The 72,089-nt window shown below is 38.8% G+C and overlaps 1 protein-coding gene across 1 annotated transcript; it reads left to right on the top strand.

Moving 5' to 3' along the window:
- Positions 1 to 20,845: 20,845 nt before the first annotated feature.
- LOC104588963 (MICOS complex subunit, putative (DUF543)) lies at positions 20,846 to 45,587 on the top strand. Its single transcript, XM_010247108.3, has 3 exons — positions 20,846 to 21,030; positions 42,640 to 42,782; positions 45,182 to 45,587. Exons 1-3 carry the CDS (start codon positions 20,901 to 20,903, stop codon positions 45,194 to 45,196), a joined length of 288 nt encoding a protein of 95 aa, XP_010245410.1. The 5' UTR covers positions 20,846 to 20,900; the 3' UTR covers positions 45,197 to 45,587.
- Positions 45,588 to 72,089: the final 26,502 nt, after the last annotated feature.

The raw sequence follows: 72,089 nt of genomic DNA, 5'->3' as shown, positions 1-72,089 counted from the left end.
TCCTTTGGATTTTCTAGCTGTAGAAGATCTTCCCACTTGTGAGCCTTGCCTACAAGGCAAGATGACGAAACGGCCATTTAACGGTAAGCCTGAAAGATGTACAGGCACACTTGACCAAATACATACTGATGTATGTGGTCCCCTGAGTGTTAGGACATGAAATCAACACGTGTATTTCATCACCTTCACAGATGATTTTTCACGATATGGTTACGTGTACCTAATGAGACACAAGTCAGAATCCTTTGAAAAGTTCAAAGAGTTTAGACAAGAGGTCGAGAAACAGTTAGGGAGAGAAATTAAAGCCATTCGATCAGATCGAGGTGGCGAGTATCTCTCTAACGAATTCAGGGACTACTTAAGGCAAAATGGGATAGTATCACAATTAGCTCCTCCTGCTACACCACAACTTAACGGTATTTCAGAGAGGAGGAATAGGACCTTATTAGATATGGTCCGGTCGCTTCTCATACACTCAGAGTTACCCACATCCTTTTGGGGTTACGCATTAGAGACTGTGATTTACGTGCTGAATCGGGTTTCAACCAAATCGGTTCCGAATACTCCATATGAACTTTGGACCGGAAAGAAACCAAGTGTCAGACACTTGAAGATTTGGGGTTGTCTTGCACACGTTAAAAGAACGAGTGCAGACAAGTTGGAATCTAAGACCAGCCGTTGCCTATTTGTTGGCTACCCAAAAGGCTCTGTAGGTTACCTTTTCTATGACCCAAGTGAGCAGAAAATGTTCTGCAGTCGAAATGCGCAATTCTTGAAAACTGACTATATCCTGGACACCCATCGTCAGGAAGTTGTTCTTGATGAGGAGAACTCAGGAGCAGTGGGAGATGTCTCACAAGTTCCAGGTAGTGACCAACTTAGAAGATCCACTCGGGCATCCAGGCCACCAGTCCGTTATGGTTATGATCAGGATAGTTACCTGGTGGAAACTTTGACTAGTGAGGAGGATCCCGTGACTTACGCGGAAGCTATGTTGGACATAGATTCCCAGAAGTGGGTGGAGGCCATGAGAGCAGAGATGGACTCAATGGAGGCCAATGGAGTCTGGACTCTAGTAGATCCACCCTCCGGGGTAAAAGCAATCGGTTGCAAATGGATTTACAAGAGGAAAAAGGGCCCCGATGGCAGGATTGAGACCTTCAAGGCTTGTCTAGTGGCGAAAGGGTACACTCAGAAAGAAGGCATCGATTATGAGGAAACCTTTTCGCCTGTGGCCATGCTTAAATCTATTAGGATCCTGCTAGCTATAGCAGCATACCATGATTATGAGATTTGACAGATGGATGTCAAAACTGCATTCCTGAATGGAGATCTTACTGAAGATATATATATATGCAGCAGCCGCAAGGCTTCATTGCTACAGGTCAGGAAAACATGGTATGTAAACATAATAGATCCATTTATGGACTTAAGCAAGCTTCTAGAAGTTGGAACATTCGTTTTGACTCTGCTGTCAAATCGTTTGACTTCGAGCAGAATCCGGATGAACCCTGTGTCTACAGGAAGTTCAGTGGAGATAAGGTTACCTTCTTGGTTCTATATGTAGATGACATTCTACTCATTGGGAATGATGTAGGAATGTTAACTACGGTGAAAGTATGGCTTTCACAGCAATTCTCCATGAAAGATCTTGGAGAAGCCTCCTATATACTGGGTCTTCGACTCTATAGAGATAGATCGAAGCGGATAATAGGATTATCCCAATCTGCTTACATTGATAAAATAGTCAAGAGATACAGCATGGAAAACTCCAAGAAAGGAAATGTTCCTTTCAGGCACGGAGTCACTCTCTCCAAGAAGATGTCTCCCAAGACTTCTGAGGAGATTGATGGCATGAAAGACGTTCCCTATGCCTCTGCCGTATGGAGCATCATGTATGCCATGCTGTGCACTCGTCCTAACATTGCTCAGGCAGTGAGTGTAGTAAGCAGATTTCAGGCCAACCCAGGGCAGGATCATTGGACTGCTGTGAAAAACATACTTAAGTACCTTCGAAGGACAAAAGAGTTTTGTTTGGTGTTCGACGGTAGCTCACTACAGATCCAGGGGTTTACAGATGTCGATTTCCAGTCAGACCCAGATGATAGAAAGTCTACATCTGGATATGTTTTCACAATAGGATCGTGTGCTGTTTGCTGGAAAAGCAGCAAACAGGCGTCCACTGCAGACTCCACGACTGAGGCCGAATACATTGCCGCAAGTGAGGTTGCCAAAGAAGCTGTGTGGATGAAGAAATTCGTTCACGAGTTGGGAGTTGTTCCGTCCAGCACATCACCCATCCCATTGTTGTGTGACAACAATGGAGCCAATGCTCAGGCTAAGGAGCCACGAGCCTACTCGAAGTCGAAGCACATCGAGAGGAAGTACCACGTACTACGGGAGATTGTTGGTAGAGGGGACGTCCTGATTCAAAAGGTAGCATCAGCGGAAAATGTAGCAGACCCATTGACAAAGCCACTATCACAGAAAGTGTTTGAGAAACACGTGGAAAGCATGGGACTCCGGCTACTACCTGATTGGACCTAAGTGCAAGTGGGAGCTGTTAGACAGTTTTGTATGCCCTTAGCTTCAATCAGAATGATGTACTTTATGAGTTTATTGTAAATGAATAAAGATACATATTTGATTCATGTTCCCTTGGTATGTTTCTGTGTAATACCCTTAAACTGGACAGTTAATGAGACTCGTGTTAGTTTAGAATGTTCACAGCCAGTGGGGTCTGGGGAGACCTATCCTGACAAGGCTGACACTGTGGTGCCACCAAGTCGGTTGGGGTGGCCTGTCTCAGCTGCCAGGGTGAGACCCTAGGCACATACAGTGTAGGATTAATTGAATCTTTGAACTGGACCAGATTTCCAGTATTGCCCTGGACCTTGGAGATTGGTGGGCAAAACTGGAAAGTTACACCTGACCCCTAGACTCGATTATGATACTGCACTAGGTGTCGGATTGGGCTATCTTTGATGTACCAATCAGTGAGATCCTTAGCGGGGGTCAAAATCTGGGTATGTTGGGACAGTCCGAGAATTCATCTGGGTGGGTGATCATAGTGACAGGATCAGCCCCTTTGTCGGACAAAGGTAATGATCAGGGATGCACTCTCACTGATGGAAGCCAAGACTGCCGGCAGCCGATTTCAATCGTTGAGATTTGTTTTGCAAAATATATTTTATATAAGATATAAAAGTATATATATTATGGTTTCTAAAATGTTTGCAAGAAGGTTTTAATTCCCGGGATCCATATAAGTGGAGAGTGCAACACTGTTCCTTGCAGCCGAGGGAGAGGTCCTCTCTTGTCGGGCAGTGTATGATCATTATGGGCCGAGAGGTTAAGTGTAAGACCATTGAGGATAACACCTGATGGGCAAATCTTGCATCTGCCCACAGTCCCTGGGTGTTACAAGGTGGCTTGGCCCAGGGGCCACTTAGTGTAAGTGTTGGGCCCATAGAGCCCATTTGATGGGTTTCAAGGGGTACACTGTCTTCAGCAGTGCATTCGGCCAGGCCTTGTAACAAAGGCTGGGCTGAACTCATGTGGCTGATGTGTAGATCAATGCTTGGGTCCCACGCCATACAAGGAAGCCCAACTGGGCAGCAGTTTTGACGGCTTTTTGAGTACATAACCTTAAATGGGCCTTAAGCCCATTTCGAACTGGGCTGATTTGATCAGTCATTTAATGGGGGCGAATTCTGAAGTGGGTCAGCTAAAAGGATTGGGCTTAGACCCTATCCACTCAGAGAGTCCAAGATCTAAATGAGATTTAGATCTGGAAACCTCCTAATTATATTATGAGATAGCTGATCTGATCTGTAGATAAGATAAGGATTATCCCTTATCACTAAGGGACTTTTAACGCAAATATGATTTGGATTAGCAACTCCTAATCTGATTAGGAGCTGATCCCTTTGAGATTATAAAAGGGGAAGGGGGCGGCAGCCTTTTATGATCATCAACAGCATTCTTCTCTTAAAGAAAGAGAGATTGAGAGATTTCCTGCATACTGCGAATTCTCTCCTGCCGCCACCTTCCTGCCATTGCCATTCCCTCAGTTCGATCTCCAGTTCTTGGGAGCAATCAAGATTTGATCTTGATCTCAATCTTTTGGGAAAAGATTGGTTGGAGCTGTACTCACAAGCCGTCCAGTTGATTCTTGCGAAGGGTCAAGTTCTTTTGATGAACGTTGTTGATTCTGCTCCATCCTTCACTGCGCCATCTTCAGTGGGAGCAGATTTTGGATCCTTCCTTGGGCGTGAACACCTCCATTGGGAGATAGTATTTCTCCGTATCAGGTATAATCCTCTCCCACTCCTTTTGGTTCAGATCTGGTTCAGTTTATGGTTCAAGATTGATCTTTGAAAATATGATTTTCTAAATAGGGAATACGATTCCCAGTTGAAGGGAGAGATAAATTTTTGAAATTCGCCCCTTATTCCGCAATCTTTGGGCGTCCATAGGATAGATCTCTCTTCCCTTCAGAAGTGGGTGGTGAACAAGTCCACTAACTATGCCCAACTCTTGATCGAGCTCGGATGTAAATTCATGTACCACAACCTGACTATACCTCTGAATGTCATTGAGAAGGCCATGCACAGACTCGCTTCTTTGCTCCTGTGAGTAGCATTAGCGGTTGGATGCTATAGACGTGGTCATTTGGGTCAGAGTTCCCTTCATACATCTCCAAAGCAGGTGTCCTGAAACCTTTTGGCCTTGTGGCCGAGAGGATCTCCTATGCTAGGGGGGATGGTTGGCTCAACACGACAGGGGCAGTTGTGCAGCTATCGAGCTCACTTTCTCCCTCCCTTTGTCTGCTGCTGGTGGGCTGCTTTTTGCTGAAGTACTGCATGCTCTACGATGGCATCGCTTCCTCACGGCCTCCTGATTGGTATTGTTCACCTCAATGTTGTCTGGTACTTCGTCCCTGGTGTGCTCCCGCTCCCGAACACTATCGCGAGGTGGAAGCTAGTCTCTGTTTCTAGCATTCCCACTAATGCGAACTAACTCCTGGTTGTTGCGAGGAACAAAGGGGTCTCGAGCTGAGCCTACGCCTCTTACCCCGGGCTGCTGGTTTCTTACTTGGTTTTCACGGTTCTCACGCTGCAACTGCTACTGCTAATTAGTCATGCTCTATCAATTGTTTTGGGGATGATTCCTCTGGTCTACCACCTTAGGATGTGGCAGTGTGTGCCGACCTGTTGTTGGGTCCCGAGGTGGAGTTTGGCCCTAAGGAGGGGTTGGGACCTAAGATGTTCCTGTACCTCGAGGAGGAGACCGACGCACATTCTGTTAGTTCTGGTTTGGCTGAAACGGTGGAAAATGCTACTGATAGAAGTAATACTGCTGATGCTATTGGAACTTATGGATCTGTTGCATTTGGAGTTGCATGACCTGAACGCTCTATACCAGCTCATGGAACTACTAGGCACCGACCCTGGGAGTAACCGCAAATGGCTCTATGACCGGGATGGTGGCGCTCACATGGGGCAAGGGAGCGTTGAGGGGCTGCGTGCTAAATGCTGGCTTTGTGTCATTGGCACTCCTGAAATAGTAAGGGGATGATGAACTGTCCGATCATCACTGAGGGGAATTCAGGGTTGAATGGAGTCTGCTCCTACCCTCCAGTAACAGTCATCTCGACGCTCTTTCTGGTGTTGCTTGGAGATGCCAGTGATAAGATGCTAAAAGTGTGGTTAAAGTAGAAACTTGACCTTTCGTCGCGTTTCCATAGACGACGCCAATTGATTGTAAACAATCTGGTTGCTCCTAGCTGGATGACATCTCGGACGTCAATTGTTCAGGTGGATAGTCGAACTACAGAACAAGTAGGACCAAAGAGCCTGGGGTGACTAACCCGGCGTGGTCACTCCGATGCTTAAGTTAGTAATGGTGATATTGTGTGTTGATAGTTTGACAATAGGAGAGCTAGAACACACTAAACCACGCGTACCTGGGTTGTAAGGGTTAGTTCCCTTATATAAATGAACTATCATGGGTCTCATGAAACACCTATGAGATCCTTGACCCGCGCTGTTAGGAGACCGTTCCGCCCTAGGAGGTGAATAACCTGCTAGCCGATAAGGCTTATCAGTTCCGTCTAATCCGGGTGGGATGAGGATAAGGCCTATGGTCATGTGGCGTGATCCCGAAGAGCTTGGGGACAGCTAGCATGCTTCTAGAAGTCTACTACATGTCACTTTGGTTGGTCGGGCTATCCCAAGCTACTTGGACCTCGATCCTTGCCAAGGTGCCCGAGACACCCAAGGTGGCCTGACTCACCGAAGTGATAGAGAATGTTAATGTGGTAGAAGATGTTGAGTTATAGTCCAATCAGCAGGTCACATCCATGTGTTCGTTGTTTAGCTGGTCGGGCCAAATCACCCCTCATAAAAAATGATGGTCCATTTCATTTAAAAAATGGGTGGTGACTCCTTCTTTGAGCCAACCATGAGATTCCTAGAGCTCACACTAGTAGAGGTGTAAATTAGGTCTAGTCGTGTCATTGCCTACCATGCCGGGCTTGGGGTTTTAGGTCCGCGGGCCAAGTCGGTACGACCCCGCGCTATCGTGCCATGCTGCTCATAACCCGCAGATTAGCATGGCCTTGCCCGCAAGCCCACAACGGGCCGCGCTTGGCCTGTCCGAAGAACTAGTCATTGGAGACCCCCCCCCCCCCCACGGCTAGTTTCAACTTTGGGGGGTTTACAGAAATACTCCCAATGGCTGTAAACAGCTAAATAGGGGTATTTATGTATTTTGACTTTGGTGGAGATACAATGACAATAATGCCCCCCAACAACTATATAATAGTTAGTTTAGGGGGTATTTAGGTAAAGTGATAAATGACTATAATAACCAAAATACCCCTCCCAACAACTAAAAAATAGTTGGTTTTTAGGGTATTTTAGGAAATTAAATTATTTTCGATTCCTATAAATAGCATTATCATCCACCATTCTCATCACACCAATTCTCATACTCTCTTAGTCTTTTATACTCTCTCAAATCTCAATCTCTTCTCATACATCATACTCTCACATATACTCTCATATTCTCTCTACTCTCCAATTCTCAACTTGATTCAAGTTTCAACAAGAAGAATGCTTGCTCGGGTATCTCAAGTTAGCAGTTTAGGAGACTTGGAGGCTTCAACAGTTGAAATCAAGTTGAAATTCCAAATTAGCAATCTGGGTAAGTGCAATTAAATTAATTTTTATTTTTTTTATAATTAAAAAATGGTCGGCTCCTCTTCCCATTCTCGACACCAATTCCCTAACATCGATAATGTTGACGATGTCGACGTTTGGTCGCAATATGATAGTGTTAGCGCCGATATGGATCCTACTGATATTGCCAGCGTTCCCACCCCTAGTATTGCTACTAAAGGCAGGGAAAAGAAAAAGGATAACACTAGGTTGATTATCCCAGTTTGGACAATATTTAAAAGAAAAGAGGTTGAGGAGAAGGAAAAAAGAGATGTTTTTCAAAAATGTAGGAGTGACTTTAACTATAGTAGCAGTGGTGGTACTGGCCACTTGGGCCGACGTTTGAAATGCTATTTGGTGAAAGAAGAAGAAGGGAAAGAAAACATCATAAGAACAAATAGAAAGTGAGATTTTTGGTACTTTTAAATATTCCCAAGAAAAAAATGAGGCAAGATTTAGCAAAATATATTGTGCATACTGAACATCCATTTTTATTAGCTGAAGATAATAAACTTGAAAATTTTTTATGTAGATCTATAAATCCACAATTTAAAAAGGTTTCTAGAAATACTATTAGAATAGATGCTTTAAAAAATTTTTATTCATATAAACAAATTTTAATTTCTCTTTGATCAAAGCTTAATTCTAAAATTGCAATTACTTCTAATATTTGGACATGTAGATTTAACATAAGTTATATTTGTGTTACCGATCATTTTATTGATGAAAAATGGACTTTACATAAAAGAATTTTAAGTTTTACTAGGCTTGAATGGCCACACTGGCCCAATTATTGTTGCAAGTATTTTAAATACTTAACAAATTTATGGAATTGAAAATAAACTTTTTCTATTAGTTTTGATAATGCTAGTAATAATGATTCAGCAATAAATATTTTAAAATCTCAATTAAAACCATTTTTAGATGGTAAATTATTTCATATTCGATGTGCATGTCAAATTTTAAATTTATGTATTCAAGATGCTTTAAATATTATTTCCCTTCATATTTCTAAAATTAGAAATTTCATAATAAATATTAAAAGTTCTGGACCAAGAAAACAAAAATTTTAATATTCATGTCAAAATTATGGCTTAAAATATAAATATTTTGTATCTGATGTTCAACATAGATGGAATTCTACCTATTCTATGTTAGAAAGTTGTATTTCTTGTAATCAAATTCTTAGTGATTTTTATAATACAAAAATGCCACATGATCCTATACTTGAGGAAGATTGGGAAATGGCAATTTGTATAAAAGATTTTTTTACAAATTTTTTATGATGCAACTAATGATTTTTTAGGTGTTTATTACTCAACTAGTTGTCTTTTAGTTAATCAATTATTTATAATTAGTGAATGTTTTACAAAATATGGGAAAATCCACAATTTCAAAGTATTATTGAAATAATGGAAAATAAATTTAAAGAATATTGGGTGAAAATTTCTCCCCATTATTGCTTAGCTATAATATTCGATCCCAGGATTAAGAAAGACAGTTTAGAAATTTTACTTGAATCATATTGTGAAAATATGAATATTGAAGTTGGAAATAAAATAGAAGAAGTTAATAATTTATTATTTGAAATGTATAGTGTATATGAATCTCAAGTGGGTGGGCATAAGAAATCTTGTACAAGTGCAAGTTCCACTTTTGAAACAGCTAGATACATTTCCAGTAGTGGAGACAAATTAAATTCGATCTCTACTACATAAGAGGCAAAAATCTACTATCAGTTCATTAGCATGTTCATTTATTGAACTTAATTTTTATTTACAAGCAAGTGTTTCTACTTTAATTGATTCCTACGACAACGAGGGATGGGATAATTTTGATATTTTAGCCTGTGGAAAGGACATGAAAAAAAACTATCCAGTCCTTGTTGCCATGCACGTGATATACTAACCCCTTTGGTGTCTACAGTTCCATCGGAGTCTTGTTTTAGTGCAGGTACTAGGGTGTTGGACAACAAGAGAAGCTGTATGAATGATGAAAGTCCGGAGATGTGCATCTACCTTAAAGATTGGATTGATGCTGAAGATAGATTACAAGACAAAGGAGGGCATGACATTACACTTGATGTTTCACCTGAAGTAGATGATGACAATCAAGGAGATGATTAGATGAAGATGTCAATGGAGGTGGAACTTGAAGAAAAATAATGAAGTCAATATTTTTTATTCTTTTGTATACTCGATATTTTATTATTTCAATTATTGTAATTTTTCAATTTTTAAAATTACTGTAATTTTTTCAATTTTATTTATATTAGTTCTTTTTTTTAATAATGTAATTTTTTATTTTCAATTTATAACTGTATTATATTTTTTTTATATTTTATTCCATTTTCTATATTTCATTCATCCATTGCCCATTGACCATTGTATAGTTCAAATTCAAGAAATAAAATTCCTATTTTTTCCAATTTGTTGTCCATTTTGTATTTTGTTAAGTTTTTAAGTTTTTTTTTTATTTCTTTGTTAGATTTTTTATTTTTCCAATTTATTCCCAAATCTCAAAGGAATTATTGAATTAAGAAAAGTAAAATATTTTAACAAAAAAATAAAAAAAAATCAAAATATAAAAAAAAAATAGTTTAGCCCGATTCGGCCCAGGCCAAAAGCCCGGCCCATAGCCCAGCCTGACACAGGCCAGGCCCACTACACGGCTCACAGCCAGCACGGTCCAGGTCTATGGGCCATGTCGGGCCAACCCCCAAAGTATCCTAGGTGAGGAAAGCATGGTCCGGTCTGACCTGCACTTTACACCTCTACACACTAGTTAAGAAATTAAGTATCCGAGGCATTGTCAAAAATAGGCTAGGTTTTGAAAGAATATACTAACAAATTAATCCTTTCTTAGTAAACTGTCTAAAGCAGTTGATTGCTAAGGGTTATTAATTGACTACCTTGAACAAAAATATATGACTTTATACATTTTCAATCGACTATCTAGGGGCATGTTCCAACCATCGTCAGAATCCTTTGCTCTACTCACACTTTCCATAGTCCTATGATTTCATCGCTTAAATTCATAAGTGTTTTAGATGGAGTCTTCATCAAGCAAGAGAAAGATAGATCAAACATTGGAAGAATGAGGAACATATAGCAATGGCTCGAAAAAGTTTAATATTGATTATGCCTCAGCCCTAAATGAAGTCTTTGAAGATTATGAAATTGACGACCAGTACAAACCCAAACAAAGAGCCCTAGTGTCCACATGAAAGTGACACGCATAATTGTGTCAAAATTTTATTACCAAAGAAAGGCTCGTTTGACAACATCTCTAAGATGGCATTACTAATATTGTACTGTATCAAGGCAGGAACCCATATAAGTCTGTCATATGTCATAACAAGACATATGGATGAGAGTCCATCTAGCAAAACAGCCTCATTGCCATATGGTATGATGTTGACAAAATTGTTTGTAGGGCTCAAATTAGAGTTGTGTAGTGAGCTGAAAACTGGTGATGAGGACTACAAAAGGGTAAATGTCAAAACCCTAAAGAATATGAATCTCAGGAAAAAGCATAGATGGGGTTTGGGAAGGAAGGAAAAAAAATAAAACAAAATGTCAAGTAGTCTCACACACGTGGAAGACTTAGAGAATTTCCCATAAATTAGTAAGGACCAGTTATCTTATCTTTCATATATAAATTCTACGGAAAAGTATGGACAGGCCCAATGCAGATTTCTGAATTCCATTACAGACCTATAAACATTCAAAATATCAAATACCCCCACTCTATACACCAATACCTACCCGTGAGTTGGCATCAATTCCGAGCTGGCACCTACCCCAACAGTACTTTGTTGGGCCTAAAAATTCTGACCCTGAGCTGAACCATCATTCTCCCTAAATTCTAATGATATCTTCCTCTTATATTTTCCCTCGCTAACATTGCAACTCAAAGTCCCAATGGATTCTAAACTCCAAGGCCTCAACAATATGGTTCAGATGCAACAAATGGTTGCTAGTCTAAATGAGAAGATAGATTGTGAAAATGAGGAAGTTTTTTCAGAATTGGGAGAACTAAAAGCTTATATGCAAAAGATGTGGGAGAGAGAGCTTACATTAATTCAAGTAATTGGATTGTTTAGTCAAAAATTGCAAATCTCTAAGAGGAGCATCATAGGTTGGTTCCTCTCTCTACCAGCCTGTAGGAAAGGAGTTGGAAGTTGAAAGAGATGAAATCAAATCATTTCAACAAAGAATGCATAGTGTTACCAAAGAACTAATCATGACCACCAAAAAAAATTTGAGTCTCAAAGATGTTCTATATAGTTTCTCTTATCAAATAAATGTATTTATAAAATTGGAAAACTATGGATTATTTACCTAATTTCTTTCTTACTATTTTAGAACTTTTGACCTAAAATAGTAGTCACGCTCCAGTTGTAGCTCCTAAGAACAAGCAAAAGAAAGCTAATCCACAACTGGTATGATTTGCTTCATATAGAAATCCATGATTATGGCTTGTAAGAAACAACAAGATAATTTAACCCAAAAGGGCCAAAGGGACAAGGGGAGTAAAAATCAATCATATCTCCATAAGAACAAGTGCAAAAGAAAGCTTGTTTGAGCCAAGCAATCAGATCTGGGATATTTAACATAGCTGCTTAATTAGGACTTTATGTTTCCAGTTAATGTAATACTGTGATCTCTCTCTCTCTATGCTTTAATATTTGTGATTTATCTATACTTGAAATTGCTTTAGATGATTATGGTTATCACTTGTGAGAAAAAAATGGAGAGTTCAACCATATAATTAAGGGCAATAGAAAGGGAATTGATCTAGCGTTATCTTATAAACAAGTCAATAAGGATGCTTGTTAAAAGCTGAGCTATGAAAACTCACCACATTTGCTATAATCAGTTGGGAAATATGAAGTGGGCACTTTCCAACTAATTTTATGTGTATCCTCTCATCGTACTATTATACATATGTGTTTTAATGAGAAGGAAAGAGAGAGGATTATGTCACTATGTGAAAAAGGCAACTATGAAAGGGGGAGCCTTAGGATTTAAAACCCCTAGAGCAAAGTAATGCTTTAACATTATCAATGCTCAAGGAAAAGAAAAGGAATGATGTCATGGTATGAGAAAGGCACCTAAGAAAGGGAGATTCAAATTCAAATCCCCAATAGCACATTATTGCATCAAAATGTTCAAGAAAGTCAAGGTACTCCCCCTTTACAAGATTAAGTGAAATGGACCTTGGATGAATGAATAATTGGTCCAATTTATATTTTATATATGATATACATGTACATTGCTTATCATCTGAGCCTAATTATGTTATATTTTTATTGTTATGAGAATGTCTTAGTTGGTATAGTTTGTGAAATGATTCACCAATGATGAATTGGCATTTATGCTTCTCTCTTGTACTATATTTTGTTTATGTTATTCATATGATAGAATATCTTCTCTCTTGTGCTATATTTTGTTTATGTGATTCATTTTGAGAGATTATCATTTGTTAACAATTGGTGTTGAGGTAATATTCCCAACCATGGAAAATTCCAACTAATAAGCCTCATACATATAGTTCTCCTTTCATCTTCTCTTTGAAATTTTATGAATAATGTGATATATGATTACCCCTAGCCACTTCATTTTTGTTGATGACAAAAGGGGGAGAAAGAATGTGATTGATAAAAAAGATTTTGAAAGATTGTTGCAAAAAATGAGGGAATATATGTAAATGAAAGGAATGCATCTTCCTAGCTAAAAAGGGAGTCTTTAAACTTGTAGGGAGATTTGAGTTTCAATTCCCAAGCCAAGTAAAAATGGAGAAATTTCAACTTACCTCCCAAATCTATACTACTTTAAAAAGCACGAATGACCTCAAGATTATTTCTGGAATTTTCTAAGGACAAAATTTACCCCTCTATATTTAAATTTATTGATAAAAAATGAGGGCAAATAGGGTAATCGGTTCTTGATATTAAATGAGTTGAAAAGAGGTAATTTAAAGATATTCAATTCTCTCTCATTAAATCCAACATTTAAGTTATTAACTTGCATTCATGTTCATAGAATTATATATTTAAGTCATTTTTGTTTCTTCCCATCATTAAGTTCTATTAATTAAATCTATACTTAATAAATTAATAATTCCAATAACATAAAAGCTTATACTTTTGAAATCTACCTAGCAAAAATAGTGTTTTAATCTAGGTGGTGGTAAGAAATTAAATCATTTTGGGTCAAATGGGTTAATCCATGTTGCCACAATTAAATAATAAAATTAAAAATAGATAAAATAAAAAAATAGAAATTAAAAAAATTGGGAACATTTTTAACATACATATTAAACAATAATAAGTATGATAAATAAGAAATGTTTTTATTACTGATGGAAATGGAATGTAAAATTTAAAACCAATTGGAAATAAAAATATTTTCCTATTCTCTCTCATTAAATCCTATATTTAAGATATATTTTCTTATCAATAAATTATTGTAATTAAATCCCCACAATATTAATTTTAATAGTATGAAATAAATATTTTTGAAAATTAATTTGAAAACAAAATCATTTTCTTCCCTCTCGGTGGTGAGCAAGTAATTAGACCATTTGGGGTCAAATGGATTAATAAATAATGCCATAATTAAATAATAAAAAGTAAAATAAATAACTATGAAATGTAAAAAGTATTTTTATTAATGATGAAAATGGAATGTGAAATTCAAAATCTACCTAGAAATGAAATGAAGTCATAATCAAATAATAAAATTTTAATAATAGAAAATACAAACAATCACAAAAATTAAAAAAAAGATGGAGAAAATTTTGGGCACATATCTAATGTTATATATTTATCAAAAATAAAATATTAGGTACATCTCTAATATTGTGCATATTATATTGAGCAAAAATTAGTTTTATACATAAGAAATAATTTTATCAATGATGGAAATGTAATACAAAATTTAATGTCAACTTAGAAATCAAACAATTTTTATTTTTAGATGGTGGGTTAGTGGTTTGAGTCAAATGATACCATAGACAAACAAAAATTAAGTGTGATAAGTAAAAAAAAATATTTTATATAATGTAAATGAAATATAGGGAAAATTATAGTCAAAGTTAGTTGTACATTTAAAATTAGGTTGCAAGTTGGTCTATAAACCAACAAAACTCTAACAACCAGCTCTACATTTCAAATTATAAAAACCCTCGGCATGTCATCGGAGGCTTATGTGGTTGTTGCCAATAGACACAACAAAAAACCTATACCAAAAATAGGCTTTCAGTTTCTCTCCCACTCCCTCTATCTTTCAATCTCCCTCCCTTCTCTCTCACTCTCACAGTCATCTTTCGATCTCCCGCTCCCTCTGTCTCTCCCACTCTCTCAGATTTGTGTCGTAGCCATATCAAAACCTCTCTCTCTCTCTATCTCTATTGTTCTCCCTCAATCTTTTTCATTCTTCTCCCTCACTCTCTCTCTCTATTGATATCTCCTTCTCCCTCAATCTCTATCATTCTCTAGTTGGTGTAAATTTCATAGCCAAGAGTTTCTTGTGAATTTTTATCAAATTGGTGTAATGATTTTTGAACCATACCAAGTTGGTCTCATGTTCTTTTATACGATTTGGTTAATACCATATAAGTGTGTAAGAAAAAAAAATGAGAGAGAGAGCAGGAGAGAAACTGAGGGAGAATGATAGAAATTAAGGGAGAAGGAGAGATTGACCGAGAAAGAGAATGAGAAAGATTGAGGGAGAATGATAGGTAGAGAGAATGAGAGAAATTGATATAGAGAACGTAAATACAAAAACCAAAAACCATTTTTTATTTATTTTCAAATCACATAGTTGTTGAGCAAATAAAGATGACTGTGAGTGAGAGAGAGTGTGAGGGAGATTGTGAGATAGAGAAAGAGAAACTGAAAACCCTTTTTTTATTTTCCAATCACCCAACATTAAAAGGCAATTTTAGTATAAGCTTTTTGTTGTGTCTAACATGGATTAGGAGTCCCATGTTGGCAACAACCACATAAGTCTCCGATGACATGGCAAGGGTTTTTATAATTTAAATATAGAGCCAGTTGTTAGAGTTTTGTTATTTTATGGACCAACTTGTAGGCTAACTTTAAATGTACAAGCGGCTCCAACTATAATTTTCCCTAATTTAAAACTATCCAAAAGCAAATCTATTTTCTTTATCTAGATGGTAGGTCAATGATCCAACTTTTCAAAGAAACCCATGATGTATAATTGAATAATAAATATTTAAGTTTATTTTGAATCATATTGTTATTTTTATTAATTTTCAATTTCTATCTTAACTATGATATATCTAAAATTCAAGTAATTAATATGAAGAAAAATTTCTCACATGCAATGCATGTGCTTAATTACTAGTATATTAAATTGGAGAAATTCCAGCTACTTCCTGTGCAAGCAACAATCTAGCAATAATCCAATATGGGAAGAGGTGTTAATAATAAAAATACATCTTTCCAAAGTGTAAGGGTGTCATATCATCTCCTAAATGAATGAAAATGGAGGGATTTCAGCTCTACATGTGTATGTGTGTGTGTATTTTGAGTTTAAGTTGTGCCATCAATAAAAAGTTGCATGTGTATACTTGGGTTGTGCTTGGATTAGTCTAAGGTCAAGGTGGGTTTAAGCTGGGGCTATAGCTACATAGAAGATAGCTTTGAGCCCAACACAAAAAAAATAGAAAAGCATGGGGCCTGAATCTAGATACAAGACTTAAGGCCTCAACCCAAATTGGGCATGTGGTCAAGCATGATCTTTCTAACCCAACCTTGGTTTGAACTAAAAATTGACACACTCAGGTTGGATCCAAGCTCGGGTCAAGCTTGGATTGGTCAATTGGGCTCAAGTGGGCTTATTAGGAATTTTGTGCATGTATCATGCATGCATGTTAGGTTTAAGTTGGGTAAGGTCACTAAAAAGTTGCTTGTGTATAGTTGGGCTAGGCTTGGATTAGTATAAGGTCAAGTTGGGTTTAAGATGAGCTTGAGCTACCTAAAGGATAGTGCCAAGTCCAACACCAAAAATAGAAAAGCCTAGGGTTTTCTTCCTAACCCTATCCTAAGGCTTGAAAATCAAAGCCCAACCCATGCAAAAATGTTGGCTGGGTTAGTTCAAGTTCAAGTTAGGCTTGCTCAAGTTGCATCCTTTGTCCCTTGCATTGTAACTACATAGTATTGTACATGTTACATATACATGCCTCATCTCATGCTATGGGGTATTTTGAAATTGGGCCACAACAAATGCAAGGAGCCTTGAGATATTCCCATTCGATATGAGTTGGTCCAAGTGCAAGCCAAGTTTTTTTAAATGGAATCTAAATGAATTTTAAATTTTCATTTATTTTTATTTTTATTTTGATATCATTTTAATGGGTGCTTTGTTTTATATAAGTCACTTATGTAGTACTAGCAGACCCTCGTTCATTGCACAGGAAAAAGATCTTAGGATTTATTGGACTTAAAACTTATTACGCTATGGGGCTACACAACCTCGGGGTAGGGATGACAATTTTCCCCATCCTTGCTGAGTACCCAGCTTCCCCGACCAGGCAAAGATGGGGATGGAGACTACCTTAGTGGGGACATGGTGAAGATGGGATTAATAGGAATACCCAATTGGGGATGGGGACATAGAAAAAAAGTGAAGTCCACACCCTGCCCCGACCTCAATTGTATTTATTAAATATACATGTATATATATTATATTAAATATATAATATTATTTATATTATATATATATATATCAAGACATATATAAATAAAAAGCTTTCTAAAAACAAACCTTTAATTAAAAAATTCGGGGATTCAGGTCCCCTATGGGGAACACGTCTCTATTGAGGACCAAGGATGTAGGATAATTTTTTTCCAAATGGGGATTAATTTAAAACTCGAGGTCAGGACGAGCAGTATGATCGCAGTTCCAAACCTGCCCATTGCCATTCCTACCCGGGGTGTCATTCCCCAAACCCATAAATATATTTCTAATAGTTATGGTCATTATAAATGTAATTTCCAATACTTATGGAAATTATTAAAAAATTGCTCAACTATTATTTAAATAACTAGAAGTTTTATAATTTAAATTTCACTAAATTAAATAACCAAAATTAGTAATTTTTAGTAATTAAATTACCAAAATCACTAATTATTACTTAAAAGTTACAATAAATATCAAAATTACTAAAAATATAAAAAGTAATGCATATTTATTAAAATTAAATTTTCACAAAAAAATTACTGAAAATTTTTAATTATTATTATGATAATATCATTAAATATTAATAAATTGACCAAAATTACTGAAAATATCAATAACTACTTATTACTAAAAATATACTGATAATATTAAAATTAATAAAAATGTAAAAAAATAAATTTATATTTACTGAAATAAATTTATATTTATTGAAATAAATTTATATTTATTGAAATAAATTTCCAATGAAAAATTATAATTTTTAATTATTAATAGCTTAATAAACTATTAATTTTCAGTAATTATTGATTTCAATAATTAATTTTCGAAAATTACTGAAATTAAATTACCAAAATCAATAATATTTAGCAAGTAATTTCTAGTAATTAACTTTTCCAATTTACTAAAATTAAGAAAAATACAATTTATGTGATTTATATTTATTGAAATAAAATTTCCAATGAAAAATTTCTGATAATTTTTAATTATCAATATCTTAATTAATTATTAATTTTTTAGTAATTATTGATTTCAATAATTAATTTTCAAAAGTTTATGAAATTAAATTACCAAAATCAATAATATTCAGCAAGTAATTTTTAGTAATTAAATTTTCCAATTTACCAAAATTATGAAAAGATATAGTTTAGGTATTGATATTTACTGAATAATATTAGTAATTATTAAAAGGGAAAAATTCCCGATCAGTACCCTGTACTTTGGCTCGAGTGACAATTTGGTCCCTGAACTTAAAAATGCGACAATCCAATACCCAAACTTTCAAAATGTGACAATCTAGTACCTGCCATTATCATTCCATTAATCGGCTGTTAAGTGACATTTGAAAAATAAAAAATGCTCTTCGAATGCCATCTAATTCTCTTTATCAACCATCCAAATGTTGACAAAGAACGGAATAGTCCTAAATCCCAGCCTCTTTTATTCAAAAAGTTGGTGACTGTTTAGAAGAATCTAGAATTTAGGACTATTCATTTTATTGTCAATGTTTGGATGGTTGATAAAGAGAATTAGATGGCATTCTTAGGGCATTTTTTACTTTTCAAATGTCACTTAACGACTGATTAACGGACTGGTTAACTACTGGATTGCCACATTTTGAAAGTTCGGGTACTGGATTGTCACATTTTGAAAATTTAGGTACTGAATTGTCACATTTTAAAATTTGGGGACCAAATTGTCACTCGAACCAAAGTATAAGGTATTGATCAGGAATTTTCCCTTATTAAAAATATCAAAAAAACTTCATGAATCAATTTAACTACCCAAATTAATTTAACCACATTTTTGGTTTTTAGATGATTTAGTGGGCATGTAATCTAAGACAAGGAGTTCTATGTTTTTCCTCCTTTTTTTTGAAAAAATTATTTTATTTTATCCAATGCCATTTTTACAATCAACCAATAGATAAAAAAACACACCCAATATTCTCTCATAAATTATCCCTAATTCCCATTTATCCTCTCCCCCACTTTCTCATCTATATCTATCTAAAGAAAGTTTGAATTAAAAAATTTAAAAAATATTTAAATATCATAACAAAATTATGCCATAACTTTAAAATATTTATTAAAAAAACAAAAATAATTATAATATATTTAACAATATTATGATTACTAATAAATTTATATATTTAGACAAATTTTAATGAAATTATGTAATAACAATATAAACTATAAATTTATGGGTTACTCAATTTGATATCTAATAAAATATTTTAAAATTTTAAATAAAAAATTAAATGCTATTTAAATAATAAATATTTAAAAATAATTAAAAAATTAACTAAATATTTTAAATAATAAAATATTAAAATCTAAATAATTATATGACAAAACATTTCATATTATGTAATAACTTTAAAATAAAGAAGAATTTAAATATTTGAAATATTAATAAAATATTTAAATAATTAACGATTTTAAATAACAAAAATATTTAGCATAACTAAATTTTTACTGTTTAAAATAATGAAATTATGTTATAAATTAAAAAAAAAACTAATTAAAAAGTAGAAAAATAATTATAATAGATTTCATAATATTCAAATTAGTAATAATTTTATATTTTACAAAATTAATAACAAAATTGTGTAATAAGAGTATAAATTATTATTTTATGGATTATTCAATCTAGTAAATTATTAATATTATAAAAATTAAATAATAAAATTATTTCGATAACTAAGTTTTTTAAATATAAAAAATTTAATAACTAAATAATATTTTAAATCTTATTTAAATAATAAAAAATAGATTAAATAACAAAGTCATGTAACAAATTTAAAATAATTATTAAGGCTGAAAATTAATTATTACATATTTAATAAAATTTGACATGGAAATATAAATAATTTAAATACTAATATATATTAAAAATAGAATAATAATTACAATTATTATTGTACTTATAATAAAAACACTGTTTCCCTTATATCAATTAATAATTCTAGAGAATATTTTTTACAAAAATTAATATTGATTAATAACAAAAAATGCTTATCTATATCTATTATATATTTATATATACTAAAATTAGTATTTATTGTACTTTTAGTAATTATTTATTGTATTTTTGTGATAAATATATTTTCAATAATTATGTATAAATATATTTTTAATTTGTTATTTAATACAAATTTTCAATAGTTATTAGAGATTAAGCTATTGTTATTTAAATTTTTTAAAATTTAATTTATTGTATTTGTTATAAATTTATTTTTAGTAGGTATGTAAATACCAAAACAAAGTTATCTTTGGAGAGGGGCTCATTATTGTGGTAAATATCTCTAAATACCAAAACAAAGTTACTTATTAGAGATTAGATTATTAATCTAACTGAAATTAATTATTGTTATTTTTGTATTGTAAAAAATGATTAAAAATATATAAATAATTATTAATTATTTAAAAATTAAGACATTAAAATATAAACACAAATCCTCGCTAGTATAGAACTATAGATAAGAGGTGTTTTAGGAGGAATTTTAGGTGAAAAAGATAGATTGGGAAAAATTTTAAGAGGGGGGTTAGCTAAGTGATTAGAAATATGAGAGAGATGGAATGGGACTACAGTGAAAGAATAAGAGAGGGATGCTGACGTGGCATATGGCCTATACCACTATATAATATAGTATAAAGATGTAATAAAGATCTTTTTCGAACTGTTAACATGGCTGGGGTTCGGGCTTTAGTTAGGGCCAACTTGATCTACCTGGGAGATGGGCGCAGGCCCAACCCAAAAAAATAAAAAGCCTGGCGTTTTTGGTTGAGGGCAACCTATAGTTTGTCTGTGTGTGTAAACGTTCGGACCGGACCGGTCCGGGACCGGGTTGGACCCTCTCGAGTTGCTGTCACTGGATTCATTTAACTATCACAAACTTGGCAGCCTCCGCCTTTAGACCTAGAAGTGCGAAATAAGCATAGAAGTGAGGTTCGGGCTTCCGATGGCGGAAAACAAGCAAATTCCTCCACAGTTCGACTTAAACGCGAAATGGGATGCTTGCCTCGATCTAACTCTCCGTCGGTTTTTCTATTCTTCCTTGGCTGGAGCTTTTGGTGGCCTTCTTTTCTTCAGTGAGTTCCCTATTCTTTCCTTTTATTCCCTCTTATCCTTTCTTTGAAATCTTACATTTCAAGAATTCAGTAACTGAAATATTTTTTTAGGATATAGATTCTGTAGTGTTTGATGTTTCTGCATATGGATTCATGTTGTTTATCCTCTAGGTTTCATATATACGATGATTATACTTGTTTGGCTATTTATTTACATTTTTTTCCCATTCGGTTTATGATGAAATTTGGTTTTATATAATAGCCCTTCCAATGGTTTATCATTGTAATCAGACTTTGAGAGTGAGAGTTTATCAACGTGTTGGTTCTAGTGAATATGGGGTTATTATCAGTTTCTTATAATACGAAACACATTTTATATTCCCTTATGAATTATTGAAGATTTCTCCTTATGATTAACATGCAAATTTTCCAACAAGCTGTTCTGGATCCATTATACTGTTTCTGAAGACAAATACATTAATTTTATTATCCATATACAATTTATGCAGTTATATGCAATCTGGGAGGCTGGAATTGAAAAGATAGTTTTTCCCCTGTTAACTTGGCCTTTTTTTTTTTTTCCCATTATGCAATTTAGTGCAAACGTGTGATGAGTGTTTAGGATATAGAAGGCCTTCTATTTGTTTCTTCTGAACTAAGAGGATGCTTGGCATGGCTTCTGTTTACGTTGACACCACTGTATCAATATGAAGTAGCCATGCCATTGCATTTGCTGATGCTTGATCCACAAAATCAGTATTGCAATGGTCAGATGAGATGATTTCATACAAGGGAACTGATTCTGAAATCATCATTTTGAAGAAGGCTTCAAGGGGGGGGGGGGTATTGCAACATCCATCCTATTTCGCTTGGTGACTGGAAGTTTCCTCAGGAAAAGTGGAAACGAAAACACATAAAACAGTTATTAATAAATGAGTTTATCCAGGAAGTAATTTTTCTTTTGGTAAATGAGTAAGATTTATTAAACCAGCAAATAAGAGTTACATGCAACCCATGGAAAGGCACGAGATGCGACATTTCCTTTAAATCTAGTTATAGAATTATAAGTACAAAAGAAATTACACAGAAGCACAAAATAAAGTATCTCGGAGAACCCCTTGTTTTGCAAGTGAATCAGCCATTGAGTTTGCTGATCTGCCTACCCACTGAAACTCTGATTGTCATATTCCTTGTTAACCATTTAACCTTTTTGAGAAGATCTCTAAAACCCCAAATCATAGTGTCCGGATCCTTCAGCCAACCCACTATCACCTGGGAATCCCCTTCAATGATCAGATGCTCTATGCCTAGCTGATTTGCAAGCTGGATTCCTTGTACAATAGCAAGTAATTTGGCCCTTAAAGAGTCTCCCACACCCGCAGGACCTGAGTACAAAGATATAATGCTACTACCTTTGTTTCTCAGCACTCCTCCTATGCCTGAAGGTCTTGGATTTCCTCGGCTACTTCCATCAAAGTTCACCTTGATAAACTCCTCCCTTGGTGGCATCCATTCAACCCCATGTCTGTCCTTCATGGTAGAAGCATTAGCTACTGCTAACCAGATTCTCCATAGGTCATCTAAAGAGTATGCATTAAAGAGCTTTAGAGTTTTCTACAACTGAACTGCCCTTGTCAGAATACATTCTTTAACTCCCGAGAAGCTCCTTTTTTTTTCACAAAAGATTTTGGTGTTCCTTTCTTCCCAAACTGTCCATAACAAAGCTGCTCTTATGCACTTCCACATAATTCTCCCTCTCTTTGTGTGCCATTCAAAGATAGACGGACTAAACAACAAGCTAGTATCAGATGGTAGGTTCCACCTACACTCAAACAACATAAGACTCCAATTCCATAAAGCTGTAGCAAAGGAGCAAGAGATCAGTAAGTGGTGACAGTCTTCATTCTGAGATTTACAAAGAACACACCAAATAGGGGATATGCACCAATTTGGTCTCCGCTTTTGTAGGTTTTCAAAGGTATTAATCTTACCATAATAAACATCCCAACAAAAAGCAACAATCTTTGGGGGAATGGGCCTAGTCCAGAATTCTTTAACTAGGAAGTTATGAGGTGCAGAAGTGGAGCAAAGGGACTTGAAGAAGGAGGAGCAAGTGAAAAAACCTTTTGGGTTAGGGGTCCAAATTCTTGTGTTAGGTTTGAGGGGATCTAAACAAATAGACTCAAGTGAAGACAATAGTTCTGAAACACAAGCACTTTCATCATCACGTAACCCTCTACGTAAACCAAAATCCCAGTTTAGGGCCACAGAAGAAGCTGAGGAGGAAATAAGACTGGAAACAGGCTCTTCCTTATAAAGGGAAAGAGAGTAAAGAGAGGGAAAAAAGGTCTTTAAGAGGTTGGTTGCCCACCAAAATGTCTTCCCAAAAAAGAACATTGTTTACAGAATTAACATCATACCTGACCAGATTGAGAAAATGGGGAAGAATTCCGTGAATGGCCTTCCAGGGTGTTGTAAGAGTCGCCTGTCGAGAAACCCTGGCATCCCAACCGTTCTGTGAACAACCATGAATACTATTCACCACCTTATGCCACAACCTCTCTCTCTCTCTAATGACCATCTCCAAAGCCACTTCCCTAGTAGAGCTTCATTCTTAAGAACTAGATTTTTCAATCCTAATCCCCTTTCTTCCTTACTCCTGCTAACTATCTCCCACCTAATCAAATGATCATTCTTCTCTTCCCCTGGCTCCCACAAGAAATCCCTCATCACCTTTTTCTAGCTTCTTGGCTTCCCTTGAGGGTATCTTGAAAACAGAAAGAAAATAAACCGGAAGATTAGCAAGTGTCACCCTAATCAGGGTCACTCTACCCCTATCGAAATGTAACTTTTTTCCAAGAAGCCAACCTCTTTTCAAACTTTTCCACAATTGAATACCAGAACTGACTTTCTTTTGGGTTAGCTCCTAACGGAAGACCCAAGTAAGTTAAAGGCCAATCAAACATGGAACACTCTAGACAACCTGCTATAGCCTCTACCTCCCAAACTTCCAAATTAATTCCCACCATACAACTTTTGTCAAAGTTAACCATTAGGTTTGAAGTAGACTCAAAGGATTTAATAAGATCTTTTAGGTTCCTCACTCTCTCTAAGTCTCCCCCTTTACAAAAGATGATGATATCATCAACGAATTGAAGATGAGTCACCGTGACATTATTCCTGCCTATCTTCCAACCACTTATTAGCCCTTCCCTATCTGCTTTAGAAATCATTCTACTGAGCACATCTGCCACAAGTGTGAACAAAAAGGGGGAAAGAGGATCTCCTTGCCTGAGCCCTCTACATGCTGGGAAGAAATCCTTGACCCCTCCATTAACTAGAATTGAAAACTGGCAAGATGTTATGCATCCGCTCACCCACCTACACCATCTATCCCCAAATCCACATTTTCTTAGCACTTCTAATAGAAAATCCCAATCCACTGAGTCATAGGCCTTCTCAATGTCCAACTTACAAATAAAACCTTGATTGCCTGATCTCCTCATTTCCTCCACACATTCATCTGCTATAAGGATCTGATCTATAATTTGCCTATCTTGGACAAAAGCTCCTTGGGTTTGAGTAATGAGAGACAAAAGGATCTTTTTAATCCTTAAAGAAAGCACTTTTGCCAAAATCTTATAGATGCTAGTCACCAAACTAATCGGCCTGAAATCTTTAGGGTGTTTGGCATCTGATCTCTTTGGGATGAGAGCTAAGAAAGTGGCATTAACTCCGTGACTAATCACATGGTTGTTTTCAAACTCCCTAAACACCTCAAACAAATCTTCCTTGATAATGTTCCAACACTCTTGATAGAAAGCTATGGTAAAATCATTTGGTCCAGGAGACTTTGACCTGTCCATAGAGAAAACAACTTGTCTTATCTCTTCCTCTTCAAAGTCTCTTTCCAACCAAGCCACCTCAACGGCTGATAGACCTGGCCAATCTAGATCTTCCACTCTCACCCTTCTCTCTAGCGGCCTACTCAAAATGGATTTGAAGCGAGTTACAAAGCAATTGGCTATCTCCTCTTGTGACTCAATTTCTCCTCCTTCAATCTCAATCTTTGCCACAAAATTTTTTCTCCTTGTCCCATTGGGCCATAGCATGAAAGAACTTGGTATTCCCATACCCTTCTTTGATCCATTTATGCCTCCAAGATATCTCTTCTCTCAATAGGATCTCTTCCAAATCATTCTTCAACTTCCATCTCAATTCTCTTTCTTGTGCACTCATGGTCCTTTGATGTTCCTTTAAATCTAAATCCTCAATTTGGGCTGTCAATATGGATTTTAACTCTTCCAATCTCTCAAATTCCTCTTTGTTTCAATCTCTTATTTTGGATCTCAGACTTTTTAATTTCTTGTGGAATCTAACCCCTTTCCACTTTACCCCCCTAATCTCTTCTCTCCACCACTCCTTCACCTTATGCATAAAGTCCGGGTGTGTCAACCACATGTTCTCGAACCTAAAGGGTTTAGGTTCAAGCCCAAAGGTCTCTTGGCCTAGCTCTATGAGACAATGATCCGAGGTAACTCTAGGCAGAGCTCTAGCCACCAAACCCCTCTAGTGTGCTTCCCAACTTTCATTGGAGAGGAGTCTATCCAGTTTTGAACAAGATGGATTCTCCTGGAAATTGGACCAAGTGAAGTGAGCTTGTAGCATAGGGAACTCCTTCAAATTACAACTGTTGATAAATTCATTGAACCTCCTCATGCTGGTTGTGATAGATTGTTGGGGATTATTTGACTCATTTATAAACTTTATTACATTGAAATCTCCCCCAACACCAAGGGCCTTCCCCTAGTCCTTGAATTCCATAGAGTTCTTCCTATAGTTCATTCCGCTCTCTATAATTATTTGGCCCATACACATTGGTTGACACCCATATGAAACCATCCTCCACCATCCTGAACTTTAGTGATACAAAAAAAGTACTTATCAGCTCCTCTAATGGTTCTACCACATCCTCTCTCCAAAGAGTAATTATCCCCCCAGAGGCTCCCCAAGAGGGTGTTGAGCACCAACTCACATCTCTTGCTTTCCACACTTCTAATCCATTTTTTGTCTAGATCAGCTAGTTTGGTTTCTTGTATCAATACAATGTCGGGCCTTTCCTTCTTTAACAGATCTTTTATCACCCTCTTTTTTCTCGCACTTCCTAGACCCCTCAAATTCCAGCTAATGATCTTCATCAACTCGATTGTAGAACGAGACCCTCCACACCTTCCTTTTTCCTTCACTTTAGAGCCTTCCTCCTCTCCCCTCTTCCACTGATTTACCCCTTTCTTTCTTTTCACAATAGTTGCTCCCTAGGGGTTATTCCAAAATACCATGCCATAACACCATGCTTTACCATGCTCTTTTATTGGAAATGGCAGTGGCTAAAATGGAAGCTATGCCAAATATCTCTATAGTTGGCTTAATGCCATTATATGTTTCACCTCAACATCTGGTCAGATTTACCCTCTGCTGAATAATTGACTCATTGAGAGATGTCAGAAATGGCTAACTATACTGGACTGCTGGCAACATGATACTAACAGGTCTAATTTCCTTAGTGTCCATGAGACACTGGCAGGCGAGCAATTGGACCCTTAATGCTTCTTCAAAGTGACTGGGTGTATCATTAGTTATGCAGTGGTCTTGGGAAATGGCTTTATTTATTTATTTTGGGGGGGGTAGGAAAGGGTAGTTTTCATTGAAAGAAGCAAAGAACAGAAAAAAAACCTAATAACAAGATAAAGACACCAATAGCAGCAATGACAACCTAAAAGAAAAACAAGAAAGAAAAGGGAGATAAGAAAACACAAAACAAAAGGTCGCAAGTCACACTAGTGGATGCAAGTCCTAGTATAAAAGGTTTGGGAGCTAGGCTGGCAAGAGTGAGAGAAGGGTCCTAGATGTACCGAGGCCGCTTCTAGCAACATGGTGGGTCATGAGTCATAACATTTCCCCCTTCCATTGGATGATATCATGAATCACAAGCTGCACTTTTTATTTTTTTGGAAGGAATTGAACAAAGAGTGCTTATGGAGAGGGGAAAATTGGCCGCATAAAAAGGGGGATTAAAAACAAAGAGAAGCAGAGAAATGATGAGATTAACTTGGGGTCTGAATGATAAGGCGGGGAGCAGTGAAGGGGCTGCAAGGGGGTCTACGAAGATGTGAAGTGTGGGTCCTTTTCTTTAGTTTTTCTTATGGAAGTGAAAATTCTTTCCTGGAATGTTAGAGGACTGGGGTCGGGAAGGAGGAGGAGGATGGTATGTGATTCTTTGAAGCAATCGAAATCTAAGATTGTCTTGCTCCAAGAAACTAAGCTGGAGTGGGTTGATGCTGCTACAATTCGAAGTGTTTGGGGGGGAGGGTCAGGTCAGATGGAAGGCCTTGTCTGCCTTGGGGAGTGCTGGTGGAATTGTGAGCCTTTGGGGCCCTACTTTCTGTTCTTTGGTTTCTTGCAGAATTGGTAATTTCTCAATCACTCTGAGACTGAAACTACAAGATGGAAAACTTATTCAAGTCACAAACGTTTATGGTCCTGTTGATGCTAACTTTCGGGTGGCTTTTTGGGCGGAATTATCAGATTTGAGAGACCCTCAGAACTGTCCTTGGGTAATTGGGGGTGATTTTAATGCAACTATTTCAGTGGATGAGAAGAATACAGAGGGTAGAAGAACTGGTTCGATGAACATGTTTGCTGACTTCATAAACAGTATGGAATTAATGGACGTCCCAATTCAGGGTAATAGATTCACTTGGACCAATAACCAATCTGTTCTGACCCTGGTTAGGCTGGACAGATTCTTGGTTTCTTCAAACTGGGATGAATTCTTTCCTGATTTCAGACAGCTTACCCTTCCTAGACCAATGTCCAACCATAGCCCTATTCAGCTTGTTTGTGGTCTCCGTGAGACAGTCAAATCCCTGTTTAAGTTTAAAAATGCTTGGTTTGAGGAGGAAAGTCTTATCCCCTTAATCAGCTGTATGGAATGAGTTGCAAGTGGAGGGCTCTAGTTCTTTTGTTATGGCATCAAAATTAAAGGCTGTCAAGGGTAAACTAAAAATTTGGAGTAAGGAGAAGAATATGAAGTGGGTTATTGATAAGAAGGCTTTGTTGAGCACCATTGTAGAGATTGATAGAGCTGAAGAGGTGGGTCCGTTGTCTGAAGATCTGAGACTTAAGAGGTCAATTGCAAAAATCAGATATGATAAGATGGCAGTTGAGGAAGAGAGGAAGTGGAGACAAAGAGCTAAATCCATTTGGCTTAAAGAGGGGGATAAAAATACAAAGTTCTTTCACAAAATGGCAAATGCTCGTGCTAGGTTCTCTTCAATCAGCAAGCTGGTGTGGGAGGACAGGTGTGGTGAGTCTAGTTCTGAAGTCAAATCTGTAGCTACTTCTTTCTATAAGAACCTTTATAAAGAGAAGTGGGTTCAGAGACCTTTTCCCTCCGAGCTCCAATTTAATAAGTTAAATGAAGAGCAGAAAATCTGGTTAGAGAGACCATTCTCAGAAGAGGAAATTAAGGGTGCAGTAAAGAAGCTAGAAAATGATAAATCACCGGGTCCTGATGGGTTCTCTAATCTATTCTATTTAAAATGTTGGGATATTGTGAGGAGTGATCTGATGCAGGTGTTTCAGGCATTTCACACTAATGCCTCCTTTCAGAGAAATCTAAATGCAACTTTCGTCACTCTTATTCCAAAAATTGAGGGGGTTGTCAATATAAAGGACTTCAGGCCCATTAGTCTCTTGCACAGTTTCTACAAAATCTTGGCTAAGGTTTTGGTTGAAAGATTGAAGTGTGTGTTAGACAGTGTTATCTCTTGTAACCAAAGTGCTTTTGTCCCGGGTGGACAGATGGTTGACTCTGTTCTCATTGCTAATGAACTGTTGGAGTCCAGAAGAAGAGAGGGGACCCCAGGTGTTCTGTGTAAACTGGATATTGAAAAAGCTTATGATCATGTTAACTGGCACTGCTTGGATCTGGTTTTGGAGAAAATGAATTTCGGGCAGCTTTGGAGAAACTGGATCAGAGTTTGTATTAAGACTCCTAAGTTCTCCATCTTAATTAACGAGCAAACGACGGGGTTTTTTGAAAGTTCAAGAGGTTTGAGGCAAGGTGACCATCTCTCTCTCCCCTACTCTTCATTCGTGTCATGGAAATTTTATCTCTCTTTAGCAAGAAGGCTGCTGAGAATGGGCTTTGGGAGGGCTTTGCAATTGCTCCGGGGAAAGAAAAAGTCAATATTCTTCAATTTGTTGATGACACCTTATGCTTTGTTGATACTTCTCCTAATCAACTGGAGGTGGTGCTTGGAATTTTGAGTTGGTTTGAGGTGGTGTCTGGCCTTAAGGTTAATTTGAGTAAATCTCAGATTATCCCTGTAGGTCTTGTTACAAATCTAGAAGTTTGTGCAGAAGTTATGGCTTGTCAGACTACCCATCTTTCGGTTAAGTACTTGGGGCTCCCTCTGGGAGCTAAATATACTTCCTCTCAGATTTGGAATCCAGTGGTTGAAAGAATGGAGAAGAAATTGGCTTCCTGGAAAGCTAAATACCTTTCTTTTGGGGGGAGAGTGATTTTGATTAAGAGTACTCTTTCTAATTTACCTACTTACTACCTCTCCCTATTTCCTATTTCTTCCAAAGTGGCTAATAGAGTGGAGCAACTACAGAAAAACTTTCTTTGGAGAGGTTGGGAGGAGGAGAAGAAGGTTCATGTTGTAAACTGGGATCAAGTGTGTCTTCCTAAGGAAGTTGGAGGGTTGGGAATAAGAAAATTGAAGAAATTCAATTTTGCCCTCCTGTGTAAATGGCTTTGGAGATTTGCAAATGAAAGAAATGCTTAGTGGAGAAAGCTGATTGTGGACAAATATGGAGTGGACTGGGCTGATTGGAGATCCAATTCTCCTATTTCAAGAGGGATAAGTTCCATTTGGACAGGTATAATGAAGAACACTAGTTTATTTGAGGAAGGAATCGGTTACAACTTGGGAAATGGGGAAAGAATCAAATTTTGGAAAGACTCTTGGTGTTCTGAAGTGTGTTTGAAAGATGCCTTTCCTCTCTTGTATAAAATTTCTGTAAATCAGGACTCCTCGGTGGCTGAGAATTTCAATGTGGATGGTAACTCTTTCAGTTGGAACCTAACTTGTAGGAGGCGCCCCTTTGACTGGGAAATTGAGGAGTATGCAATTCTGTTGGGCCTGCTCCAGAACCAGAGGATTGACCCAAACATGGAGGATGCTTGGAGATGGAAATGGGAAGCTGATGGCATGTTTTCTGTTAAGTCTATGTCCAGTAAGTTGATAAGTTCAGGTCAGGAAAACTTTTCGGCTAGGCAGATTTGGAGCTCATTCAGTCCTTCTAAAGTGAAGTTTTTGCTCTGGACAATAGCTTTAAATAAATGTCTATCCAAAGTTAATCTAGTGAAACGTGGCATTCAGATTTCGGATATGTCATGTGGCTTATGTGGTGGGGTAGTAGAAACTACTGAACATCTGGCATTACATTGCCTAGTCTCGAATTATATTTGGAGGCATTTTCTCCAAGCTTTGGAAATCAGCTGGGTAATGCCAATTTCTGTGAAGGATCTGCTGTTGGTGTTGGCAGATTGAGGGTCTCAGCAAGAAAGGTATCTTGGTTTGGAAGACTATCCCGGCTGCTGTGCTTTGGACTATCTGGATTGAAAGAAATAACAGAATTTTTCAGGGCAAAGCTAAATCTTCGGAGGAAATGGTACAGATAGCTGTGGGTAAACTTCTGTCCTGGGTGTCGGCATCGGAGTTGTTTAAAAATCAGAATTTGAGTCTGTTGTTTAGATCTCAGAACTGGTTGTATCTGTAATTTGTGGTGGCTCTAGGCAGCCTCTAATGGCTTAGGCTCCTTTGTACTGGTTCTTATTTTAATAAATTACCTGACCTTTTCAAAAAAAATTTTTTTTTTTTTTGAGTAATCCATAGTCGGTGATTTTTTTAGATAATAAAATAATGGAAAATTATAGATGGGAGTTTCCTGTACCTTGGGGGTAGTGACACTTATGGGCCTCAAATTTCGCTTGCTACATCAAGGTACCCTATACTTTCAGAATTCAACACTCAAGATGAAGTTGGTTAAACTGGTGTTACGGTGAGGATAAATTTACAAAAATGCCCATGTTTAGATTCCCTTTTTTCATTGTTCATCTTCCTCTACCTTTGGACTCTGGATGCAAACTAGCAGGTTAAACAAAGCTCACCCCTTTCTCTCTCTCTCTCTATATCTATCTCTGTTTGTCTGTCTGTCTCTTATCAAACTAGGTAGAACTTTCCTAACAACGTTCTCATTGTATTGCCTCCCCACAAAACGATTGCTACAAGCATCCTGTTTTTCTTTCTTTGCTGTAATGGACTCCAAATTGCTTTGATAATCTGCTCTATTCTCATTGGATTGGCTTCCCAAGGAATATTGTTACAATTGCTACTTTTGAAATTGTGCTGTCGACCGTTACTCGTATAGTGCATCAATTTCCTTCAAAACAAACTCGTCATCATCGCCAAGAGCATTAGTTGAGCAACAAAAAGCATTGCTTAAATTACCTTATTTGAGTTGTTTCTTTGGGGTGATAACAGATATTATTGCAAGCCCATCTTCTTTGGAAATCTCCTGGACCCATGGAACAAATTGTACATGCTCAATAGCGCTCTTGATGGATATTCTTTCAGGGAATGATCTAATGAACTTATTGTTTGTTAATTGGGATCCCTTGAATGGAATTGGGGAAGAGATGTTTATGGTTATCTTTGTAAGAGGAAGTTTTGGAGTTGCTAGACGTCAGAGCCATCAGATACAAAGTGTGTGCCTCCCTATTGATGAAAGCATAAATTGATTAAAATATCAAATGTAGATTAAACTAAAGATTGAGAAATGAAAGTAAAAGACTAAGGCTATGTTTGGATAGACTTTTACATACTTTTAAAAGTGTCAAAGTACAAAGTACATATAATACTTTTGTTTCGGTACTTTTACTTTAAAATCCGTTTAGATAAAAAATTTTGTAAGGTATGCTTTTCAAAATAAAAGCACCATTTATCGTTTGGCAAAGGCATAATAGTAAATACATGCAAGTGACATGTGACTACCACATGTATAATAGTGACATGTGGTAGTCACATAATGGTGACACATGTCAACTTGTGCTGTTATGTGACACGTGGTGGTAAAAAAATAATGACACAAGTATAATATTGACACGTGGTAGTCACGTAATGGCCACACATGCCAACTCATGTCATTATGAGATACATGGCAGCCATAAAATAATGGCATGTGTCATTGACACATGTACAATAGTGACACATGGTAGTCACATAATGGTGATATGTGTCAATTTGTGCCGTTATGTCACATGTGATAGTTAGAAAATAATGACATGCGCCAGTTATACATGTATGCAACACATGGCAATCAGAAAATAATGACATGTCAGTGACACATGCATGTGACACGGAGTAGTCAAAAAATAATGTGTCAATGACGGTAATAGTACCACGTGGTAGTCACATAACAGTGATGTGTTAACTTGTGATGTTATGTGACGTGTGGCAGCCAAAAAATGACACTTGTTATTGGCACATGTGTATGATGTGTGACACATGACAATTAGAAAATAATGTGTTAGTGACACATGTATAATAGTGAATTCATGAAAAAAAGACATGTATAATAGTGACATGTGGTAATCACATACAGTGTCATGTGTCAATGACACATGTATAATGGATGCCACATGGCAGTCATGTAATAGTGACACTTGTATGGCCTGGAATAGACTTGGTTGCCAGGTGATAATCATATGTACAATGGTGACATGTGGCAGTCACATAACAATTACATGTGACATTCATAGTTGTCAAGGTGATGCCTAGGCGACAAGGTGCCCTTGGAGGCTCGCCTTGCCTAGTCGTTAAGCAGTTTTGTGCACTGTGTTATAAAATACTTTTATATTTTTAATTTGTTGACATTATAATTATAAAATAGACGTTATTAAACTAGAATACTCATTTTATGTGTTTAGATACTAATTTATTTTTATTATTTTCTTATTTGCTAGGGTTTAATCAACACAAAAATTGCTAACTACTGTATTGAACCCATGGTTCAAAGTTTTGATACACCTCTATGTATCGGCATAGGTGTATTGGTATTTGTAACGATACCCCCCCTATTTTTTATTTCTTTGGTTTTCAATTTCATTTTTAAATATATATTAAAAAATGGGTTCTCGAAAACATCTGTAAACATGTGCATCGGGGCGCCAAAGGTACAATACAATACACCCGATACGGGGCATATTGTATCGAAATTTCGATCCTTAATTGAATCCTCAAAGATTTCAAAACCTGAACCAATAAACAAGGGAAGAACTTAAAATTTTGTCTAATCAACACATTTTCTTCTTCCACATCCTCTTCTTCTTCTACCTTTTCTTTTCTTCTTTTCCCATAACAAAAGTAGGGGTTCAACCCCTATATTTTTTTTTTAGAAGTTTCTTTCCTTTGTTCTTTTTCTTCTCATAAAATGTTGATTGTCTAGACTTAACCATGAAATTTGTACTTCTCTTATGAAAATTAGAGATAATTATTAAGGAAAGATGGTTATGGAACATAGGGAACTACACTAGGATATATGGTTTTACTTAAAAAAATCCATCTTCTAAGCAACAAGGCCCCCTGTCGCCTAGTCCCGCCTTGGTGCCTTGAAAACTATGGTGACATTGCTTCACATGAAGCCAAACGTACATTTGAGCCAAAATCACAAAGTATGAAAAGCCTATTTTGCGCTTTTGGTGTTTTTCTTTTTTCTTTTTTGATATCTTTTGAAGGGCTATACAATGGGAGGTAGCCCATCCCCCCTCCTTTATAAAAGTATGAACTCAAAAGTAGAAAGCACTTAAAACAAATGTGGTATAATGTCTTTTGTACTTTTGTACTTTTGTACTTTCAAAAGTATGAAAGTACCTAAAGTCTATCCAAACATAGCCTTAACTTTCCAGGTGTTCGAAAGGGCATAGTTGTACATTATGGGGCCTTTAGTGAGTGAGAAGTGTCTTTGTGGCTCTAAAATTGTACCATATTTGAGCTTTTTGTTTATCTGTAATTCCTTTGTTGGGTGGTAGCAGCATAGTTGTCAAAGCGACGCCTAGGCGGGTGCCCTTGGAGGATCGCCTTGCCCAGTCACCAAGCAGTTTTGTGCACTAGGTTTTAAAATACTTTTATATTTTTAATTTCTTGACATTATAATTATAAACTAGATATTATTAAACTAGAATATTCATTTTATGTGTTTATATACTAATTTATTTTTATTATTTTCTTATTTTGTTAGGGTTTAATCAACGCAAAAATTGCTAACTGTTGTATTGAACCCATGGTTCAAAGTATCGATACACCTCTGTGTATTGGCATAGGTGTATCTGTATTCTGTAAGACTGTACTTATAACGATACTCCCCTTATTTCTTTTATTTCTTTGGTTTTCAATTTCATTTTTAAATATATATTATTTAAAAAATGGGTCCTCGAAAACACCTGTAAACAGGTATCGGGACCCCAAAGATACAATACAATACACCCGATACGGGGCGTATCGTATCGAAATTTTGATCCTTGATTGAACCCTAAAAAATTTCAAAACCTGAACCAATAAGCAAGGGAAGAGCTTAAAATTTTGTCTAATCAACACATTTTTTTTTCTTCCACATCTTCTTCTTCCACCTTTTCTTTTCTTCTTTCCTATAACAAAAGTAGGGGTTCAGCCCCTATATTTTTTGAATTTTCTTTCCTTTGTTCTTATGAAAATTATGAATAATTATCAAGGAAAGATAGTTATGGAACCTAGGGAACTACCCTAGGATATATGATTTTACTTAAAAAAATCCATTGCCTAGGTGACAAGGCGCCCCCCTGTCGCCTAGCCTTGCCTTGGTGCCTTGAAAACTATGAATAGCAGTGTCTCAGAAGCATCTTTCTTGCTTATTCTTTGTTCCAACGTTATGGTGAAGTCCGCAAATCTACCACCCATATGAGATGAACAATCCCTTTAAAGGAACTAGTTACTAGATTTATCAAAAAAAGGAACTAGTTACTAATTTCTAACCCTAGGCATGTGGAAGAAGTTGCTTCTCATTGTTCTGAAAGGAAGAGTTACCATTTTCTCTCCATTGCTGTTTTTAGAACACTCTTTCGATTGCTGTTGTTTGACGTGATAGCCAAACAACAGATCAAGCAGCAAGTAGCATTCCATCTAACAATAAAGAGAACTCTCATAATGGTGAAGAAGCGTTTGCCTGTCTCTCCAACTCCATTGTTGGTTCTCCATAGGAAGACAGTGTTAGAGGCTCAATGAAGAAGAGGGTAAAATGGTCTCAAAAATAATATGAAGGGTAGTTGTGGGGTTTCCACAGAAACCAATCTTCTTCTATCTTCTCATCTCTCTCCACAAGGAAGCTTCAATGGCTGCCACCAGCCAAACAGAATAGAATACACCATCTGTGAGCACCTTAATCTTAAGGGCTTACATTACTTAAACAAATTGCAGCTGAAAGAGGATCTTCAAAAAAAAAAAAAAAAAAAAAAAAAAACTAATAGAGCCTAGCACAGAGATGCCATGGAACCAAACACTTCTAAAGTCCAAAGGTGAAAGCACACAGCATGGAGCTCAAAAAAAGCATCTAACTTCAAATCTTTGGAGTTAGACAAAGGTGTTCATTTTGAGACAGTCACAGTGCATAGAGCCATTTGAAAGCACGCAGCATGGAGCTCAATCTCCTCCCCTGCTAGCTCTAAAAGGGCCTTAACACTTCTTGAAGGGAGATAAAATGATAGTACAGTTCTAACTTTAAACTCCTTAACAGCTAATCAGCAACTCTCTTTCAATCAGTTGGTGGAACTATGGAAGTTACAATAAATTTTTTCTCCCAGTCAGTCTTGGTTTCATTGAAGACCATTCTACAGTCCTTCACCTCTTGTCCCATAACCAGCATCCCTGCTACTTCTTTTGGCTGCAACTTCTTCCTCTCTACAGGTTCTTTACCAGCCTCCTGTGTCTTCTCTTCAGATTGCATTCTAATACCTTGCAAACCTTCCCTCCAGACAATGAAATCATTCAAGGCACATGAGACCTCTTCGCAACCAGTCACAAATTTTCCTTCAGGAAAGCACACTATTTGCTTTTCTCCTTCTCCAAAGTATTCCGTAAGCCCTAAATACCTACCTTTAGCATTCTTTCTTCTTTCTGCCAAATACCTCATACCATTTTCCTCTGTTGATTCTTTACATTCCAGCTTCCAGCTCACTTGAAGAGCATTCCCAATGAAAGTCTTGAACCAAGCAATCACCTCTCCCTCTACCAGGAATACCATGGCCATTTTCATCTCTCTAATCGTTAAGCCATCTTCCCCATCACCCTGAAGCTTTTGAAGAGGAACTTCTTTGCTTCGATCTTTAGAGGTCTTCTCCATGTCGTCAACTGCACATCCCAATATGCCACCATTACTTCTTGTCTTCCTACACAATTTGATTTTTTTTAACTCAACTTTTTATTTTTATGTATTACTGTTTTTTGATTATATGATTTTTTTTTCAAAAATTTGCACCTTTCTTTGAAAAGGCATGTACTTTGTGCCTCAGGTGCTAAAAGGCCCATGTCTTTTTCTTGTGCCTTGCACTTCTCAAATACTGTTTATGAGACCAGCCCTTCTAGGGTTGATTCTTGATGTTTCTTTATCCATTAATGAGATTGCTTACATCAGTCTCTGTAGATGATAGAAACTTGCGTCTAGTTCCCACTACCTTCATCTTTAGAAGAATCATCTCAATGTGGAATAAAGGTGCTTCACATTGAAGATATTCCAAGTTTTGATGTGGGTGGGGAATTTTAGTTGATCTTTCAGCAATCTTGCAAGGTCCATCCTTGTGTGTACTATGCTTGCTGTACATCCCAATTAGGTAATGGTTTCTAGAAAGGACTGCCTGCACAGTCTTCAACCTCAAACATAACTTTAGCCCTTGCTTATTGCTTGGTTATACCTGGTCTTGCTTGCTTCAATCTGCTGCTAAACCTTTCAGTTGCTTATTTAGTAAGGACTGCCTGTACATGTTGCTTGCCTGAACCTTGTCTATGCTAGGCTGGTTCCTTGAGAGGGAAGAGAACCAAAGGTCATTACCCAATGTTGATCCCAGCTATCTGGGGTCTTGGGAGGGGTAGACTGGATATATGGTCCTAACCTTTTTTTTTTTGATCAGTAAATATGCATTTTATTAAAATTCAGATTGTAAGCATTTTATACAACTTGATGATGGGACTGTTGATCCCCTTTAATCAGTCTATTCACCCCTCATTACAGTGTAGCCCAAAATAATTGCTATCTCAATGCCCCCTGTTTTGCTAATCCATCAGCTAGCCCATTTGCACTTCTTCGGACCCATTTAAATTCAGCTTCAACCTCCTTTGCGATCTTCTCCACTTCCCCAATCACAAGTTTAAACGCCCATGGGGTGTGGCTGCTATTTGTTGCCCATGAAATTACTACTTTTGAGTCCCTTTCCACTTCAACATGTCTGCATCCTAGTTGTTTGGCTAGCTTTAACCCTTGTAGTAATACCAATAATTCAGTCTTAGCGAGTTTTCGTTGCCAATCGGTCCTGAGAACATACCCAATATCCTCCTGTCAGAGTTTCTTAATACTCCTCCTATTCCTGAGATGCCTGGATTTCCATATTAGCACCCATCAAAATTCAGCTTTACTCTATTGCCTTCAAGTGGTTTGATATGGACGTGTTCCTCGGGAAGAAATATCATCGCCGCCAGCAGCAGCAGGGACCCGACCGCCGCCAGCAGCAGCAGGGACCCGACCGCCGCCAGCAGCAGCAGTGATCCAATGTTCTCATCCTACCCAATTCGGTGGCAACAGTCTTATCCATTCGGCAGATTAGATTAGACCATCTTGCTTGTCCTTATCTTATCTTATTAAGATTAGTAGATTAGATTATCTTATCTTATCAGATTAGGATTAAGAGACTTATCTTATCCTATCAGTCTTGTCTTATCAAGATAGAGCAGGAGGTCTCTCTATTCAGCAAGGAGTCCCCATAGGAGTAGGACTCTTGTAATCTCCTATTTAAGGAGACATTATTATTGAATGAAGGCATCAAATATTCAGTCAAGAAGTGAGTTAGGAGAGTTGGTGATCTCTTGAACAAATCACCAAGGCGCCAAGATAGGTTCATCAAGAGCAAGGAGGAACAAGGGAAAACAGGAGGTTTTCCCCGTGGACCGACCCGTGACGAGATCCCATTCGCGGGCCCTCAACAACTTGGTATCAGAGCAAGGTGTCATGGGAGATCTGGAGCAGCTGCCATCCAGGGTCCATGATCTTGAGCACCAGCTCGTGGAGACCAGTTCAGAAGTACATGAGATCAAGGACGAAGTCAGGGAGCTACGGCGTCTGATGGAGTTATTCCTTTCTAGCAAAGAGAGGAACACAGAAGGGGTGACAGCCACTAGCGGCTGCCGACCAGATCTGCCGGAGTCTTCCGGTGAACAGCAGTTCGTCAACCAGGGGGCCGCAGTCATCCCCAAGTACAAACAGGTTAGAATTCCCGTCGTACAACGGAAACGGAGACCCCTTGGGCTGGCTGTACCGGTGCGAGCAGTTTTTTCGAAATCAACGGATAGACGACCGGTCCAACACAAACTACACAAACTCCTAAAACGGTCCAAGTGTTCCTTCGGGGAGCGGCAGGTTCTTTATCTAGGCCATGTCATCCACGGGCAAGGTGTGACGGTTGACAGTTCCAAAATTCAAGCTATCAAGGAATGGCCCAAGCCTCAATCCGCCAAGGCCTTACGCGGGTTCCTGGGGTTAACAGGTTACTATCGCAAATTTGTGCAGAATTATGGATTGTTGGCTGCCCCATTAACCAACCTGTTAAAGAAAAATTTCTTCCGGTGGGAGGACGCAACCGATGCAACTTTTTTGACATTAAGAGATGCCCTGGCCTCCACCCCAGTTCTGCAATTACCAAATTTCACTCTCGAATTTATAGTTGAGTGCGATGCCTCTAGAGTGGGTATCGGGGCCATATTACAGTAGCAAGGACACCCGATTGCCTTCTTCAGCCGCAAGTTGCCTGACTGACACTTGAAACTTCTAGCCTATGAGCGCGAACTAATCGGCCTAGCTAGAGCCGTCCAACACTGGAGGCCGTACTTGTGGGGGCGGTCATTCGTCATCAAAACCGATCACTACAGCCTCAAGTACCTGTTGGAGCAATGACTCACCACTTCCCCTCAGCAGCATTGGGTTAGCAAACTGCTCGGGTTCGATTTCCGGGTGGAATACAAGGCGGGAACCTCAAATCGCGCAGCTGATGCTTTGTCTAGACGCGATGTCTCTGTGTGGAATTTCCCAACCCCGGATCTCTCTGTTAGACGACATCAAGAAGGCAATGCCACAATCTCCGGAATGGTCGCTCCTTGTACAGAAGATTCAGTCCAGCGCCGCCGACTCCAATTGGTCCCTTCATGACGGGTTGGTACTATATAAAGGCCGGGTACATCTTCCGCCAGACTCCCCGTTGATTCCCGCCATCGTCTCTAGCATCCATAACTCCACCCATGAGGGCATTCAGAAAACGCTGCACCACGTCCGGGCTGATTTCCATTGGCAAGGTATGAAGACTTCTATTCGGGATTTTGTCCAAAATTGCTCCACGTGCCAACAACATAAATGGGAAAACCTGAACCCGACAGGCCTCCTTCAGCCCCTTTCGATCCCGACACAGATCTGGGCTGACATATCCATGGACTTCATCGAGGGGCTACCCAAGGTAGGCGGTAAATCAGTTCTGTTCGTGGTAGTGGATCGCTTCTCTAAATATGCCCACTTCATTCCTCTATCACACCCGTACAGTGCCACTTCAGTTGCCCTCGCCTTCTTTACGCATGTTTTCCGCTTACATGGGTTACCGGAATCCATTGTCAACGACAGGGACCCGGTTTTCACTAGTGCCTTCTGGAAGGAGTTATTTCGGCTACATGGCACCACCCTGGCCTTCTCCTCAGCATATCATCCACAGATCGACGGACAGACGGAGGTGGTAAACCGCACGATCGAGAACAGCCGGATTCATGATGTTTTTTACATCTCCTTGCTCAAACCATTTATGGGTGTTCCTCCGGACCAAGTCCCCTCCTTGCCACCCTTGAAAGAAGGCAAATTTGTTCCCCAGCCTAGGGCTTTCATCCGCTCTCGTATCAATCGAGGTATTCTTGAAGTTTTGGTGGACTAGGACAGCCTACCATCAGCCGAAGCCACATGGATTCCCTTGACCGAGTTCCAAGCCACGTATCCGGAGTTCGAGCTTGAGGACAAGCTCTTAGTCTAGGAGGGGAGTGATGATATGGACGCGTTCCTCGAGAAGAAATATCATCGCCGCCGCCAGCAGTAGTAGTGATCCAATGTTCTCATCCTACCCAATTCGGCGGCACTAGTCTTATCCATTCGGCAGATTAGATTAGACTATCTTGCTTGTTCTTATTTTATTAAGATTAGTAGATTAGATTATCTTATCTTATCAGATTAGGATTAAGAGAGACTTATCGTATCCTATCAGTCTTATCTTATCAAGATAGAGCAGGAGGTCTCCCTATTCAGCAAGGAGTCCCCCTAGGAGTAGGACTCTTGTAATCTCCTATTTAAGGAGACACTATTATTGAGTGAAGGCATCGAATATTCAGTCAAGAAGTGAGTTAAGAAAGTTGGTGATCTCTTGAACAAATCACCAAGGTGCCAAGATAGGTTCATCAAGAGCAGGGAGGAACAAGGGAAAACAGGAGGTTTTCCTCGTGGACCGACCCGTGACGAGATCCTATTTGCGGGCCCTCAACATGGTTTCCACTCCAACTTTACTTTATCTCTTACTCTTGAAGATTGTGCTACTTCTGACCAGTTCTTAGAATATCTACGACTGAAAAAACTTGAAAGCAGTCCAAGGGTTTTACCCAATGAGCTACTTTCACCTTGATACTATCAATTACTTTCTCTATTGTTCTACTTTTTTCCAAGAAATTTCTGTTGTTCCTCTCTTCCCATGTTACCCAGCAAATTGCTGCCTTTGTTGCTTTCCACATTACCATCCCTCTTTTCTTTCTGTCTCAAGAAATCATGGTTGAAAAGTCATGCCATATCTTGAGGGGGAACCCACCTGCAGCCAAATAGAGTACCAAAGAATTCCCAAATTCGATGCACAAAAGAACAAGATATCATTAAATGAGAAAGGGCCTCACCACTTTCCTTACACAGTGAACACACATGAGGAGAAAGGCAAATATATGGTCTTCTTTTCTGCAGCATATCACAAGTGTTTACCTTACCAAGGAATACTTCCTAGCAGAAAGCTTGGATCTTCGGGGGAATAGGGTTGCATCAAATTTCTTTCACAGGGAAAATCCCACCTAGGGGGTTGGGGGAAACAAGTACTTAGAAGAAAGAGGAGCAAGAAAAGAGGCCGTCTGGAGAACCCAGAGTCTTCCAACGAAGGGTCCAAGTGGATCTGCCCTAAGAGATCCAACAAACGGATTAAGGATTCACACTCATTCTCCCTTAGTCCCCTTCTAAAGCCCAAATTCCAATTCACACCAGTTGGACATGGTGATCCCAACATGGATATAGCTTCCCCCATAAGGTTAGATAGCGCAAAGAGATAAGGGAATTGGTCTTTTAGTGGGGTTTCCCCTACCCATAGATCTTCCCGAAACAGAATTCTATTACCTTGTCCCACATCAAACCGGATGGAATTGAGGAAAGTAGGGTAGATTTCACGAATTGCTTTCCAAGGAGAAGCTGAAGACCTATTAGGGGAAACTTTTGCATCCCAGCCATTTCCAGCCACCCCATGAATACTCTCAATCACTTTGTGCCACATTCTGTTGCCCTCAAAGGGAAACCTCCAAAGCCACTTACCTAGTAAAGCTGTGTTCCCAATTCCCAAACCCCCTTGTTCCTTGGATTTACTAACCTACTCCCACTTGATCAAGTGATTCTTCCCTTCCTCTCCTGGGTCCCATGGGAAATCTCTCATATACTTCTCTAAGCACCTTGCTACCTTAGAAGGGATTCTAAAGGTTGAAAGGAAATAGGTGGGGAGGTTTGCCAGCGTGTCTCTATTCAAGGTCACCACACTGGCATGCTCAATAATCATTTGGAGTCGCTGAGTTGTTCTGCAACATTGGTTGCAGGCAATGTTAACTCAGACAACTAATTTTATTTGTGTACTTTCTGGTTTAAGAAGCAAAATCAGTTATATTATTTGCTCTTTTGCATCAACATCAAATTTAATTCAGTATTGCTGCTTTATATTATCCTAAGAAAGAAATTTAGTGTTCTTAAATTTGAATCATAAATGCTGGATTTAGTAATAGCAGTTATACTTTGGCCGATTACAATTTAACATTCCAGAACATAAAACATTTTATTATGGCATCCTACTTATGTGTTTATTATTTGATTTTAAAATCACATGAGTCTGCTATTATAGGTATTTTCATGGTGAGCTAATCAATTTATCATTGCTTCTCAAACCAGGGAGTCCTGTCACACGCTGGGCATCTATAGCATTTGGTGCTGGTGTGGGTCTTGGATCAGCATATAATGAGTGTTCTCTTAAATATGAAAATTCTCCACCAAAGTTGGTAGCACCTAAAATTTCTGTGGCTACTGCTTCTCAGGTAAGGTTAATATGGATAATGGATGAATTAGTTGTACCATTTGTTATATGTTAAGAGACTTGAAACAAGAAGTTTGGAGTTAATGTTCTAGCTGCATGTTTTCTTTTCATGTAGACTTTGGTTTAAAATACATGCTAACGTTTAAAATGTGCAAGCTGATTAAATATGCATGTCTGTCTTGGTCAATTTATATGTAGCTCAATGGCCAATCTTACTGACTCCAAATAGGTTGAAGCTTGTCTGCAGTCTTATCTATCTCACCATGACCCGTTCAGACATATCCTACGAAGTTTTGATAGTCAGTTTCTTCTTGCACCTCAGCAGCCTCACTTTTTAGCAGTTCTTTGTATCATTAGATATGTCAGGGGAACCTTGTCTCGTGGGCTCTTCTCCTTTTCCTCCACTTAGTTGACTGCTTATGTTGATGCTGACTGGGCAGGGTGGTTTGATATTAGGCGTCACACTACTGGTTGGTGTATTTTCCTTGGTGATTCTTTTGTTTCTTGAAAATGCAAGAAGCAACAGACTGTATCAAAGTCTTCGACTGAAGCTGAATACCGTGTCATGTCCTTTGTCTGTAGTGAAATTATTTGACCTAAGACCTTACTTCATGATCTTGCCATTGATCACTCAGCTCCTATTTTTCTCTTTGCTAACTATAAAGTGCAATGAAGATTTCCTCTAACCTGTTCACTTGTCTCCCATTCTTCTCTTTGCTAACAATATAAGTGCAATGAAGTGGATTGCCACTTCATCAGAGATCTCCTCATTGTGGGCCACATCACTCTTCCCCATGTCTTTTTTTGTCCTTCAGTTATGGACAAACTGATGCTTCTGCTCCAGCATTGGTTTGAGGGGGAGTGTAGAAAGATGGGGGTTAATATTGTAATTTTATCTTTCTTTTGCATCATGTATATTACAGCCCTTGTATACTGTTGTATTTTACATATTCTTGTTAGAACAGGATTATCCACTCACACTGGGTGTGGCACTCACTGAACCACACCCCACCAATCTGTTTCCTCTCTTGTTTTTCCTCTTTCTTGCCTGGAACTAACACTACAAACAATCTTACAGATTTTGGCCATTCTACATAGTTCAATTCATACAATGGTGTAATAGATGCTGTATATTCAAGTTCTCTACACCTCCACTTGAATTAGAATCATCATCACCATCTTCGTCTTCTAATCCTTGTCACAACTATATGGAGTCATAGAGTGCCATATCCATGAATCCTATTTTGCCATTCTGTTATGTAGTGCCCTATCTATTTGTTAAATTATGAGTGCTTAAATCATTTCTTCTTGACTTGAATTAGAATAAATTCCTGAAGAATCCTGGTGTGGCTGTCATCACTACTCATTATTCACCAATATGTGACCACTAGTAAAAGTGAAACAAGGGAACACACCCACAAATAGCAACTGACCTTACTGCCCGCTGTTATCAGTAATTACAGATGGTAATACTGCTGTGAACAGATTAAGTCCATGCAAACCAGGGAATGAAGACAGGTTTGTTATATATTCCGGAAATGCTTCTAGATTCAATCAGGAAGATTGTCTCCTTGTTCTGATATCTCCAGATTCAAAAAAAGAAAAAAAAGAAAAGAAAAGAAAAGAAAGAAAAAATCCCACATAGGAATGAGCCAGTTATGTTTCCCTTGAATGATTTTTCCACACAAATATAACTCCGCAAAACAATCATCATGTGATCTGAACACCTTAGATCTACGCTGTGGAAACCCTTAAATAATCCTCATAGGAAACTGAGCCACCCACAAATAATAAATATTGGTCATACCACCAAGGAATAAAGAAGAAAAACAGGTTTTCTGGTGTAATTAATGAGCACAATATGGTTCTCAGATTAAGTAAACAAAGATGAAAATAAAAGAGAGAACAGAGAAAAGTAAATTATCAAACAGATTCTATGACAAATTGAATAATTCCATGATGAAGTGTTTTCTTCATAGATCAGTTCTAGAGAATGAGAAAAGAGAGCAAAGAGAGATCAAAGATTATTGATTAATATCAGTGACTGGTAGCTCCAACTCGGTAGTCTTTTCTTAAGAGTGTTAATAATGAGTACAAGGACAGAAAGATACCTCCATCTAATACTTACGATTTAAAACAATATATGTATTTGAGTATTCGTTCATGCATATGCACATATACAACATTTCCAATTGGATAATAACCACCAAGCTAGGTGCTTAGTGGACTATTTACTGGACATTTTTGAAGCAACCAGGGAGATACATTTGATATTGTGCTTCTAGATGATAGTGTGCTATATAAGGGTACTGAAAAAAGTCATCATACCCACAACTTTTTCCTGCTTTGGGATATTGACTGCATTAACAGAGGTTATTAATTATCTTTTCTTCTTTCCAGCATGAGCAGGACTGAGTAAAGTGGCTATTGGAGGAACTCTGAAGCTGTTTGGGTTTTTAATTCTTAATGGCATTTTTGTAAGTTAATAATATTGTTGCTTCTTTTCTCTTGTAATGCTTTCAGTTGATGTTGTGACGTGGGTACTCTCGATGGATTAACCTTTCACTGAATATGCCCGGACACGTTTTACACACCATAGCTTTTGGTTGTGGATCTGGATAATTAGTGTGGAAAACAGGTGGGAAGTAAAAGTTTGTTTTGCATTCTTTGCCTGTTAGACATACAACTCTCAAATTTAGAATGACTCTGGATATTATCTGGAAAAGGTAGAAAGGATGTAATTTGGGAGAATATGAGCAGCGGTCATGATTCTGAATTGTTTAAAATGAACAATTAGGAATGGCAATTTCTAGTTTCTACCCTACCCTACCCGGTGGGTACCTTGCCTTTACGCACTTTGACTGAGTGGGTTTTTCTGTTTGAAGGATGGGTTTTGGGGTTCTACAACCTGTATGAGTATGAGTAGGATATGGTATTGGGCTTAAATTGACCCTTCCCAATCTACATATTGTTGGAAAGCATATGGACTTCATGTTTTTGGTGGAGTTTAATAATATTTTGAATTTTATGTGAAGGATAATTGATAGTTTGTGTTATTTACATATCTTAATCAAGTAATTGGAAATTTTGCTGTTTGTTCATGTTATTTTAGTTATTTAATGCTTATATATAACAAGAAATAATAGGAAATTAGATGTGGACCCTTGAATGCGAGGAGGGTAGGGTTGGAGAGAGTTTTGCATTTCCATGTGAGGAGGGTTTGGATTTTCAAAATTCCAACCCATTATGAGTTTTGGTGCAGGTAAAAAAGTCAGGAGGTTTAGAAAGGTGGGTAGGGTTTAAAATTTATAAAACCCTCTTCAAACCTGTCTTGTTGCCACTCTTATGAACAATACATCTGACATAAATTCCTCTATTGAACTGTGGATCCACTGAAGTTGATTAGTTAAATTTAATCAAGAAAATCAAATAGAAAGATGGAATCTATATTCACAACTTGCCATTGACTCAGATGGTCAGATTCAATGACCCATTGTTGACATAGAGACAAAATGATGGGCATGTTATTGAGTAAAAAAGATAGTCAAACTAGTGAACCATTCATGGGTCATAGTTTGAACTTACCAATTCAAATTAAGGACTTCTTTGTCTGCTCTGAAGTATGACATCTGAAAGTGCAATAATTACATTAAGAGGTATATTGGTATTGGTGAATTTTTCTTTCTAATGCAAAGAATGTTCTGAATTTTGAATTCTGAAAATTATCAAATATTCATTTTAACCCTAGATATGAGAGTTTTTGCTTGTCCTTTTGGGGGTATCATTGAAAAACAAAAAATTGTATGATTGCACTTTAAGAAATAAGAGATAAGAGGAAACAAACAACCATTTTTCTTTTAATGTAAAAGATTCATCTTCAGGGATAAGAGTTAAAGAGGAAATGAAAATGCCCCAAATTTTAATTATATGATGTGTCATATATTGGCCTTAAATAGAATGGATTGGCTAAACATAATTCATGTATTTGACCATAAACTTTTAAAAACAGTTCACTTGGACAGATTTAGAATCGTCACCAATCATTTGACTAAATTGGGAAGATGGGCCTCCTGGGATCTATGTTTAAAACCATAGCATTAATCTATGGTTCCAAGTCTTGCGATTCCTAATGGAAAGTCTTTTTGGACGATCTCCAACTCTACTTATTCTGCCACTCGGTCAGATGCCGACAAGATATATCCAACATGTACACCTGCAACCAACATCAAATGTCAACCACAATCTTCGGGTTTCCCATTTATTGATTGATTCTCCACAATTGTATTTTTCAATGGAATAAGATTATGCTATCCACCATATTTATATCCCCTTAGACCCTACTGTGGAAGATGATAAATTGATCTGGACTTTATTCTCATAATGGACAACTAACCACTGCCGGAGCCTACAGGAGGTACCCATAGCACCGACTTTTGGTGGTGTTACATGGTCCAAGTTGTGGCAAGCAAAAAATGTTCTGCCTAGGATATTTTATTTTACTTGGAATTGTCTATATGACATCATATGGTACTTGCCTATATCCAAGATGCAACGCTGAAGAGGAAACTCTAGACCTTGTCTTATTTAATTGTCCCACATCAAGAGCCATACGTTTTGGTACCAATATGGGTTCATGTGTTGATAGCACTAAGATACGATACCCTTATTTGTTTTTTAGATTTTGTGAGGGGGTAAAGTTGGTCAGTGGGATTTTGGTTCCCATTGACCAAGATGTCCATATTTTTTTTAAGATTTATGTGGGGTCTATTAAAAATTTATTTTCCCTGGATATTATCACTTATATGGATTAGTGATACCCACCTCCTAGGTGGACAAATAACTTTCTCACATGGTAGAAAGCTGTCGACACTTGGATGGGAGAAAATTGTCCCATTTAATGATGAATTTTTATGACTAAAATAGTCAGTCTTATTTGTCTGAAAAATAAAAGAACATGGGTAAATATATTTATTTGAATAAGTGCATCTACCCGGGTAGGTAACTTCTCTAAAAACGAACGGGCCTAACTAGCTCTCTGGGCATAGGATGATAGACTTTGTGCAACCTGAGTGAGTATGTCCCTTTTTGTTAAATGCATAATTATAGCTTGGGTCATTTTGAAGTATCATTGTAAGGCTGCCATAGAAAATGCCACTATATCGGTTCAATCATCTATTCCTGCCGTTGAGGTGACGATGATTTCATCCCAAGAAACAATCATCTCTAAGAGGCACAATTCTGCTAATAGGCCGGTCATATCCACTTCTTCACCATGCATGTGGCATTGTTGTCCTGTCAATGTTTTCAAGATTAATTTTGATGGTGCAACGTTAGCCACTTGGAGTGCAGTTGGCCTCGTTATTTGAGATCATTTCAATCAGTTTGTGTATAAGAGAGCATGTCGTTTTGCAAATTGCTCATCACTAGAGTAGAGACTGAAACCTATGCTTGCATTTGAGCTTCAACTTTAATTTGTTATACTGGAGGGTGATGCTCTTTGTGCTATTCAGGCTCTTTCGAAAGAAACATCAAATCCTCCATGAAAAAATCGTTAGTTATTAGCCTACTGCAGAGTCCTTTTTATCTCTCACATCTCCTCTACCTCGATGAGATTCATTCCTAGATCTGTAAACAAAGCAACACATTGTATTGCACGGTTTGGTCCATCTCTCCATCGGACTCGTACTTGGACTGTGATTCCATCTTATCTCTCTTCTTGTATGCAGAACGAATCTTCCCTGAATAATTAATGAAATTGCCTAATCAGGTTTCAAAAGAAAAAAAAATAAAAGAGAGGGGTCCTGGAAAATAGGTATATCTTATGTGCACATTCTTTGGCCTCTAGGAAGTCAAAATAAAAGATTGAGGGGTTTGGATCTACGATGTGTGCTTAATATGTTGCAAGAAAAGATTGAGGAATTTGGTTCAACAATGTGAGTGTGAAATGTTGCAAGAAGGGATTTTGAGCCACCTATTGGATTGCACAGTCTTTCCTCCAATGCTGTAGCTACACATGGAACAGTAGAAACTCAACTCTCAATTGAAGTAGTGACATCAAGTCGTTAAATTATATTGTTCATTTGTTACAATTTGCCCTGAGATGGAAGACTCATTACATTACAAACTTATTGGGCAATGGGATAGGAGTAAAGGTTCCATGTATTTTTCCATGGTTTTCAACATCGGATTGGATCAGACAGTTAGATCGGAAAAATTGGGAACCGGTCCATTTTTCCCCAAAACCGGATTTCCCCCAAAACTGTTGATTTTGGTCCGCGAACTGCTGAACTAGGCGGTTAACTATTCGAATCGTTTTGACTATTTTTTATTTTTTTGATTTTTTTTTTATTTTTTGTCAGAATGGGCCAAGCATTTGGTTTGAACAGTTGGACCATTCGACTCGATAACCGGACCCTTGATCGGTTCGGTCACTGGGTTGGTTTTAAAAACCGTGTATGGTCCACGGTTCGGTCACTGGGTCGGTTCAGTCGAAGAGATGCATGGTCCACGGCAGAGATGCCTGGCATAGACCCTAGCATCATCACTCATAAACTGAACACTGATCCTGTAGTTAGGCCCGTTAGACAGAAGAAACGCAACCTAGCCCCAGAGCGTTGGAGAGCAGTTGACGAGGAGGTCAGGAAGCTCCTCGCAGCCGATTTTATTAGGGAAGTCCATTACCCGAGCTGGGTGGCCAACCCCGTTCTGGTAAAAAAGGCTAACGGTAAATGATGCATGTGCGTCGGTTACACCGACCTGAACCGGGCTTGCCCGAAAGATTGCTTCCCACTTCCCAGGATCGACCATTTGGTGGACGCGACCTCAGGGCATGAGTTGCTGATCTTCTTAGACGCCTATTCGGGCTACAACCAGATCAGATTGGACCCTACTGATGAAGAAAAAACAGCCTTCATAACCGAGCTCGGCCTGTACTGCTACAAGGTCATGCCCTTTGGACTGAAAAACGCTGGGGAAACATTCCAAAGGCTTGTAAACAAATTATTCGAGCCGTTGATCGACAAGAAAGTAGAATGCTATGTCGACGACATGGTAGTCAAAACTTAGTTTTCAAGTGATTTAATAAATGACTTACATTCTGTCTTTGAAATCTTGCATAAATTTAACATGAAATTAAACCCAAACAAGTGCGTTTTTGGTGTCACCTCGGGTAAATTCCTAGGTTACATCGTCAACCAACGTGGCATTGAGGCTAACCCTGAAAAAATTAAGGCAATCTTAGATATGAGACCACCCCAGAAATTGAAGGAGGTTCAGAGGTTGAATGGACGCATAGCCGCTTCATGTCCAGATCGACAGATCGCTGCCTGCCTTTCTTCAAGGCAATTAAAAGCAAAGCCTTTGAATGGACCGAAGACTGTCAGCTCGCTTTCGACGAGCTCAAAAAGTACCTCGCCCACATCCCAACCTTGACCCGACCCGAGATCGGAGATACTTTGGAGCTATACCTCTACGCGAGTGACGAGGTAGTAAGCTCGGTACTAATAAAAGAGGTAGATCGGGTCCAACGACCTATTTACTATGTTAGCAAAGTGTTGCAGGGGGTAGAGACGAGATATCCAGAGATCGAAAAGTTGGCGTATGCTCTAGTTGTTACAGCTCGGAAGCTTCATCCATACTTCCAAGCTCATACTATCATTGTTCTCACCAATAAGCCTCTGAGGCAAGTCTTGCTCAAGCCCGAGGTGTCTGGTAGGTTGACAAAGTGGGCCATCGAACTTAACGAGTACGACATCCAGTACAAGCCGCGAATTGCTATCAAGGCCTAAGCCTTGGCTGACTTTGTCGTAGAATGTCGTAGAATGTAGCTTCTCTCCTAGTTAGATTAAACCCGAACTGAGATGAGGAGCCCTGGATCCTTCACGTGGATGGCTCATCAAATCAGCAGGGCAGCGGTGCTGGAATCGTTCTGTACGGGCCAAGCGGTGCGAAACTGGAGTACGCGCTACGCTTTGAGTTCGCTATGTCCAACAATGAAGCAGAGTACGAGGCGTTAATAGCCGGGCTGGCTCAAGCAAATGAAGTGAAAGTCAAGCATATCATCATCTGCAGTGACTCCTAGCTCGTGGTCAACCAAGTCACAAGTGAATATGAAGCTCGCGAGCCAACCATGGTCACCTTCTTCGCCAAAGTAAGAGAGGCTCTGCTCAACTTCCAGTCCCACTTCATTAAGAAAATCTTGAGATCTGAGAACGCTGAGGCCGACGCCATGTCCCGACTATCCAGCACAAGTGATAATACCATGAGAACCGTGTACATAGAGAACTTGCCTCGGCCTAGCATTCTCGGTGGGGTAGAGGAGGTCGGTCCTGTCGTACAAGTAGAGCCGAGCTGGATCAATCCGCTCGCGAGCTTCCTGCTACACGAGACCCTCCTTGCAGACCGTAATGCTACTAGAAGGGTAGAGCATCAGACAACCAAATACGTCATGATAGATGAATGACTGTACCGAAGATCTTATACGCTCCCCTATCTGCGCTGCTTGCGACCTTCCGAGGCCGAGCTTGTGCTCCGCGACACTCATGAGGGCCTGTGCGGTGGACACTTGGGGGGCAGGGTCTCGCCCAGAAAGCGCTACGACAGGGATACTACTGGCCAACGATGAAGGCAGATGCGATCGAGTTCGTCAGAAAGTGCGGCAAATGTCAAAAGCACGCCAACATCCACCACCAGCCCGCTGCTGACCTAAAATACCTCACCAGCCCATGGCCTTTCGCACAAAGGGGGATCGATATACTCGAACCATTTCCACCAGCGACAGGATAGAGGAGGTTCTTAGTGGTAGCAGTTGATTATTTCACTAAGTGGGTGGAGGCCGAACCCCTCGCAATGATCACAACGCGGAATGTGCAAAACTTCTTCTGGAGGAATATAGTTTGCCCTTTCGGACTACCCCGAGTACTCATCTCTAACAACGGCAAACAGTTCGAGGACATTAAATTCCAGAACTGGTGCAAAGATATGGGAGTACAACAAAATTTTACCTCGGTGGCGCACCCTCAAGCGAACGGCCAAACGGAGGTAAAAAAACAGAGCCATTCTCCGCGGACTGAAGGCACGCCTAGCTCGAGCTAAGGGACTGTGGGTCGACGAGCTACCCAGCGTACTATGGGCTTATCGAACCACGGTGAAGACCACAACAGGCGAGACCCCCTTTAATCTCACATATGGCACCGAAGCAGTCATCCTAGCTGAGATCGAGGTTCCCACTCTTCGCCTGGAAGTGTACGACGACGAAACAAATGAAGACGAGCTACGCACCAACCTCGACCTACTTGACGAAGTACGAGACCTCACATACATTAGGACCGCGGCCTACCAGCAGAGAGTTGTTGGATAGTTTTTGTATGCCCTTAGCTTCAATCAGTTTTGATGTACTTTTGATATTTAATGTAAATAAATGAAGTACATGTTTGATTCATGTTGTGTGGTATTATTCTGTGTAAGACCATAAAACTGGACACTTAATGAGACTTGTGTTGGTTTTGAATGTTCACAGCCATTGGATAAGTCTGGGCAGATTTATCCTGCCAAGGCTTGAAAGAATGGTAGGATCCATCTGATGAACGCCATAAAGGTTGCGGAATGGGTGGGGCGAATTTCAAAAATTTCCTACCTTCTCCCAACTGGGAATCATATTCCCTGAATTTAGAATACAATATTCAAGGAGTGAACGGCCGTCTGACAGGCCATGGCGTGGAGGGCGGAGTTCATCTGCCAATAGAAAACCGGGGTAAGTAAAAAAAAAAAAAGAGAATGGGAAAAAGCAGGCGCTTACCATCATACAGTGGGACGAAGCCAGGCCCAAGAGCCGCCTAGGGTGAATCCCGGACCATGCCGCGATCTCCTCGTGGAAGATCGACTCCCGGCTCTTTCGCGTGGACAGTAGGAAGTTGGTGATGCTCTCCCGCCCCTCGGTATGGAACACTGGGAAGGCAGAGGGGTCAGACGACTCGGCCAGAGGGTACTGCCTCAGAGGTGGGACCTTTTCTTCTTCATCGCCTTCCACGGCTACCCCCTCGTATGACGTGGGTGGGACCTCCGGCGGCGGAACAAAAGATGGGTCCGCGGCCTCGAACTCGGCAACCCTAGAAGTAGACACCCGGTTCAGGCGATACCTCTTTGCCCTACGCTTCTGGGAGCTCGACAAGAGACGACGCGCATCCACGATCGACATTTTCGCTGCAAGAAACAAAAGGCGTTAGCCCAACGCAAAAAAAAAAAAAAAAAGAAAAAATAAAGGAGAAAGACCTAAAGGTGACCTAGTAGGGCTCAGACCGGCCTGCATGAGCTTGTCCTCAGCCAATTAATCCAAACAGAGGAAGCCGACCACCGCCCAGGACTGCAGTGTTTCCTGAACCTTCGGGTCCAAGCTAACGCCCGGATCCTGAATGGCGGTCCTCCAGTGGGTCGGAAAGGGCCACCTCTCGGGGTTGCAAACTATAAAATAACCATGCTTCCAGGCCGAAATCCTGTTAGGCAACTCGTGTAGAAGTTTGAAGCCAGGACGGGGGGAAAAGTAATAAGAGCGCCTATCTGGAGGGGCTCCGGGGGAGGCATTCTTGATTGACAGAATGGAAGCAAAATTGTCGAGGGATAGAGGAAGACAATACTCAAAAAACAAAGAAATAGTCCCCACCAAGTTCCGAACAGAGTTTAGGTGCAATTGGTCTATGGTCACGTTGAAGTGGGTGAGGACCTCCACTATTAAAGGATGCAGAGGGAGTCGAAGATCAGCCACGAGCTACTCCTCAATGATCACGATCTCGTCATGATCGTGCTCCCAGGGATAGTTGCCGGTTGGGAGGCTATAAGTGAGCTCCCTGGGGAGATCGTATTGGAAGACCAGGGCCCGAAGTCTCTCCATTGACATGGAGGAAGGGCCGAAGCTATCTGGCTCCCGACTCCAGGAAGTGGAAGCCAAGTTACCAGAGGCTTCTGGAGCCTCTGGAGCCTGCCCCCCGAGGAACCCCCAAGCTCGCTCGAGCTCGAGGAGGCCTTGCCCTGATTACCATCCCGAGAAAAGACACCGTCGTACGGATACCCATACATCGTTTGACAAGGCAGAGGACTCACCAGAAAGAGTAAACTGAAAAAAGTGATGCGAACGGGGAGAGGTCGAGCAATCAAGGCGAAGGCGCGACCTTAAAATCGAAAGCAAGGCAAGTTGGCATAAAAACAACTGAGGCCTAGGGCACTTCTATTTATAGCCATTGAGCCTGAAAACCAACAATCTCGATTAAGGAGAATCTAACGGCTCATAATAAAACCAGCTGTGCGTCCTCCGAGACCGAAGGCAGTTTAGCACATATACCTCACGCGGTCGGTCAAGGCAGTTTGATTTACGGGTCAATCCACCCATCACTTCGCGAACTCCCCGCGCTAGTGCAAGACCCTTAGCACGAGGAGAGGGAGGCAATTGATGGAGGGTGATTTGATCCGACCGCCTGACTAGGCAACACGTGGACATGACTCAACGTGAGTGACAACTCAGCATGACAGCCTGGCTACAACTCGGCGTAATGAGCTCACTAAAACCCAGCCTAACAGCTCGGTACCAGGCGGCTCGCTACAAGGTAGCTCGCTACAAGGCAGCTCGCTACCAGGCTGCTCGCTACCAAGTAGCTCGCTATTCAGCAATCCGAGGGTTTCGGGAAGCTTCTTATCTGACAAGACCGGGCTTGTCAGACTGCTCCCATGTCCCTTGTTTGATGGCGCAGCACCTGTGTGAAGGGATGAGAGATCCATCCTATGGACGCCCAAAGATTGCGGAATAAGGGGCGAATTTCAAAAATTTATCTCTCCCTTCAACTAGGAATCGTATTCCCTATTTAGAAAATCATATTTTCAAGGATCAATCTTGAACCATAAACTGAACCAGATCTGAACCAAAAGGAGTGGGAGAGGATTATACCTGATACGGAGAAATACTATCTCCCAATGGAGGTGTTCACGCCCAAGGAAGGTGAAGGGATGAGAGATCCATCCTATGGACGCCCAAAGATTGCGGAATAAGGGGCGAATTTCAAAAAAAAATTTTTCTCTCCCTTCAACTGGGAATCGTATTCCCTATTTAGAAAATCATATTTTCAAGGATCAATCTTGAACCATAAACTGAACCAGATCTGAACCAAAAGGAGTGGGAGAGGATTATACCTGATACGGAGAAATACTATCTCCTAAAGGAGGTGTTCACGCCCAAGGAAGGATCCAAAGACTGCTCCCACTGAAGATGGCGCAGTGAAGGATGGAGCAGAATCAACAACGTTCTTCAAAAGAACTTGACCCTTCACAAGAATCAACTGGACGGCTTGTGAGTACAGCTCCAACCAATCTTTTCACAAAAGATTGAAATCAAGATCCAATCTTGATTGCTCCCAAGAACTGGAGATCGAACTGAAGGAATGGCAATGGCAGGAAGGTGGCGGCAGAAGAGAATTCGCAGTATGCAGGAAATCTCTTAATCTCTCTTTCTTAAAGAGAAGAATGCTTTTGATGTTGTTGTGTTTTTCAAGGCTGCCGCCCCCTTCCCCTTTTCTAATCTTAAAGGGATCAGCTCCTAATCAGATTAGGAGTTGCTAATCCAAATCATATTTGGGTTAGAAGTCCCTTAGTGATAAGGGATAATCCTTATCTTATCTGCAGATCAGATCAGCTGTCTCCTAATCTAATTAGGAGGTTTCCAGATCTAACTCTTATTTAGATCTTGGACTCTCTGAATGGATAGGGTCTAAGCCCAATCCTTTTAGCTGACCCACTTAAGAATTCGCCCCCTTTAGATGACTGATCAAATCAGCCCAGTTCGAAATGGGCTTAAGGCCCATTAAAGTTATGTACTCAAAAAACCTTCCAAATTGCTGCCCAGTTGGGCTTCGTTGTATGGCGTGGGACCCAAGCATTGATCTACACCTCAGCCACATGGGTTCAGCCCAGCCTTTGTTACAAGGCCTGGCCGAATGCACTGCTGAAGACAGTGTACCCCCTGAAACCCATCAAATGAGCTCTATGGGCCCAACACTTACACTAAGTGGTCCCTGGGCCAAGCCACCTTGTAACACCCAGGGACTGTGGGCAGATGCAAGATTAGCACATCAGGCATTATCCTCAATGGTCTTACACTTAACCTCTCAGCCCATAATGATCATACACTACCCGACAAGAGAGGACCTCTCCCTCGGCTGCAAGGAACAGTGTTGCACTCTCCACTTATATGGATCCCGGGAATTAAAACCTTCTTGAAAACATTTTAGAAACCATATATATTCTTTTATATCTTATATAAAATATATTTTGCAAAACAAATCTCAACGGTTGAAATCGGCTGCCGGTAGTCTTGGTTTCCATCAGTGAGAGTGCATCCCCGATCATTACCTTTGTCCGACAAAGGGGCTGATCCTGTCACTATGATCACCCACTCAGATGAATTCTCGGACTGTCCCAACATACCCAGGTTTTGATCCCCGCTAAGGATCTCACTGATTGGTACATCAAAGATAGCCCAATCCGACACCTAGTGTAGTATCATAATCGAGTCTAGGTGTCGGGTGTAACTTTCCAGTTTTGCCCATCAATCTCCAAGGTCCAGGGCAATACTGGAAATCTGGTCCAGTTCAAAGATTATATTAATCATACACTGTATGTTCCTAGGGTCTCACCCTGGCAGCTGAGACAGGCCACCCCAACCGACTTGGTGGCACCACAGTGTCAGCCTTGTCAGGATAGGTCCCCGACCGACCCACCGGCTGTGAACATTCTAAACTAACACAAGTCTCATTAAGTGTCCAGTTTAAGGGTATTACACAGAAGCATACCAAGGGAACATGAAGCAAATATGTATCTTTATTCATTTACAATAAACTCATAAAGTACATCATTCTGATTGAAGATAAGGGCATACAAAACTGTCTAACAGAAGGATCCAAAATCTGCTCCCACTGAAGATGGCGCAGTGAAGGATGGAGCAGAATCAACAACGTTCTTCAAAAGAACTTGACCCTTCGCAAGAATCAACTGGACGGCTTGTTAGTACAGCTCCAACCAATCTTTTCCCAAAAGATTGAGATCAAGATCAAATCTTGATTGCTCCCAAGAACTGGAGATCGAACTGAGGGAATGGCAATGGCAGGAAGGTGGCGGTAGGAGAGAATTCGCAGTATGCAGGAAATCTCTCAATCTCTCTTTCTTTAAGAGAAGAATGCTGTTGATGATCTAAAAGGCTGCCGCCCCCTTCCCCTTTTATAATCTCAAAGGGATCAGCTTCTAATCAGATTAGGAGTTGCTAATCCAAATCATATTTGGGTTAGAAGTCCCTTAGTGATAAGGGATAATCCTTATCTTATCTGCAGATCAGATCAGCTATCTCCTAATCTAATTAGGAGGTTTCCAGATCTAAATCTCATTTAGATCTTGGACTCTCTGAGTGGATAGGGTCTAAGCCCAATCCTTTTAGCTGACCCACTTCAGAATTCGCCCCCTTTAAATGACTGATCAAATTAGCCCAGTTCGAAATGGGCTTAAGGCCCATTTAAGGTTATGTACTCAAAAAGCCTTCCAAACTGCTGCTCAGTTGGGCTTCCTTGTATGGCATGGGACCCAAGCATTGATCTACACATCAGCAACATGGGTTCAGCCCAGCCTTTGTTACAAGGCCTGGCCGAATGCACTGCTGAAGACAGTGTACCCCCTGAAACCCATCAAATGGGCTCTATGGGCCCAACACTTACACTAAGTGGTCCTTGGGCCAAGCCACCTTGTAACACCCAGGGACTGTGGGCAGATGCAAGATTAGCCCATCAGGTGTTATCCTCAATGGTCTTACACTTAACCTCTCAGCCCATAATGATCATACACTGCCCGACAAGAGAGGACCTCTCCCTCGGCTGCAAGGAACAGTGTTGCACTGTCCACTTATATGGATCCCGGGAATTAAAACCTTCTTGCAAACATTTTAGAAACCATAATATATATACTTTTATGTCCTATATAAAATATATTTGCAAAACAAATCTCAACGGTTGAAATCGGCTGCCGGCAGTCTTGGTTTCCATCAGTGAGAGTGCATCCCCGATCATTACCTTTGTCCGACAAAGGGGCTGATCCTGTCACTCTGATCACCCACTCAGATGAATTCTCGGACTGTCCCAACATACCCAGGTTTTGACCCCCGCTAAGGATCTCACTGATTGGTACATTAAAGATAGCCCAATCCGACACCTAGTGCAGTATCATAATCGAGTCTAGGGGTCGGGTGTAACTTTCCAGTTTTGCCTATCAATCTCCAAGGTCCAGGGCAATACTGGAAATCTGGTCCAGTTCAAAGATTCAATTAATCTTAGGGTCTCACCCTGGCAGCTGAGACAGGCCACCCCAACCGACTTGGTGGCACCACAGTGTCAGCCTTGTCCGGATAGGTCTCCCCAGACCGACCCACTGGCTGTGAACATTCTAAACTAACACGAGTCTCATTAAGTGTCCAATTTAAGGGTATTACACAGAAACATACCAAGGGAGCATGAATCAAATATGTATCTTTATTCATAAAGTACATCATTCTGATTGAAGCTAAGGGCATACAAAACTCTCTAACACTGTGCCCACATCTGTCATCAGGCGGCGTCATGCCTGCCAGCTCCGAAAAACGTCTCTTGACTGACAGGGCCATACCCTGTGACGGTTACCTGCACCCACCTGCTCAGCCCTGTTAAATAATGGCTGCGGCAAAGGATCAGAGGCGGTTACACCCAATTTGACAGGGCATTAGTATATAAAGGCTCCAACTCCTAAGGAAAAAGGTAATTTCACATCTTCACTCTTAGCCCTCATTTTTAATTGCAACTCGCTCAGTTCTTCACCGCGTTCTAACTTAAGCATCGGAGTGTCCGCGTCGGGCGAGCTCCCCGGGAATCCTTCACTTTCTTCTTCACAGGTACCTTGTCCGTCGCCAGACTAGAGCATAGCCCCTGCCAGCTAGGAGTGACCAGATCACACACCATCAATAATAGTAATACCAAAGTTATATTACGAAGTCTGTAATATAATTTAAGAATAAATAAGCTCTATCATCATGAAGCATGCACTAACTTAACATCATGTTTTTGGTTTAATGTTTTGTTTTCATATGTTTTATCGTTTCTTCTTATTCTAGGTATGTCCTATATTAATTAGGAAGTTCTGATGCGAATTGCTTCCATTTGGCCGGTGGTTGCCGGCTTTGTCATCCATCTGAGCTGGAAACCACCCATTGAAACCCCTTGCACCCGTCTGCATTACAACAAACCACGATTTGCGGTGGTGTAGGGGAAACTTATATACATTTTATCAGGGAGGCCGAGACAGAGTTGGCGGTTCCCAACCCATATGCGAGTTCGTCTGTGTTACGATCCCCATCATATTTTAGCACGAACTCTGAAACTTTTTAATAGAAAAAGCTGATTAAATCATTTTCTTTGATTTGAAGATACTGATTTGGAGACAATAGCATAGAAGTAGATCAAATCACCCAAGAAACCAGTGGCCGATACTGGGACTAGTTCCTTCGACTTTCTTCACCTCCTTATCACCAAATTTTTGCTGTTCGGAAGTTGCAATGGCCATGGTCGCCTACAACGATGATACCAAAATCACCGCCAATCACCGACACCTCTGCAATTTCCAACAGTGGCAGTGAACAATAACAGTATGTTAGGAATTTTAAAATGATTACCACTCACGTATTGTCACATGTAAATGGAGTGTGACGGAAAATTAACAACAAGGGAGGTTTTAGACAATTGTTAGAAAACTTAAGGGTACCGCAAGACAATATCTAAATAACAAGCGTAGTTTAAGAGATATACCCTTTTCTAAATTATATATATATATATATATATATATGTATGTATATGTATATAATATATATACTCCGCCGATACATAGAGGTGTATCGATACTTTAAACCATGGGTTCAATACATTAGTTAGCAATGTTTATGTTAATTAAATCTTAACAAATAAGAAAATAATAAAAAAAAAATTAATATATAAATGCATAAAATGAATATTCTAGTTTAATAATGTTTATTTTATAATTATAATTTCAAAAAATTAAAAATATAAAAGTATTTTATAACACAGTGCACAAAACTGTTTGGTGATTAGGTGAGACAAGCCTCCAAGGGCACCTTCTTGCCTAGGTAATCTTGCCTTGACAATTATGCTTTTTTAGTGGCACTATTCTATTCGGTGGCTCTGTCTCTCTCTCTGCAGTGGTTCTCTCATTCTCTCTCCAACAACACTGTACTCTCTTTGATAGAAATTTCTCAATCTCTCACTCTCTCCCCCTCTCTTTTTCTCTCTCTTGCATATCTCTCTCTAACAGAGCTCTCTCATTTTTTTGGTGGCTCTCTCTTTCTTTGTTTCATCCTCTCTTTAGGGTTTCTAATTTCTCAATCTCTCATTGGTTTTCTTTACCACTAGGGTGTCATCCACAATGAAACATAGCATCCCTGCCTTTCGCTTCATTTGGTTAATAAAGGTGAGCAAAGTATTGTTCTTAGCATATTCATTTGTTCAGATTTTGCCGTTCATTTGCTCTAGTTTTGTTCTAGTAGAAGTTGTTCTCTTCAACAAGAAAAGCCAAATTATAATAGAAAATTCCCATATTGTTTCTCTACAAAAAGTTCATACTCCTTTGATGATTCAATAATATGCCAAGTTTTGCAATATATCAAGGATCTTGAAAAGCTTGCATCAATTGCATCAAACATTAATCCAAAGTCCAAAAGTTAGGTGTTCAAAATTTATGAACTACTTGCGGAAGTTGGTATTTTATGTTTTGAAGTACGTGGACCAGGATATGATAAAACCATTTATATTTATTTTAGTTAATTAATCAATTTACTGTGGGGTTTGCTGTATTTTACCATTTAAATTCAAGTATGTCTTGATTTAAATGAATAGGGATTTGCTTTGATAGTTTTGCTATAGTATTTTTGGTTTTTTTTCAAGGTTTTTAAAACCGACCTAGAGAACGAATTGGTCAGGGGTCCGGTTCTTGGGTCAAACAAAAAAATAAAAATAAATTTAAAAAATAAAAAATGGTCAAAACCGTTTGACCGGTTCGAATGGTTAACTGCCCGGGTCAGCGGTTTGTTGACCAAAATCAATGGTTTTTGGGAAAAATCTGGTTTGGGGGAAAAAATGGAACTGGTCACCCCAGTTTTTCCAGTTCGACCGTCTAGTCCAATCCGATTTTTTAAACCATGGTTTTTTGTATAATGTTTTATGTTTGATTAAGTTTGGCTCGTATTGGACCCCATCCGATCCATTTCATTTCAATTGAACTAGAATGGACTTGGCTTGTATGGATTCAAATTGGATTGAATTTGGGCCACTTGTAAATGGACCCATGTTGGACGGGATTGAATTGGACCAAATCTTATCCAATTGACATCCCTACCTAGGGCCACCCTGTGCTCTCCTTAAATAGAGTTTTTCTCTAATTGAAATTAGGAAAGCTTATCTCTTAAGTCTTGGATAATTGCTATTAAATCCCTCCACTAGGATCCCTCTTAGTGATTACATCCTTCCCTCATACTTTGTTTTTATTTTTCTCCTTAATGTGTGTAACTTCTTAGGTTCAACACTATTAGGTAGTGGAAAATGATGCCGAAATCCTTCAGCATTCCAAATGGAACTCCTTTCATCTAAGTTGAATAAAAACTTTTTTAATTCTCCTTTGAATGTGAATAACCCACCATTATTTACAAGGGTTTCACTAGTTATGATCAAGGTTCAAAATATCAATACGTATTGGTCTGTGTCAGCCGATACGTATCGTATTGGGGGTGCCCTTATAGGGGTTTTTTTGGGGTCTCGATCGGTTCAGGGGTGGACGGACTTTAAACCAACCCCTTTGAATCAGATTTGAAAGAAAACTAAAAAAATAAAGATCAGCTATCGAAACACTTTGATACACCTCTACCGGCGTATTGGGTGTATCAATATTTTGAACCTTGGTTATGAGTAATACCTAGTGTGAACTCCGGGAAGATCATGGCTGGCTCAAAGGGATGGAGTTGCCACCCATTTTTTTAGAAGAAATGGGCCCTCATTTTCAGGTTTGAAAAACTTTATTTAAGTCTTTGATAGTGACCCTGTTTTCTGTGGGAAAGGCACACAACCAAGAGATTTCGGGTTCTAAGGATTGGGAGAGGGAAGGTATTAGGCACCCCTCTCTCCAAGCTGATGTAGTAGCCCAATACGAGAGCTGTTCAGGCTCAAATTTCGGCAAAACATGAACTAACAAGATTGCTTAGAGCCCCTGAAATCTGGTGAAAAATGTTCCCAACTTCGCCTAGAATTGATTTGAGGTGATGTTATTGGGTCTTAGGTACTAGTTTCCCTAAGACCCTCACCTCTCTACCTCTTTTTCTCAATACAGTGGAAGTTGGGAATGCAAGTTTCCCAAGATTTCAGGGCTTTAAGCAACCTAAAACTAAACTAAAAGCAAAGATATGGTGGAACGAGAGGCTTACCTCTCGTGTTCGACCTTGAGACAATATTTCTAGCAGCTGGAAGGACTTGAAATGAAAATTGAGCAAGGTAGAAGCTGGGTTGGGCGTTTCTAGTGTTGAAACAGGGGATGAGGCTTGAGCTTGGCTTCAAGGATTTCGGGTTTCAAGCAAACTGAGTGTGTTATAGGAGATGGGAAACTCTTATCCCTTCTCTCTCTTTCTTTCTCTAGGGACCTCTCTCAGGTTTCCTCCCTCTAGTCCCCCTCAAGTTCCCTCTCTCCCCCGGTCTTCTCCTCTCTTTTGAGCACGAATTAGATCAGTATTTATAGAGAATGGGAGGGGGATCAAGTCTGAAACTCGTCCAGCTATAGTGCTTGGGATTCAACAAAGGTTTTTTACAAGAAAAGACAAAGATTCTTCAAAGAAATAGGTGCCTAGTCAAGCTTACCTGTTTGGTGAAACATTTTCTTTGATTTGGGGATGGTTTTCACGGGTTTTATGCTTCCAATGGGAGCTTGGGGTGGGCCAACGTTGCAGCCCCGTATTTGGGGTTGACAATGGCAAAAAAAAGTAAATTTAATGAATTTTTTAAAGTGGTTTTGTCTTTTCTTGGCTTTAAGTCGGGGTCTGTTTGGTATTTTGAGCTTTTTAAGCCTATTAGTCTCTGTTTCATTGGTCCAGGTGTTCTAATGAGTCAAGAATGGGTCTGACATCAGCCATCACCCTTTTAAGGTTTCAGGTTGGGCTAGATGACGTGGTAATTTAATCTATTGCGTTGAAATGGCATCTTTCTAGTTTAACGATCAAACAGATGAATTTGCTCATGAAATTTGATGTGTTGGGGTTTTTTAGGTCTCCAAATTCAGAGGTAATGCTCAATTGGTCAAATGGGCTCGGGATGATTGAGATCTATGACTGACAAGTTCGAGATAGAATCTTTGTTAAATGAATGGTCAAATAAGGGAATTTTGGGATGAAATTTGGTGGCTTGGCATTTTTGAATGTCCTGAATCTAATGGAAGTGATGGATCTTTGATAAGAGGTGTGGATTGACTGATTTGGTTTGGGTCTAGGTTTTAGCTAATTGTTTATCAACTAACGAGAAGGCTTGAAATGGAATCTCACTTTTTTAACAGTCAAACGGAAGTGTTTGGTTATAAAATTTGATGTGCTAGGGATTTTTGGGTTTTTGAACGTAGTGGTAAGGTTTGATTGGCCATATGAGGTTGGGATGATAGGTGATAAGGTCCATTTGGATGGGATTTGTTGAAATAGGATCTTGGCTTGATTGTTAGTCAAATGGAGGAATTTTGAGCTACAATTTAGTAGGTAGGCACAGATTAAGGGGAGGATTCAAGTAGATGGTTCTAATTTGAGAAAGATATGGTCAATCTTGGTAATCATTTAGGACCATCCGTATGGGATCTTGATGTTTTTGTGGTTTGTTGTTAAAGATTCATGGTGAGATTTTCTAGTTGATTATTTCCTAGTGATCTTGGGGTGATGGGTATGTTGGATTGTGGTGAGATTTCCTTGTGAGATTTGCCCTGTGGATTGTGTCAAAGGAGGGTTTTTTCATGTTTGGAAAGTCTCAAGTTGATCTGGTTGTGTTTCAAGTTTTTGGAGTGCAAAAGGGGAGTACAAAGAGGTGGGGTGAAGGGATCGAGCAAAAATTAGGTGCTAACAGCTGCCCCTCTTTGTTGGAGGTAGCATGTTGCTGAACAACAAAGAAAAAGAAGCACACGATGATTTTTGTGAGGACCAAGAGTTTGGAGGAGATTTTGCTACTGGAGTTTCAGTCAAGGTTGAAGTTGATGTAGTGCAAAACCTTTACTTGGAAGGTGTTGTTTCGTCCCAAGCTTTGGAAGGTAATTGCAACTGTCAAACAAACACGAGAAAAACATAGTGGTGCCATCCCAAAAATAGCTAACATTAGTTGATGTATGATTTTTTGATGCTTGCTTGCATATGTTTTGAAGGATTTGATATTTTCTAATATGGGATGAAGCTTGTTAAGTTTTTTTTTTCTTTTTTTTAATGGATTTCTAATTTGTTATCAATTGGATGTCTATAGGTTAAGTTTGAGTGTGTTTGACCTTTTTCTGTTGTGGCATTTGAATTGACGATTTGATGAAAGCCTATAAATTTTGATTTGATTTGATTTTTTTACTAATTTAGGTTTTTGAAGATCGAATTTGTTATTTGATTCAAATGTTTGATGAAATTTTACTAAGTTGATATGGATTTTGGTTTTTTTATTTGAGTATTTTATAGGTCTTGATTTTGATTTAGATATTTGATGAATTTTGAATATTTGATTTTTCTGCAGGTTTCATTTGATTTAAATATTTGATGGACTTTGGCTCTCGATTTTGAATTTTGAAATTGACTATTTGATTTGAATATTTTATGGTTTTTGAATTTTTATGGGTTTTGATTTTTGAAAATATTTGATTTTTATGGGTTTTATTTGATTTACGTATTTGATGGGCTTTGGCTTTTGATTAGCTATTTGATTTGAATATTTGATGGTTTTTTACTTTTGATTTGAATTTTTAAGGGTTTTGATTTTTGAAAATATTTTATTTTTTACAAGTTTTATTTGATTTAAATATTTGATGAACTTTGGCTTTTGATTGACTATTTGATTTGAATATTTGATGGTTTTTGACCTTTAACTTGGATTTTTATGGGTTTTTATTTTTGAATTTGATTTGAATATTTGATGAATTTTGGCTTTTGATTTTGAATATCTGATGTTTTTTTATGGATTTTGGCTTTTGATTAGCTATTTGATTTGCATATTTGATGGTTTTTTGACCTTTGATTTGGATTTTTATGGGTTTTGACTCTTGATTTGAATTAGTTGTTTGATTTATGGATTTAACATATTTGATGGAACTTTACCAACTTAATATGGATTTTGATTTTTTTATTTGAGTTTTTACGGGTTTTGATTTTTGAATCCAGTTATTTGATGAAAGTTTATGGGTTTTGATTTTCCCTTTTTTTTGAGTTTGTTTTGATTTTTGAAAACATTTGATGGAAGTTTAATTTTGTTTTGGGTTTTTACGGGTTTTTGATTTTTGAAAGGATTTTGATTTTTGTTTGTTTTTTTATGTATTTTGATTTTTGTTTTGGGATGGATTTTGATATCTCTTTTGGGTTTTTACAGGTTTTGATTTTGAACATATTTGATGGATTTTGATTTTTGTTTTGGGTTTTTTACAAGTTTCAATTTTTGAAATTAGTTATTTGATTTTGAGTTTTTATTATTTGAGTTTTTGTAGGTTTTGATTTTTGAAAATATTTGCTGCAAGTTTAATATGGATTTTGATTTTTTTACGGGTTTTGATTTTTGATGTTTGATGTTGAAATCATTTTAGGAAATCATCTTGAAAACTTAACAAAGGTCCTATGATTGCTATAGCGCGTGTTGTCATTCTGAGAGGTAGTAAGATCCCTTCAGATTGGAGTTACTTGCGCATTAAAACTTCGGTAATTCAGGTGAGGAAAACTATGTGATGCAAAGTGTATAGTGTTGAAGTAAGTCCAATGCCCCTAGCAACGGTCTGAATTTCACAAAAGGTGGTTTGAGGATAAGGTGGTTTGGTCATAACTTATCAAGCTTTCTGTGCTTCTGGACATACTGCAACCCATCGGGGAAAAAAGATTTTTGAATTCTACAATTGATATTAGGAATGATCAAATTGAAAGTTTTTTCTCTTCTTTGAGTGATTTGCCCAAAGTTATCTCACATGGTATTTTTTTTTCGGATTATACCAAGTGACTACTTTTGATTGACTCCAAGATTTTGCATGAAGGCAAGCTATACAAGGTGATAAATTTTGATGGTAAGAGATTATGCTAGAGATATTTTGATGAATTTGGATAGGTATTTGATTATGCCCAAAGGTGAAGTGCACAAAGCGAGAAATTTTGATGATATTTTATGGATATTTGATTATGCCCGAAGGCAGATCGCACAAAGTGAGAAATTTCAATGATATTTGTGGGTATTTGATTTATGCCTGAGGGCAGATCACACAAAGCGAGAAATTTCGATGATATTTGATGGGTATTTGATTATGCCTGAAGGTAGATCGCACAAAGTGAGAAATTTTGATGATATTTATGGGTATTCGATTTTGCCCGAGGGTGAATTGCATAAGGTGAGAGATTTCAATGATATTTAATGGGTATTCAATTATGCTCCAAGGCGGATTGCACAAAGTGAGAAATTTTGATGATATTTGATGGGTATTTGATTTTGATGATTTTCGATGGATATTCGATTCTGCCCGAAGGCGGATCACACAAAGTGAGAGATTTCGATGATATTTGATGGGTATTCAATTATTCTCGAAGGCGGATTGCAAAAAGCAAGAAATTTTGATGATATTTGATGGGTATTTGATTTCAATGATTTTCGATGGATATTCGATTATGCCCAAAGGCGGATCGCACAAAGCGAGAGATTTCGATGATATTTGATGGGTATTCAATTATGCCCGAAGGCGGATCACACAAAGCGAGAGATTTTGTTGATATTTGATGGATATTCGATTTCGATGATTTTCGATGGGTATTCGATTATGCCCGAAGGCAGATTGCACAAAGCGAGAGATTTCGATGATATTTGATGGGTATTCAATTTTGATGATTTTCGATGGGTATTAGACTATGCTTGAAGGCGGATCGCATAAAGTGAGAGATTTCGATGATATTTCTTGGGTATTCAATTTTGATGATTTTCATGGGTATTTGATTTCATTGAAGACAGTTGGATGATTAATGACTTTTGGATTTGGACAACTTAGATGAAAGCAATATGCATAAAAGGATTATGAAAAAAGACTTTTAGGTGGCTTTGGATTCGGATAGATGATGCAAAGGACTTTGCGTTAGGTGCATGCCAAAATTTTGGATTTGATGAAAGAGTTTTGGATGGTTGGGATGAAAGATATTGGATTTTCCGGAAAAGTTTTGGATGATTTGAAAACAAATTTTTGGATGCTTTAGATGCAAGAAAAAATAGGATGTCATGCGATAATACAAGACCTTTTTTTTCTTTTTTTTTGTGCCACAAGGGACTTTGGTGCCACGAGGGACTTTAATGCCATAAGAGACTTTGGTGCTACGAGGAACTTTGGTGCCACAAGGGACTTTGAAACAGACTTGATGATCAAACACTGATTTGTATGCCATGGTGTAGGAAATGATATGACTATTTGGAAGATGGATGATTTTTAAAAAGCAAGGTAAACTGGTGATGACCCTTTTCTTCTTTTCCTATGATGATTTTCCATTTTGAAACATTTGGACTGGAGAAAAGGATAATGCATGTGATGCCAGCTAGGAGGATGATGACAAGAGGTTGGAAAGGATTAGGTGAAAGGTGATAGCTTACTTCTGACAAAGCAATGACACTCAAAAGAGCCTGGTTACCCTTAATGTGGTGTGAGATTTGATGATAGCAGCACTATTGATTTCAGAAATATGCATCTCAGAAATGTTAGGTGCCAATTGGAAATTCACTTCGGGAAAATGTTTGAGCAAAGGGTCGTTGCCCCTTCGAGCAGAGATTGAATCTTCATAACTTTTTTGAATCATACTTCTTGTGATTTGGTATGCTTGCCCCAAGTTTGGAATGTATCTTCCCTCTTTTTTTCTCTCGTATGGGGGGGGGGGGGTCTATACTTGATTCTGTTATTGTCGACAAAAAAAAGGTGTGCTAGAGGTTAGTTTACTAATCTCTCAAAGATCGATGAGGTCTTATTAGATGGGACAAAACGTGGCTTAGGACATGGTTCAAAATCCAAAGATAGGAGGCTCAAATATTCTTTTGACATAGGTTTCAGATGCTTGAATCGACAAATAGGGCCTTTAACACTTTCTTTTTTGGTTCTTCTTCTTTTCCTTTTTTTTTTCTTCTCTTTTTTTAATCCCTTTGGATGAAAAATGCTTTTCATGTCCTTCGATGCCATGAGCCATACATCTTTCTTGATCCAGGAGGACTTTTTGTTGGGGTGAAGAATGAGGTGGGGTTAGGATGGAGTTGGATACACTGGAAGGATAAATTTGGCCTAGTTAAATTCATTGCTTTGTTGGGAGTAAGCATTAGGACACACACACATAGATTGATAAAAGGCACAAAACAAGATTTCATTAAGTAAAAACTGAGTACATTGAGCTTTTAAGGTGCAAAGGAAACAAAGTTTAATACAAATGTTTTTTTAAGTGGCAGTATGTCTATAAGCTTGAGCTCCAGGGTTGTATTAGTCATCATCAATGAGGCATTAGATAGTATACTTCAATTGCCAGCATTCATTGGTTTCATGTTCTAGTCCTTGATGGTAGGCACAACGAGCCTTCTGGTTGAAATTCTTTGGATCCACAGGAGGCTTCCAAGGCAATAAATGAAGGTATCCTTTCTTGACCAATATGGGCAAAAGTTGGGAAGGTTGGCAAGGTAGCAGACTGAACTTCTCTACATCTTTCTTGGACGGTTGAGGCAGTGGCATAGGATTCGAAACAAAAATTGGAGGTATTGCCCCGATACGGGAGATTAGCCAATCACTTTCAAGGTTAACATGTTCACTTCTTTTCCAATTTATTCAATCTCTTATTGGATCTTGACTTGATCTCTGGTAGGTGTACACATCTTTCTTGTTGGGAGCATTAGACTTTAGATGGAATACAAACATGTGTGGAATGAATGCTAAGATGACGCAAGCAATGCCTAAACTCTTTGGGCTGAAACCTAGAGGGTGTTTGGGTGGATAACCTAAGGTTTTAGGTGTAGGTGCTAAAAGGTGTTTATTTGAGAGTCCTAAAATTTTATTATTTTTATTTGGTTATCTTAGTCGCACCCAAGCACCAATTCCCAGGCTGCCTATGTACCACTTGTGAGGGATTAGATCAGTCATAGTTCTTGAATATGCTACAAATCTAATTACATATTTTAGTTATGTTTTAAGGGATATTATCCGACGTTGATTAAATCTTGGATGTTGACCTTGAGAACTGTGCAATTGTTCATTGAGTGCCTCAGTCCTTAAAGCTCAACAGTAGAGGATTGGGAATTGGCTTAGGTGATAAAGGTGTTGGATGTCTGTTCTTAATCATTTGAGGAAGCAATTGATACTATAGAGGGAGGGGATTGAATTGTCTCTTGATTCTTCTAGTTAAAGTTTGATGTTTCTGTGTTGAAGGGGGAAGGTTGATGTATGGTGGAAACTACAGTAGGTTCTTTGATCTCAACTAGTGGATTTGTGGATGCTAGATGGATTTCCTCGTCCTTAATACCCCATTCGATGCGTGCACTAGCTTTTTGCAATTGATGAAAATCTTGGAGAGATTCTCCTATGTCGTCCTAAGGTGTTCTAGATCAACAAAATTGTTCTACTAATTTGCTCCATGTCCTCTGAGTGTGTAGGTTGACATGGGTAAATCAATCTAAAGTGGCTCCTTTTACTCTTAGAAAATAGTTGGACTAACAATCTTTCATTAGATCCAAGCTGAAACATGTCTGTACAATAAATGAGCATTGAACTCAATTATTTCTTTTGGTTGGATGAAAGAAGTGCTTAAACTGTTAGATGAAGGGATAATTGATCCAATTTTGGACAGTAAATGGGTAAGTCCTATTCATGTTGTGCCTAAGAAAACTGGGATTTTTGTAGTAAAAAATCAAAATAATGAACTAATTCCCATGAGGGTACAAAGTGGCTGGCGAATGGTAATAGATTTTGGAAAACTTAACTTAACCACTCGAAAGGACCACTTCCCCTTGCCCTTCATCGATCAAATGCTAGAGAGGTTGGCAGGTAAGGCTTTCTTTTGTTTTCTCGATGGTTTCTCAGGTTATTACCAAATTCTTATTGCACAGGAGGACCAAGAGAAAACAAGATTCACTTGCCCATTCGGCACCTTTGCCTACAGATGAATGCCCTTTGGTTTGTGTAACGCTCCAAGCACTTTTCAATGATGCATGATGAGTATACTTTCTGATTTTATTGAAAAATGCATTGAAGTGTTTATGGATGATTTTACTATTTATGGTGATTTGTTTGATGACTGCCTAAATAGTTTAAGCAAAATTCTAAATCGATGTGTTGAAACAAATCTTGTCTTAAACTGTGAAAAATGCCACTTCATGGTGAAGGAAGGCATTGTGTTGGGACATGTAATTTCAGCTAGAGGAATAGAGGTCGATAAGGTCAAGATTGATTTAATTGTGAGCTTACCCTACCTACAAATGTTAGGGAGGTTCGTTCCTTTCTTGGACATGCAGGTTTTTATCATAGGTTCATCAGAGATTTTTCAAAAATTGCCCTGCCATTGTTCAATTTGCTGCAAAAGGATGTGCCTTTCGATTTTGGTGATGAATGCAAGGAAGCATTTGACAAGCTTAAGAATTTACTAACAATTGCACCCATTATTCAACCGCCCGATTGGAACTTGCCCTTTGAGATCATGACCGATGCAAGCAACTATGCAGTAGGGGCTGTTCAAGGTCAATGAACAGATGGGAAGAGCCACGTCATTTACTATGCTTCCAAAACGTTGAATGCTGCATAGATAAGATAGGATGAATAGGGAAACAGGGAAGTACCCCCAAATCCTTAGCAGGAACCCAACAAGACAAACAAGGAAGTACCCCCAAATCCTTTTACTTTATGCATAATCACATACATTGGGAACAATGTATAACTTAAGTGTAGGGGGATTAGGGAAATCTGATGGAAATTTGGGATACCTTACCTTCTTGAAATTTCTGCTCTCGGAAACTTATCCTTGAACGATTTCAACTTATCAGGAATCATGTGCTTAGGCTGAATAGATAAGATAGGATGCAAGCATGACTAACTGAATCTTTCTTGGTTGCATATGGTACCTCATGATTTTAATCGATCAATAGGCAAGATGCATAAGGGTTTGATTGATTTTCACATAATTATCTATCAAACATGGGTTGATTATTCTAGAACTTGTTGTGTTAGGCATATAGAGACCACAATCAATGAATTCATGGATCAGGCGGTAAAACCCTATGATTCTTGTGAAAAAAAAAAAGAAGAGGGGGAGTTTGAAACTAAAATCGTGACTAATGTGAGATGGAGCATAAAACGCACTCACATCTAGAAACAAAAACAAGTGTGAGATGGAGCATAAAATGCACTCACATCTAGAAATGAAAGCAAGTGTGAGATGGAGCATAAAATGCACTCACATCTTGAAAAGAAGGCAAGGGTGAGATGGAGCAGAAAATGCACTCACCCTAGAACCCCAACCCCATTCTCACCTTTAGATCCTAGGAATTCACACTAAGTGGTGAAGATGTGATGCATAACAAGCTTATGGCAATAAGCACACCTTGTTTTGATTCAAAGAAAAGTAATTGCATCTGGCTGAATTGGTTTGTTAAAAGCAATGAGCACCCGTGCAGTCCAAGGAGTTTCAGCCCTGGAAGGCTTGTCTCCTTGACTATCGATTTAACTTGGGACCATGAGAATGGTGATTTGCGATCACTCTTGGATAAGAAAAAGGGGAGAAAGAGATGAAAAGGGAAAGGTTACCAAGTCTGAACTAAATCATGAAATGAACCAGGCCTCATGTAGAGAAAAAGAAAGATTGAAAATCAATAGTTAGTCTCTCTTGTGTTACTTGAGTTTTTGCCTTGCCCGAGGACGGGCAAAGTTTAAGTGTGGGGGGATTTGATGAGACAAAAAAGAACCCTATTTCTATCATCTAATATTCACTCTTTTATATTTATTTAGCACTTAAATGGACTCA

The sequence above is a fragment of the Nelumbo nucifera genome, chromosome 1, assembly GCF_055504915.1.
Source record: "Nelumbo nucifera cultivar China Antique chromosome 1, China Antique-T2T, whole genome shotgun sequence".
NCBI classification, from domain to species: domain Eukaryota; kingdom Viridiplantae; phylum Streptophyta; class Magnoliopsida; order Proteales; family Nelumbonaceae; genus Nelumbo; species Nelumbo nucifera.
Note: the sequence above shows the minus strand (reverse complement) of the source record. Positions and strands in the feature narration are given on the sequence as shown.

Bases quoted from the DNA above. Each gene is read 5' to 3' on its own strand.
- LOC104588963 (XM_010247108.3), top strand. From the start codon at position 20,901: ATGGCGGAAAACAAGCAAATTCCTCCACAGTTCGACTTAAACGCGAAA. The intron at 21,031-42,639 runs GTGAGTTCCCTA...TTCTCAAACCAG, and splicing joins TGGTGGCCTTCTTTTCTTCA to GGAGTCCTGTCACACGCTGG.